At 37.8% G+C, this 60,948-nt stretch overlaps 1 protein-coding gene across 1 annotated transcript; it reads right to left on the minus strand.

Moving 5' to 3' along the window:
* Positions 1 to 9,064: 9,064 nt before the first annotated feature.
* pudp (pseudouridine 5'-phosphatase) lies at positions 9,065 to 59,721 on the minus strand. The gene is made up of 4 exons (XM_079852612.1): positions 59,595 to 59,721; positions 59,011 to 59,229; positions 58,260 to 58,489; positions 9,065 to 11,095 (listed from the first exon to the last, which is right to left on the minus strand). The coding sequence occupies exons 1-4, from the start codon at positions 59,647 to 59,649 to the stop codon at positions 10,919 to 10,921; spliced, it is 681 nt and encodes a 226-aa protein (XP_079708738.1). The 5' UTR covers positions 59,650 to 59,721; the 3' UTR covers positions 9,065 to 10,918.
* Between the last annotated feature and the right edge of the window lie 1,227 nt (positions 59,722 to 60,948).

A 60,948-nucleotide genomic window follows, 5' to 3' on the forward strand; every position in this document is an offset into this window, starting at 1 on the left:
GCCAGTGTGTAGCTACTAGTGCTGCACAAAAATACAAAAGCGAGATACTCTACCCGCACCTGAAAAAAGATACCTGCAGAAAAGTTAGCTCATCACTGTGAACGTTTTTTTGCATTCTATAAAAAAAGACGGGAATCTATAAGTCTGCAGAAAGTGCTGATTGACAGTAGGTTCTTTTTTATGCTTTTGTACAGTTATACAAACTCTTTCTCCATTTCCTTACACTCGTATGAGTTGAAGACAAATTTGACTGACAGCATTATTTTAATTTATTTATAGATATTACATTAATATCGTTACTGTTCATTATTTTGGCCATGATGATCATGTAGTGAAAATCCGATATTGTGACAGATACAACAACTGAAACTACACAGACCAAGGCTCCAATGGCCATTTGGTGGAGTGCAATGTTCGTTTGATCAGCATTTGGACAGAGCCAGAGGACCATCATTCACAATGTGCTGTTTCAGCACCTCGGACAGTGAATCAACTCAATGCCTCCTTTAGACTATAGATTAGTTTTATTTATAGGTTTTTTTTTTTTTGTTTGTTTGTTTTTTTTTCAATAAAGATTTATAATATTAAATTGGTTACATCCTCTCTTAGTGAGGAGAAATTATTCGTTTTAACCTTTTACTCATTTATTCCAGTCGATTCAAAGCATTCACATGGCCAACACCTCATCCAAATAGGGTGTAATTGTAGCATTGAGCTTGATTGGCCATGTGTGATATATTTGTAAACAGAGATGCAAATGTTTCCAGAAATTCTGAATCAGTTTAGCATTCTGCATTGTTGATGTCTGTGTGCATATGTGTGATTGACAGAAAAGCTTTCTAAAACAAATTCTCCCTTAAATTGGTGTCTGAAATAAACTTTAATTAGGCTATACATAATGTTTGCTGGTACAATAACTTAGTGTGCAAACAAAAAAACGGTATGCTTTTGAACCCTGAATGGCATCAATTAATTATTTGACTGTGTGAAGGTGTGCGTGTCTGTGTGTTCGTCCATCATCAGTTCCACCACATCCGTTTCCTGCTCTCTTTTTCATGACATTGATTAACAGGCTAGTTTAAATTCATTTCTCAAGCATGAGTGCTGATATACATTCGTAACACACCCTGTTGTAAACACCCCCACTGATTAGCCTTGACATCACCCTTGCTCACATACACACAATCATATTTTTTAAGCGTTTTTTAAGACAAGGATTTTCAAATAACATTCTCTGCATGAAAATCAAATCCCCTTCATCAAGATATTCCCTTTGAGAAACACAATGTGTACCGTGGCTTTGATGACAGCAAAAAAAATTGATTCCAATCCAAGATACTAATGTGCTTTATCAGTGCTATTAGCTGAAAAGTATAAATAAGAGAATCACATGAATAGGCTCAGCTCAATATCCGTTTGATAACAGCAGGTTGCACACATACACACACACACACACACAAACACACACACACACACACACACACACACACACACACACACACACACACACACACACACACACACACACACACACACAGAGGGATAGAAAAACATGCACACACAAACTTGTAAAATGGCTGTCAGCAAGAAGGACCATTGTTTTAAAAGCCTAGACAGTTTGCCAACCCTGTTCAACAACACTCTTCCATGGTCGACAATCTATTGATATCTCAGCAGGCAACAAGACCCAACAGCAACAAAGCCATCGACCCGCCCTACCCCCTCCTGAGCCAGGAGGCAGCGGGACGAGGAGAACAAACGTGGATGGAGAGGAAGGGATCATTTTTGAATAGTCACAAGGGAAAATACTGAACTAATTGGGCATCATTTTACTGGAGAATGAACACTGCTGGGAAAAGAGTAAATAAATTTAAAAGATGGAGGAATGGGCAAACATTTCTCTTACTGAGACTGTGACAATTATAAGAAATGCCTACAAAAAGTTATTTATGCCAAAGGGTCAATATACCAGCTAAGTCTAAGGGTGTACTTATTATTATATGTTTTTTTTTTTCTTCAGAGATTATTCAATTCCTTCAGATATTTTTCTTGAATAAAATATTTTTCAAGTCAAATTTAATATAAATATTGTCCAAATATTGTGCAAATGTGCTGAGAAAAGACAAATGTACACTACTGTTCAAAAGTTTGGTGTTAGTAGATTTAAAAAAAAAAGAAAATAAGAATTTTGTTCAGCAAGGGTGCATTAAATTTACTAAAAATGAGAGTAAAGACTTTCATAATGTTTTCTGTTTCAAATAAATGCTGTTCTTTCTAGAATCCTGAAAAATGTGTAATCTGTTTATAATATGTAATATATATATACACATAGGCAGCACAACTGTTTTCAAATGGGATAATAAGAAATGTTTCTTGAGCATCAAATGAGCATATCAGAAAGATTTTCTCCCATCTAGCGGTGAAATTGTATATGACTTCCAACTGAATATTACTTTAAGCCCCTCCCATTCCGAGGGCGTTTTAACTCCTACAGTGGCCGTATTATTCCAAGATTAACATGGCTTCCAGTTCGACTTCGTCCATGAGTGTTACAAAGTAAAAGCAATGAAAAATAACTAAAATTTACAGTGCCCTTTGATATAGCCTACAATTGGCGCCAGTAAAACTATTCATCGCCTGTGATCCGTCGCAGCACACAGATTTATGTTACAAGGTAAACAATCCTTTTTCATCACTGACGCGAGAGAAAGTATTATGCACAACCATGCTATAGTTAGCCAAGCAACTATAAAACTTTGGATTTACACAAATAGGCTGAATTACCTGTCGAGAAGAAAGCAGGCAACTTTGGCGTCACTTTTAAAATCCTCTTTCCATCTTGGAAAAGCCACTCCAGTATTGACTTTGGTCTTGTTGATTTGCCTGTCGCATTTCGTTTTAATTCTCTCTTTTGCTTCCTTGGCGACTCTGTTACATGTCCTCGAGAATAGGCGTGATCCTCCATCTTCAACAGGCTTTCAAATCTGCCGGCAGTCGCGAGTAATCTCCCCCTCATATTCGTCACGGTGCCACTGAGTGGAAAAGCGCGAAAGGCGAAGCTTGAATTTCCATGTCCCTCTTTGGCTAATGTATTTTCAAGATGGCTGCTGCCATTCGAGCGACTCGCTCGTATGTATTCTGAATGGCAGATTCTACTCTTACGAGAATACTTGATTAGTTGATGGAAGTAATGTATTTACACATGAATGAGCACATATAATTTTGAAGTGTTTTTTTGCTGAGAATCAACTTAAAAATTACACAGTGTAGCTTTAAGACTGTAATGATGCTGAAAATTCAGCTTTGCATCACAGGAATAAAATTAAAACGGAAAACAGTCTGTTTAAATTGTGTAATAATATTTTACAATACTTTTTACTGTATTTTTATAAAATAAATGCAGCCTTGGTAAGCATAAGAGTTTGTTCAAAAACATAAAAAATCCTATTGATCATAATTGTTATGAAACGGCTCCGAGACTCGAAGGTGAAGATCCAAATGCAGTTTATTTACAGAGTAGTCGTACAGGCAGGGTCATCAACAGCGAACAGATCAAAGGAGGAAACACAGAGAATATCCAAATAACAGGCAGAGGTCAGGGCAGGCAGCAATAATCAGAGTCCAATAAACAATCCGAGTCAGGCCAGGCAGAGAAACGATCAGGAAACAGTCCAAGGGCAGCAAAACAAGAATCAAACATGGGTAAATAACGCCCAGAAATGTAGTAACAGTAAAACAAGACTTCGCTCTGAGTGAATGTGAAAACCAGGTATTTATGGTGTGAGTGAAACAAGATGATAAGACACAGGTGAATGAGATGAGTGCTGATGAGTCCGGGCAGTGAGTTATGGGAAATGTAGTTTATGAGGAAGTGATCCTAGTCTTTTGTGGAGTGCCCTCTGGTGGCTCTCGAGGGCACTCCAGCTGGTTATCGTTACAATAATATATATTTATATATTAAAATTAATAGGATAAGCATATGTTTCTAGAGGAATGTTGTAGTGAATTGGTTAATTTAAAGATAAGTCTTGATAAAATTAATAAATTGTAGTAAAATAATGCATTATATGAACAATGTGAAATAATTTTGTCATATCTAAAAAAGGTTTTTCTTTATACAATTAAAGCCCCCTGCATAATGACATATTTAAAAGTTTAAATACATTAGTGTTTTTTTTTTTTCTTTCCTTTGAATAACTTCTTCATGCCTTAAAATAGCTTAAATGTAACTGCAGCCTTGCTTCATTTAATACATGGACCCATGAATATGCAAATTAGCCCCGCCTTCACTCAAACACACAAGCCTGGGACTACCTGATCCACTTACTCAACTGTAGTAAACGCTACATGATGGCAAATAGAAATATTTGTTTAATTCAGCCATACATGTTTGAACCAGGAACTGATTCAGAAGAAAAGGAAGATCGATTTATAGGGTCATCTACAAGTCAGTGTATCCGAATGGTAATATGTTTTATCGCTTCCTGCAATGTCGGACACATAATGATAATTTATATGATTAGCCTTTGGCTTGACTACGTTATCAAACAACTATCAACAAGAAGTGATTAATATGAAGCACAAACCAGCAGAGCAGTTCTGACCTGCTCACATGTACAGTAAGAGAAGGAAGGCAGGCTTGCAGACCCAAATATACATCTGTATTTTTAAGAGCACCACCAGCTCTTTTGCTGGCTGAGCAAGAAAAAGTGTCATCTCTTAGACAGGCTTTCTGGTGATGGAGAGAAAGTTATTTAGGTTTTATGTCGTGTAGTGGAAGAGAGACAGAGACAGAAAAACTGTGTGTGACAGAAATGGAGAGTGAGTAACTGCTTATGCCAACTACATGCATGTTTCTCATTCATATGGCAAATTCCATATATACGCCTATACTTAATAGTTTTAGAAGCACAAACCTCAAGGACATTAAATGGCATCAAACTTGTGTTGTGACACCAGCACATGCCTACAAGCAATGTGATGCTAAAGAAACAGCAACACCTCTAAATAGCAAATAACAGTGATCACCCTTTTTTGTGTAAAACTAACTTAAGATTGTATTATTCAGCTCTCAGTAAGCAAAAATAACTTCATAAAATACTGATTTTAACCTTTATAGAGATTCTGCTTTCTCCTCGTAGGAGAAATAACTAATTCGGTAGAAACAATAGTTCAGTCTTAGGCAGCAGGATTGTTGCTGAAATCTTCCTGCATATCTAAATGTGTCTTTTTTATCTCTTCCCCATCATTTCTGCTTCACCACCTGCAGTTGTAATAGAATTTATAATAGAATTCATTCTCTCATCAAGCCTGTATGAATAAAGGATGCTGCAACCTCATGTCTGATTTCTCTGGCTGCTTTTCACTTCCAGAAAAATTGCAAAGCAATTTTTTTTTTTTTTTCATAAGTAAAGGCAGATCATCCAAAGCCTGTGAGCATTTTCTTTCCTTCCATATTGCATGATGCTTTGTGACACAATGTTGTGGGACAAAATATATGATCAGTTGAGAATTGTTGCAATCTGATCTTGGTGATCTCAAGTTTTTGCTTGCAATATTTCATATACAAGTCTGTTTATGAGAGATAGGAGGCTTGTGTAAGTATATGTCATCATTCCTTCTGGATGATTATTCAAAGTGGGTTGGAGACCACATTGAAAATCTTCGAAAATTCGAAGTGTAATATAAACCTGGAAACAAACATTCGAACATGTTCTCTGTTTCAAAACAAAACAAAAGAAAATGTAATTATTATAATAATATATTAAAATAAGATAAATATTGTGTTATACTATTAGTATTTATCATACACTATTTTTGTTGATATATTAAAATTTGATCATTTTAAATTCAATTTCCTTATATTTAAAATGTTCTAAACTGACTATTTTCTTCAAGTCATATACTGGCATAATGACACTATTTTTGGATATTTAGCATGGAGTTCATTTAACTATAATTAACCCCCATGCTAAATGAGAAACTTCACATACTAAATACATTTCAATTAATGTGGTACACTTAGAGGCCTTTAAATCTCAAGAACCCCTATAGTTTTATTTCGTAGTAGAACATATACCCCTGGTTTCACAGACAAGGTTTAAGCCTAGTCCCAGCCTAAAATGCATGTTTGAGCTGTTTTAATTGAAAGCAACTTGCACTGACATGCCTTAAAATATGTCAGTACCATTGTTTTGTCTGAAGATTTTTTTTTTCTTTCTTTCTAAGGCACATTTATAAAAGCTACTTAAATGCCCTAATTGAGCTATGCACTAATCCTGGCTTAATCTAAGCCCTGCCTGTGAAACTGGGCCATAGTGTAATTTCTGAATGGCAGTTTTAGATCATCAGGGACTGTCGGTCTTATCCGTTTTATTTATTTTTTTATTGTAGAGTTTAATGTCCAATAGGGCTTGACAGTCTCTAAGAGGATACAAAAGGCTTTTATGTTTGCTATGAGGTCATCTATACCAAGAATCTCTTGGAAGAGCATGTTCTGCTGGTCTACGTAAGAGCCGGTTCCCTGAGTGTTGATAAAATCCTGACAAAGACTGACACTGAGGATGAATGTAGCCACGCACTCTGCCCCTCTGGCATTGCAGTGAATAGATGAAGAGAACGTGTGAAAAGAGCCATCTCTCCTGGTTTCTGCTCCCTGATCTTTTTCCTATATATCACTGTCACCTCTCCTGCATTCTTTCCAGCAACATTCCCTCTTTCCAGCTCCATTCCCTCTTTTCTTTCCTTATCATTTTGCTTTTGCCATCTTCTCTTTCAGCTTACCTTTTCCATATCTTTACTAATCATGTATTTTCTGTCTCTCTCTCTCTCTCCAACTCTGTCATTTTGCTTTGACCCCTTGTTTCCCTGGCCATTTAAACCAGCCTCAAATAATGCAGACTGACCTCCCTACAGACCTGAATATTATACTCTGCCTACAGGCGGTCAGGTGACAGCCATATTCCTGACCAATCAAAGTATTCCCAGGATGGATTTTCCAGTGCTCCGGTCAGGCAGATGTGGCTCATTTTTACATAAACTGAGGATATGGCCGATGGCCAGCTTAAGGCATCTCCCCCTCTCCGTCTGTTATGCTGTGCATAGACAAATGCAACAGCTTCTACACCAGTGCACAGTGGCACTATGGATTTATGTTATTACGTAATGTGAATATTTTGATTTTTTGGGGGTTTTCATTTCAAGTTCCAATCAGACATAAATGAACTCCTCGAAGCACTGACTTTGTAGGTCAATTAAATTATGAAGTGTTGTGAGGAGTGTGAGGGGCCTGTTAATAAAAATAAATATACAAACGGTTTGCCCATAGGAAAAACACTAGCCTATAATTTAAAGCAGTGGTTCTCAACTCCAGTCCTCGGGACCCGTTGCTCTGCACATTTTGTATGTCTCTCTTATCTGACACACTCAGTTCAGTTCATGGAGTCTCTCTTAACGAGCTGATGATCTGATTCAGGCGTGTTAAATAAGGGAAACATACAAAATGTGCAGAGCAGCGGGTCCCGAGGACTGGAGTTGAGAACCACTGATTTAAAGTAAGTTCTTATATTATGCAAAATTACATGGGAATCATTCCACACAACATCTATGCATTGGGGAGGTCACTCCCGAGTGCTTTTTCAGTCCCAGGTGCTTCCGTCCTGGTTTGTATTGGTTCAGCACTGGCATCATATAGAGTCATATGGTACCAAAACACTTGCACAAGACACTTGCATAAATGTATGATGTTTGTCATGCTTGCGATGTTTCTCATGATGTCTTTTCAAATAAAAGCACCAGCTAAATGAATAAATGTAGATGTAAATGTAAGTATTCCCATGTAAGACAGTTTCTACGCAACATTTTATAAATGAGACCGGCATTTTAAAGCCTGCAAGGTCCAGTCTGCACATGAAGAAACACTGCATATGCAGGTTGTTGCAGTGTTTATGCATGTACAGTGCTTTTTCTTTCTAATCACAGTTGAACGCAAGGTATATCATGAACGTTTAAGGGAAGACAGTAAGAATTTTTAGGACATTTTAATGCAAATTAAATGAGAATTTAAGATCAATCTTACATTTGCAAAGTAAGAAATAATAAGAAAGAAAAATAAATTGTGAGGGAAACAGCTTCAAGCACTGTGATGTGGGGCCTTCATTTATAAAATGTGTGTACGCACAGATTTGAGCTTAAGAGTGTGTGTAGCTAAAATCTACGGCAATGTTCATATTTATAAAAACAGTGGAAAAGTGATTATCGCCATGTCAGGGTCTAAGCAGATGTATGCACTTTTCCTTGTGGCAGAGAGTAGGAGTACTGCAGGAATTTGGAAATCTAAGCAATTCTTGCCGCTCGCCATTATCAAGTAAGTGATTTGTAAGTTGACTGGCACTCTTTATATATTTTAATTACATTAATTAGGCGTCGTTTACAAGGCGGAGATCTGAAACCACTCAGTTGCATACAATTTCAACATCATTTGCGATGTATAAATTTAGAGGTGTACACAAGTTTTTTGACCGCGCACATATTTGTTGAATCACATGTACGCACATTTGACAAATGTAGGACGTAAACCTTCCTACGTGTCTCACATTTGAGACATGTAAGATGATTTCTACGCAACATTTTATAAATGAGGCCGGTGATCAACTGAACTGTATGAATAGTAAAGGGATGGAACATAAAGGGAAAAATGTAAATAAAATACTGATTTGTCTTGTGAAGATAATTTGCTTTTGCCCAAATGAATTGTATCCATAATTTGGATCAATACAAAAATACAGTAAAAATCGAGTTAAAAAATCAATGGTTTATTTTTTAATAAATTATTTATTTAAGAAAAGCATTTAATCTTGTTGATATACATCTATAAATATATCATTAGTCATATTTACCAACATAAAATGCCAAGCAGGGACATTTGTGCACACTTACTGACACAGTGATTTTGAATTAATTGGTCAAATGGACTGTATTGTAATATTTAATCAAAAGTAATAATTTAAAGCCTTAAATTAAAGCCAATTTTAATACTTTAAAATGTATTTTTAAGATGGTCTCATTAAAATAATAAATGCAATAACTGAGAAAGAAAATGCTACAGTATATGTTCATTTCTTCTTTTAGCTTAGATTTATTAGTTGCATGTCATACTCCAATGGGCAGGAGTCATATGGTATTGAAATCAAAAGGGATCAATGAAAACAAGTCGTTTAATTTGTTCAGCTAGACATTTACAAAACATAGAGAGAAAAAATGCACAAAGTGTGCTTCATTCAAGTACTGTATGCTTCATTACAATGGAGGTGCACAGTCTGTATTAGACAGACATATGTATCCACACACAGTGTGCTCACAATTGGCACTACAAGGCCTGCTTCAAATCTCATCCAATCAATCAAACAATCCCCAACATAATTATTGAAACACCATACAAATATTCTCCATGGCAACGCATTTAAATGAATGCACTGCACACAAAAGTGCTTCCAATACACACACAGAAATGTGAGTGTACCAGGGTCAGAAATTAGGAGGCAAAAGTGTCCCATATAACACAGTGACTTTACCTGCCTACTAACTGTTGGTATATTTAGTGATATTCGGTTTTAGGCCTTTTTAATGATCTGTTTGAAGAGTAGAGAGCTGTATAATCTCACACAGGTAACAGGAAATTATTTAAAATGCATTCTGGTAGTGTTTTGTTTTGATTGATCATTTATTTAAATTTCAGTTGAAATATTTAACAAATGGATGACAGGTTTTATTTTTGTATTCAACAGAAGAATTTGACAAATGGGAAATACTTTTATTTGTATTATATGTAATGTTTTATGTTTTATATGTAAACAAACAAACAAACAAACAAACAAAAAAACCTTTATAGCCTTTACTTTTATAGAGGTAAAAATGCCCATGAAAATCAATTTCACCTGAGGAAATATTGCTCTTTAACAAAAAAAAAAAAAAAAAAAAAAAGAAGTTAATTTTTAACACTGGTGCAGTAGTATGCACACTAACAAATGCCCCAGACGCTCACACCCTGAGCCCTGGATCCTTCAGGTGTGAAATGACATGTAAAAGACCTTCATGGAGTGAAAAGTCCTAAAGAAGGAAAAGCTTTCCAGATTACCCCATCTTTACGGATGAAAGGACATGGCATATGCGGAGGCTGGCAAAACCCCTTTTCCTCTTACCAGAGGGGAAGGCTGAAAGAAGACAGGCTTGATGTTGGACAGCGCTGAAGTGAAGTGAGTGAACATGCTAACTCCAGCTCTGTGAGGGCGGACATTGGAAGAAAGATGAAAGACGACTGCGGTCTCGCATCCCCTTTATTGGATTATGCCACATGGTTCAAACTCAAAATCTCTTTGGTATTTTAATAGACCTTTGCAAGGAGGAAAGGTAACACTAATAGAAAACACGACTGGTCGAGTGGGATTGTTAAACCGTCACTTACAGTAAATTTAAACCATGACAGGAAAGTTGTGAGCTTGCATCGAATTTGAGATTTATACATAGAGACACTCGAAACAGTACCAACTGCATTTGAATAAGAAGAAAGAAAGAAAGAAAAATAACACCTTGTAAGTGGTTGAAATGCAAAATGTCAATATGGCCTAATGGTTCAACAGAGGCTAACTGAGCAGCATAATCAAAATTTGCCTCTGTGTCATTCAAGTGGTCAAAGGAATAAGATTGGCTTAAAAAAACAAAAAAAACACACAAAACAATCAGCATTCTGTTTTGTCCCTGAACAGCAAATACATGACTGACAGAAATAATGGTAGAGATTAGTTTCTCCTGGTTTTGATTGCAGAGGCTACACTGCAGCCCGATTCCATAATTATTATTATTTTTTTTTTTAAATTGACAGGATATAGTGGAATTTAAATCACTGCTGTGATTACTGTCCTTATGGGTAGGCTGGAAGACCAAAGAGTTCTGGTCTGAACTCTTCCATGCTTCTGAGCAGCAAGGTGGCCTCCTGGGTGAGGCTGCGGTCCAGGTTATCATCTGGGATCATCACCACCTGCATTCCAGCTGCCAGACCCGCCTTTACTCCATTTGGAGCGTCTTCAAAAACCAGACACTGTGAAGGCAGAACCAGAACAGACTAATCAATTAAAACACGCAAATGTTCAGAGAGATTTGAACTCAGAATTCTGAATAACTGTGTAGAGAGAAGATCTAAAAGCAGAAGATGGAAAAATCCAATACTCGAAATGCAATAGTACCCTACGGTAGGGTAGGGTATTTATCCAAGGATTTCCCTTTATAATACACTGGCAAATGCATCACCATCCTAAACTTATTCTACACTTATATCTAAATATGTTACAATTTAAAAGTAAATGAACATTGTTATGTTCCCTCATCTTCTCCTAATACTTAGTAGGATATTACAGAGCCATATTTTCACGAGCCAATCATCAGTTTAAAATGATTTTCTTATTCTTATACAGACAACTTTATACAGGGCAAAGGAGGTATCAGGGTTAAGGTTTGAAAAAAAAGCTTCAGTGATTTGTTAAAGAGTTTGACAGCTGCTGTCAAGTGCATTTCAGAAGTTTAAATGTCAGGCAATCTCTCTTGATCTAGATCTCTCCCTTTGGTCCTCTCAGTCATTCATTCATAGGATCCAAGTTCAACGAAACCACAACAAAATCAAGTTCAATGAACCACATCGTGGGCAGGAAGTAGCCAAATATCAGCCCACAATGTCACACAAACCATCCTCCTTCCACTCTGTCATAGGGACCATTATTTCCCACTGACAATTTATAAACACCACCATATGACACAGCTTAAAACAGTAATGTATCACGTATACTTGAGCAGGAGTTTTCGTGTTGGTAGTGGATATTCTAATGATGCTGGAATTTGTTATAGTTTTGTTGAGGAGTTCTTATGGTTGTTATCAGTCATGGATCATACAGACGGCTCTGTCAGATGGACACTACAATATTCTATTGCTTTTGCTGGCTTGCTATTTGTTTTCATGAAATCATTATGAACAGAATGCAGACAAATGTGTTCTTGCTGCTGATATACTGTACATGCAGTTGATGTACAGCTGCATAAAATGCAAAAATCTTATGTTACCACTAGACCAACAGGTGACCTTTAAAATCTTGAGACCAATTAAAGGTGCTCTAAGCGATGTTGGGTGACGTCATTTCTTGTTGACATTCGAAGTATTCTCAAACAAAACGGAGGCTAGCTCGACCCTCCCTCCTCCTCCTCCTCATCCCGTCCCCTCCCCCTCCCTTCCGTGCTTTTCCGATGTAAATTCGGGACTTTGCACGTTTCTTCTCCTTTTTCCCTCTTCTTTGCTATCTGTTCATCGGAACGTCGTCTCTTTGGTCGTATGTCGGCCATATCAAAATTCAAGAGAATATAATTCTAACGTTAGTCGTTGTCGTTGTCTAGGACATCTTTCCTCTAGCTAACTTCCCTCATCATGCTTCTCTCTCCTCCACTCCCCACACCCCCCTTCATGTGCTAACCCCCACCCCCAAATCATTCTTGTTGGTTATTGGCTGGAACACTGTTTGTTATGTTTCGTGGTCCAGGCTGGCCCAGTTTGTTTTTGTTGCCGTTTGTGGAGCCTGGACTGTCTTCAGAGACCACTTTTTTTTTACAGTGTGTTCGGGGACAGGCAGCTAGCGGATAGTGAGGAGATGTTTGCTGTATGTGACAAAAAATGTTTCGGCCTAAAAAACGTGTGACATCGCTTAGAGCACCTTTAAACGATAAAGTAATTGTATAAAGGTCAGGAATCTCAGGCTTTACAGGTAATCTGTATTTCAATATTTTCCTGGTTAAAATTTGTGGTCGGTCAGCATTGGTTTGTCAAAGTCAGATGCTGATATCTAAAAATCAAGGCGGCCAATGATCGATTTAATGCTGATAACTAATGCAATTTAATGATAACAAATGAGATGTACACAGAATTACATTGAATTAATTGAATTAATTGCTCTCAGTAGATTTTGAAACAAGGGGGGGACATGCGCTTCCATGCAATCAACCAAGTAAGCATGTTATCTCACACGTTGGTCTATGTAGGGATGCGCCTTAATGAAAATTTTGGGCCGAAACCGAAAATACTGGATGCACTTGGCCAAATACCGAAACCAAAGATGCTTTTAATATTAGACTTTTTTAAATGAAATTAAATAATTGTAATGATACTGAATAAAAAATACAAACCAATAAAATAAAATCACACTTTTATTGAAAGTAACGCTACAATTGGACAAAAATTGGATCAGTGAACGAGGGGGAAGCATCATTAACAGTGTTGCCCAGCACAGCTATAGACCTTATGCACCAGAGAAACAAGGGCGTAGCCATCTTTAGAATATTGTCTTTTAACTTCCGTTTTTGCGGTCGCTCTGAATAATTCTATGGTATTGCTGTCCAGGAGTAATTAGCTTTTGAAGTGGATATACTTAATGTAAAGTTAACGAAAGTTATCATGAGGATTGTAATTTTTAAAGCAGATGTCTAAACAAATGTCAGTCGACCGGGAAGATTTTAAAACGAGCCGTTCCTTCATAAATACGCAAGATCGCTGTGAAAATACAGACCGGAAGACAAAAGACAACGAGTGCAGCCCTGAAAAGGGGTAGGGCTACATAAGGTCTATACCACACCATGTTACAGCACAGTAGGGCTATTGCAAACAGAAACAAGTATACAAATCGAAATTTTATGTCTGCGCGTTATTTGAGCAGACTTTTCCAATGAGTTGAAGTTTGCATGGGCCGTCAGCAACTGAGTGTCACACCGCGCTGTGATGATGGCTAGAGAGAGAGTGAAACATGAGCGCTGAACACTGAGGGGAGGGGCAGCATATATTTTCAGACGTTTTTCTTTTTCGACCAAAAAACAAAAATGCCATTTTCGTCACCTGAAATTTCGGTGCATCCCTACTATCTAGAGTCATAAAAGTCATCAGAGAGTCAGAATGGTTGCTTAAGAGCCACCCAGTACATATAATTAACTCTCAAGAACAGAGACTCCACATTTTTGTCCACTCATCACATGGACGAACAAATAACAAAAAAGGCACTTGATATCCCATGAATGGCCCTAATTGACTGATGTCACTAAGCCAGTTGTATGATGAGTGAAAGTGCCTCACAAAGACCAGCGGAAGCATGGGGCTTACTTTGGAGAGTAAAGCTTAGCTAATTCCCTTGTACCGGGGCACAATTATTTCTAATTACGCAAAGAGCCCAGCAAATGACCCATAATTACTAAGGCACGCATTTTCAGTGAACAAAGAAAAAAAAAAAAAAACACACAAAAAAAAAACCTGGAGGACAAAAGCTAAGCGTAGCACAAATGCTGAATTTTTCGCTGTCAGCAATTTGAAGTGAGCATCTTGTTGGATTAGAAATGGTCCAGGACATCTAACACAAGCGATATTCAGTAATTAGTCATAGCTAGTGTATGAGAAGGCTTAAGATTCACACGTCACTTGAGCAGACAGCTGGGGATGAGAGGGTGAGACGACTGTCTCAAACTCCTCTAATTAAGAGAGTGAATCAGCGTTTTACAGTCGGATTTGCTTCTCACCTCAGAGCATGTGGAATGTTAGAACGTAGATTTTTTGTTACCAATTTTATTTGAAATGTATTACATTAACATAAGAAGAAGAAGAAGAAAATTCTCAAATATATAAATAAAATAGAAGCCAAACTTAGACTTGGTGCAAATTAGGGCTGCAACTAACGATTATTTTGATAATCGATTAATCGGACGATTATTTTTACGATTAATCGATTAATCGGTTTATGTACTTATATTTTAGTTTTAGCCATTTTTTCCCCAAGTAAATTATTAACAAAGGGTCTTTATCATTCAACATAGACTTTTTAGAGATTTTAACCATTTTGCATTGTCATATCCTCATCAAAAACATACTTGGAGTTGTGTTTTATTATGTGTTAGTAATCCTTTGTCGAACTCTTCTGCAATCAAAACACTGACCCATAGGTACTCTAGCAAATTTCACAAAGGAGATTTCAAATGTTTTCACCATGGCAGTCCTTAGGGCTCCTAAAGTAAAGTAGTTTAACATCCCGAACAAAGCTTATTAAGGAATCTTGCAGAACATATTTTCACGAAGAATAAGAATAAAGAATACAGTTGCAGTAAATTGCATTTTATTTTATTTTTTCCTGTAAACACACAGCTTATACCTGGGAAACAGCTTTATAGCTTATGCTGTGAAATCAATCAGAAAGTTGAAAGTAGCTTTTTTTGGTAAATTTATGGTAAACTTTCGTTCCTACCAAAACATTAGTTCTGAGTAAAAATAATGAATTGCAGAGTTTAACCATCATAGAGTTAAAGTGTATCATTTGCTTGTGACAAGTCCTGTCAGTTTAACAGAGAGCCCCGGCCGCGCGCGCGCGCGCACTCACCCAAGCGCTGTCTTGCTCTCTCTCTCTCCCTCGCGCATATTAATCAAAATCAATTGATACGATGGTGTCGGAAAAAAAAAAACCTCTCCAGTGATGAAATGTTTTCTTTGTTGACAATTCTTGTGCGATATCCTAAACTGCCGAATGCTGCTTCGTTCGATTAGTTTCATCTTCCGCTTTTTTCTTTTTCTTTCTCGAGCTGCCATCTCGCTGAATGCTGCAGAGACGCTGTGCGGGAAGCACGTGACATAAAACAAGGCCAGCTATTGGCTATTCGCTACTTCTCCTGCTGTACTGGCTGAGTAAAACCTCCGGTGGATCATTACTGCCACACTTTGGTCACCGCAGATTTAAAATATGCACGAAATGAGCCGCTTACGGCAAATAAAAGTTATTTAGCAACTAATCGATGACTAAATTAGTTGACAACTATTTTAATAATCGATTTTAATCGATTAAATCGATTAGTTGTTTCAGCTCTAGTGCAAATAAGCAATTGGATGAGAAAGAAAATGCTTGAAAATAAAGATAGAACTGAAAGAGTGACACCCTCCATGATATACCCTTTCCGTCATAAATCATCCATCATACACCTCTACAAATCTGTCAATTAGCATTTGCGGCAGAGCGATTCAGGAGCGGAGCTGTGCGGCAAAAACATATAGCTATTTTTATTATGTAATATGTATGAACTTTAACTAGTCAACAAAACATTATATTACACTGTTCTCAAAAATGTGCAGTCCAACTGCCAAATACATTGCTTGATTTGTGCTGTTCTTTTTAATGATTCAGTCAAACTGATTAGCGAAACAGACTTTCCTGATCACAGGAGTCATCAATCTGAGCCTTGGATGAATCGCTCAGTTGCGGTACTTCCTTCCTGGTTTGGATAGCCTAACTCACATACTCAACCGCAAGTTATGTATGAGAACAGTTACTGTGTGTGTACATCTATATCCATATAAGCAGTTCAATATCAAAATAAAAACTTCTAAAAACAAAAACAACACACACCCACAAAAAACTATAAAAATAATTTTACCTTTCATAATAAAGCTGTAGGTAAAAAGGTTTTTGCAGGTAAAAATATTATCAGTGTGACAAACTTACCGTTTTGAATAAAAAAAATATGCAAATACGTGATTTGTACAGAACTGATGAGTTTTTTTTGTGGGCAGGTGGCTGAGGAGCATCTAAATTTTTACAAAAAATAATGGTCAACACACGAACTGGGGAGTTTTTTACATTTATTTAAAAATGCCTTTTGCTTTTTTGTGTTTTGTCTTTTTGATTGCGAGATTGAGAACAGCAACATGAACGCAGAAGCACAAAACAGAAATCAGGGCTTCAACCCAGGTCCAATTACATACAAAAAACAAAACAAAAAAACATTTAGGATGCACTGATGTCTGCTGCTGTACAACAGAAGAAAAAAAAAAAAAACACTAAAATGTCCAAGGCAATAAATTATAAAAACCTGTTGGACTATGGACTTTTGGATCTCTCGCAGCAGATGCCAGCCAACTCACATCTCATTGTTTTTAATGTGAGTTGACGTTGTACTCACCATCACAAAGAGTTATAACAGTAATGGACATTGATGGGGAAGGACTGTGAGCGGTCCTTTCACAACAAAGCTATTGCTAATAATAGTAACCTCCCACAGATAACAAAAACAAAACGAAACAAATTAAATGATTTAGTAAACTGAGATATTCCAGCAGGTAGGCTAGATGTTTACTTGTTTAATTTCAATTAAAAAGCATGGTGGGTTATGAACAAGTGGCAAGGGTGACATAAGAGATCATATTTGGCCCTTCTACAGGATGGCCAAAAATTTCTTGCACGCATACGCAAACGTGCCACACTTAATGACGAGACATGAATTCTAGGATGATGCAAAGATGACCTGACACAGTGGAGTCCATCTACAGTCCAGCGCTCTAGGAAATGTCAGGGGCCAGATGACCATCTCAGCTAAACAACATCGCAGTGACTAACATCACGTGTTATAAAGGGAAGACACATAACTGATGTGTTTCTCAAGCTCACAAGCTACCACACACACAGACTTAAATTAAACTGACAGACTATAAAATGTCTTATTAAATTACCTATCATTGTGAGATCCCACAGAGGGAAGTATGCCTATGAAGCACAACACAGCTCATATGCGCATGGCATGATGCAACCATGAAGGAATACAGTCGTGGTCAGAATTATTGGCACCCTTGGTAAATATGAACAAGCAAAAAAAACTTTTTTTTTTTTTTTAAATCACAAAAACCTAACCTTTCTTTGAAGTAAAACAACAGTTCTTCTGCAGTTATCCAGCTGTGATCCCTGGAGAGTCATTAGCCACTCAAACTATCCACCTCGCCATGCATTAAGACAATATAGAAACACGTCCTCTTCCAAGCAGATTTATAACATTTCCTGTGGACTTCCTGGAACTTCTTAATTATTGCCCTGATAGTGTAAACGGAAATTTTCAGTGCTTTGGCTATTTTCTTACAGCCACTTTATATTTTGTGAAGCTCAACATTTTTTTGCTGCACATCAGAATTAGGCCTATATTAATTGGTTTTACCTATTGTGATGGACAATTAAGGGATTTTGGCCTTTGTGTTTCCTCATATTATATTATTGTGAAACAGGAAATCATGGCTGGATAATTTCATGTTCTTAGTCGCCCTGGTCTGCTAAAAAACTGCTAAACAAAAAGGGGAATGTGGAATGTGGCCGGCAGGAAATGTAGGTGGAGGGAGTGAATGTACAGAGCCGCAGCAAAAAATGGTTGCCCACCGCTCCGGGTGTGTGTTCATGATGTGTGTATGTTCAATACTCACTGCTGTGTGTGTGCGCACTTGGATGGGTGAAATGCAGAGCACAAATTCTGAGTATGGTACACCATAATTAGGCTTAATGTCTTGTCACTTAATATTCACTTAATAAATATACTTCAGAGATATTTTACTCATAATAATTTCTAGGGGTACCAATAATTGTGGCCAACGTGTTTTAGAGAAAAACATTTATTTCATAATATGAATTGTTTAATGGGTGGACAGATGGATGGAATATGGATGGAACAGTAGTGTACATGTACTGATGGAATTTTATATGGATGTATTAGAAAATATTTAAATGGATTGACGTATGGATGGGACATTTTAATGGATGTATGGAATATTTTAATGGACTGATGGGTGCAAAATTGTAATTAAATCAAGAGCATGTGAATCAGAATCTAAGAATTAGCCAATGTGTATCAATACCCCGCCCTTGCGGGTGTAGCTTTTTCTTAGCGAAGAGGTTTTTCATGGTCAGTCGGTCCATCAAGGAAAATTTTACTACATTCAATTCTAGGATAGGGTGGGGTTGGGGTTGTACTGTAGTATGCCCAAGTGTCATGCTAAACAATGCATATGACAAGTAAACAAAATTTAATGGCTCGGCGCTAGTTTCATAAGGCTGTGGTCATTAGCCCAAGTCCATCTGCTCTGATTTAGAGCTAGGGCTGCACGATTAATCGAAAAAAAATCACGATCTTGATTCAAACATAAATGCAATCTCATTTCTTAATGATGGTGATTCACTTCCGTGTATTTCCCTGCATTCAGATCATGCTGTATTCACGCGTTATTGGTCACACTCACACAATAACAAAATAGGGTTGTGATGGCTGACCGACATCACGATAGCCACCATCGTGATGCCACGACCCCCCACCCTGTCAGACCAGCCCAGTTCGTAAAAGGTCACGTATATCTATTGATTCGTGTACACTAGTGGTTGGGAACGGAACCTATGGCTCGCGAGCCATACCTGGCTCTTTGGCAAAAATCATGTGGCTCGCAAGGTCTCTCACCCTTTACCAACAAACGATAAAAAAAATGAAGACACGTCAACAGAGATAGGCTCTCTGCAGAAAAAGCAGCCAATTACAATTCCCTTGTTGTACAATCTACCGAAGTTAATGAAAAGTGTATGATAATAATAATAATAATATTCAAGTTGTACCGGCAAAAATGCGTGTTCTGTTCAGTGCTACTGTTCGCGATTGTCACGAGTCCGCAATCAACTAACCACTTACGTTTCTGTGGTAAATTGTAACAGCTCCTGTACTGGGATTCAAGCAGCGGCAGCTTGTTTAAGGTAATGGCGAAAACCATTTTAGAACAGCAGCGAAAATGTAAAAGTAGGCTATATAAACTTTAATATATCCTTTTATTGAAACGGGTGCTTTGCTGTCCTTTTACTTACACTTTTGCGCAGAGACAATTTTATATCCTATAAATGTGTCATATTTTTGATAATCCCCGCAGATTTCAGTTGATGATTCTGTTTAAAGTTATTAATAACAAATCATGAATGAAAGAGGAAGAAAAGAGCAGAATGTGCTTTATATTGAAAAGAAATATTAAAAGCCTGACAGGATGCTGTGCACCCGCTCCAAGCGCAACACGGACAACAGTCTTTGTCTCCGGTTGCGCGCCTAAACGGCCAAATAAACACAGAAATATTTTAAAATGCCAAGTCGAGTATTCCCGTAAACACAGTAGATAGAAGTACTATGTACATTCTGTGCTAATTGGAGCAAAATGCACAGTTTCTATTTAGTTATTTTTATTTATTATTGTATGTTAATGTTCTCTTATGTTCAACAACATAAAGCTTTAAAATTATTCACTTTAAGGGGTCTAAAATAAAGAAAAGAGACAATTTTTGTTACTCTTGCACTTTATTATACTGAATGTCCTTTGTTTTTTTTGTTTTTTTTGTACTTGAGTGCAATAAAATTTGGTTGAAAAAATTAGAATCGTGTAAGAGAATCATGATCTCAATTCCCATGGAGAAAAATCGTGATTCACATTTTAGCAAGAATCGTGCAGCCCTATATACCGCCAAAACTCAGACATGACAAGGCAGAGATAACAACAGGAGATAGAAGCATGTTCTCATCAAGTGGCTGAGCATGTGAGCCTGATGACTGTACAAATGCCACGTGACTATAGGTACTTGTGAACATATGTACCAGTAAATAAAGTTCTGATGAGACTTTGACAGATTGCTGACAGCATCTTCTAAATGATCAGTGGGCCTGTGGCTGGCCCGAACAGAGATGACGTGTAATGGAGAGAAAGCTGACTGATAACACCCACGCTTGACACAGAGCACTTTATTTGGTCCAAGACGACCAAAACACCATGGCTACTTTTTCACTGTAAAACTCAAAACATCATTGGATAAATGCAATCTTCACCCATGACTGCCTTGGACTCAAATGGCCTGTTCTACCAAATATGAAAAATCATTTTTAATAGAACCCTCAGAGGTCGGAAAGGCATCTTGGTCAGCATTTTTGTTTTTTATAGACGGCAGTTTAAATAGGCTTTCACAAGTTCTGTGCTTGATGACAACGTCTATTCAAAAAGCACTAACTTAATTTCTCCATAGACATATCTCTACATATTTCAAGAGATTCAGCAAACGACTGGGGCCCGTCGTCAGATGATATATTTGGCTTAATCGTAAACTACATTTCTCAACACCCAGTTGGCATGTTCTTCAGAGGGACTTGGGTGGGTGATCGATACAGCAAAGCACCTCAATAAACTCACACACACCACTTCTTCAGCCCACTCACACTTTTCATGAGGTCTTGAACTCGGCACTGTCTACTCTCTGCACAAAGCTGTGGTTTGATAAAGTGCTAAGAGGGATTGTGAAGCACTGCTTGGTTAAGGAAGATCCCAGTATCAGTCTGACACACAGACATAAGCAAATAAACACGCACGCACGCACACACACACACACACACACACACACACACACACACACACACACACACTAAAATGCAATATTACAGACTTCAGCAAGTCATAAGAGTTAAAGGAACACTGCACCGTTTTTTGAAATAGGGCTTATTCACCTTCTTTCCTACATTTAGATAGGTGGGCAAATGCATTTTTGTCTCAGTGCATGCATTGTTTTAGTTTGACAGGGTCGGTGCTAGCTTAGCTTAGCTTAATGAATGGAATCCTTTGTTGCCAGCTAGCATGTCCTGAGTAAAAGTGATAAAAAAACAACAACAAAAAAAACACCTAATTACTTCGTGTGGCCTGCGTATTCACAACGAGTACAAATAGCGATGCAGATTAATACTAGGCGATTTCCTAGGCAGATATTGACTTGGGACTATATTAGCGGGAAGCACTGCTACTTGGGCGCAGAGATATCACGCAACACATGAAATCCCACGACTTCAGTCAACATACCGGCGTAAATAGTAGCTGGCTATTTTTCCTACAGTACATGAATGGCGATGAACATGGCTGATTTTGTGAGAGACGAAGAGGGTGACTTCTCAGACAGTCAAGATAAAGAACCATACCTCTATGAACCAGAGTTTTCAGAAGATGAGCTGCGTGCTTTGGAAATAGAATGACAGGAGGAGGAGGTTGCGATCGCTCAACAGCCTGAGGACGTGAGGATGAGAGCCAACACAAACTGGTTGTGTGAATGTGGGGGAATATGCCAATCTATGTCGACTGAAATAGAGTGTCTGTGCTGTGGCGAGTGGGACAAGTTACTGCCATCGATGACCAGGCTCAACACGTCAGATCAAGATGAGCGTGCCCGCAGTTGTGTCACAGCTACCGAGGATTTCACGGCGTTGATCAAGATGAGCGTGCCCACAGTTGTCGGCAGTCCTCGATTTTTTTTTCCGGTGTGATAAAGTGAACTGGAAAAAACGCCCCACACCGAATGGACCAAATGGACAGCTGTCCACAGACTAAGTGATTATTTTAAACATGACGCATGTATAGATCGACCCATATTATACCTGTATTCACATTCACATATTATACCACATATTCACATTCAAAGTGTTGCGTGATATCTCTGCGCCCAAGTAGCAGTGCTTCGCCTGTGCTTCCCCCTAATATAGTCCCAAGTCAATATCTGCCTAGGAAATCGCCTAGTGTTAATCTGCATCGCTCAGGACATTACTCAGGACATGCTAGCTGGCAACAAAGGATTCCATTCATTAAGCTAAGCTAAGCTAGCGCCGACCCTGTCAAACTAAAACAATGCATGCACTGAGACAAAAATGCATTTGCCCACCTATGTAGGAAAGAAGGTGAATAAGCCCTATTTCAAAAAACGGTGGAGTGTTCCTTTAAGATTTATCTGTAAACAATACAATTTGCAATGTGTACAATACAATACACATTTGTTTTCATTCTTAGCTCAATAATTTTTTAATTTAACTTACCAAAATTGAAAAGTAAGACACACTTTTCATGCAAATGTGTTCTAATTAGAGATGGATCACGATGGCCGACTAGTAATCCTACAACTGATTAGTCAATTAGCGAGACTGATCAAATCAAAATGTTTCAATCTTAATTTAGCTTAAACTAACACTGTACGATTTTGGCCATGATTTTGCCACAGAAACAAATTTGTGTGATTGTAAAGGATTTCTCGTTGAAGGGCAAAATTGTCTTTGAGTGCCTATTGTGACATGTTTGTACACCGATGACAAAATAATGGTCTTGGCAATGACTCTTAGTCTCCGACAATGTTCAGGTAGTGTGAAAAAAATAAAGGTCACACTCTGACAGCTCTAACTGCTTGCATTTAAAACAAATAGGACTAGGGCTGTGTGATTAATCAAAAATATTAATAAAATTGTGATTTCTAAACTGCAGAAAGCATGATTTTCTGCCACACTGTAAAAGAAGTAAAAAAAAAAAAAAAATTGTCAAATGACTGGCAGCAACGACTGACTGCCAAACAAAACCATAAAATTAAAGTAAAATATCCTAATTTAAATGAAGTGCAAAAAACTTTTACAAAAATGTACATTAAATGTTTTACAGAAAAGCACTGTTATTTTAGAGGTACTTCCTGAATTATTATTAAAAAAATAAATGTAAAAAAAATTACTGGTAGCAACGACTGCCAAATAAAAAACATCAAATTAAAGTAAAATATCCTAATTTGATGGCTGATTCCACCTACAGGCCGCAGAGGTCCCATGCTTTGTCTGCTCATCGCATAAGGTATCCACCTGGGGCAGCCACACCAACTCTGCTGTAGTCTGAGTCCATAGCGAGGCTGCAGAGTCGAGCTTCCCACAGAAGAGCGATGCTGCCCCTTTGAAGCGCCCTGGAAACGGGTGAAACGGATAGTAGGATCTGTGCTTTTCCAGGAGAAGGTGTCTTGTCCGCTCCTTCCCCCGATGGAGGGCTGGGAGGAGAATACTTTGTGTCTTTTGATTTTGACGTCTGCCTCTTCTCTAGACAGTGCCAAAAAGGTGAAAGGAACAGCTTCGCTCTTCTCTAGGTCACACAGTTCACAGTCTGAACATGTTGGCGGTGAGTGTGTCACCTCCTCAAGTTCAGCCGCGATACACAAACGACCACTCAAGTCAGTTGATGCGTCATGAGGACGCGCAGCTTTCTCACCTGTCACAGATCGGTTCCAATCTGAGTACACAGAGAAAGGTAAGCGTTTCAGAGCACCCACAGGCTCGACCACAGGGTGGAGACGTGATACTTCCCGAAGTACCGTCCAACGCTCCTCGTCGCCGACGATGTCAAGAACGATTGTCCCGCTGATGCCACTTGTACAGAGCTTGGAAGCGTGGTTAATGCTCCTCAACCCGTCGCACTGGCTCTTCAGAACAGTCTGACTCGGCTATGCAATTCAGTTCACCAAGAACCCGCCCAAGTTCAGTGGCATCCTTTTTGCCACAGTGGCAGGCAAAGACGTCCCTGTCCAGTGTGCAGATAATCTTGGCGAAGGACACAATAGAGTCTGTCCCTCCAGCCAGAGCTCTAGACAAAGTGATGTAATCAAATAAGGAGCCATTAGCTCCTACAAGAAAAAAAGGTGCAATTGTTTTTTTGTTTTTTTTCTTGAGTAACAACGTTTTAGAAAAGCCTGATTTGTACTGACCCTCATTCACAAAACAGTCTGATGTAAAATGATTTGCGCAAACAAACGCATTTAGGTAGATTGGGGGGACTCACATTCCCTTCAAAAACAAAAGTAATCCACTGCATCTTCAGTGGCTCAGATGTTGGTGAGTAAATGATGACTGCTATATTCATTCTTACATCCAACAACAAAATACCTCAATCGCTTAGGAGACATTCTTGTCTACACCTGCTCCAGCGTCAAAACCATGGCAGACTGTGTTCAGCTCACTCAGGGTGGGTCTATGCTGAAATGGCAGTGTCCGTCAACAGTCGTGGGAGGGGCCTGTGCAAAGTGACGTCACTTTGTCACGTGCAGAACTCAGAATACACTCACCCCTCAAAACAGTGCTAACTTAAACATCTCTGACAGGGTTCCCACACCTTGGTTAACTTCAAATTCAAGGACCTTTCAAGGACTTTCCAGGTCCAATACCCTCAAATTCAAGGACTTAATGTGGGGACACATTTCAAGTGAGAGCAAGGTTACATTGTGTTACCTTGTAAGATACATTGTTACAGTTTTGTGCGTGTGAACGTCATGGCAACTTACAACACAAAGTACCTCACGCGGGAAACACTTAACGTAACGCATAAATGTGTGTAACTAACGTAAATCAAGCAAGCTAGTATGCATAGGTCACAAAGTGTTGACGAAATAGCCTAACACATTAGCGGACCGGAGGGAATAATATGGATTTTTTACAGAATTTATATTTTTTACAGAAAACTTATTGCACAAAAAATAAATTCAAGCACTTTCAAGGACTTGTATCTATGTATGTTTATTTTCAAAAACTTTCTAGGGCCTTGAAATCTTTTTTTCATATTCACAAACTTTCAAGGATTTCAAGGACCCGTGGGAACCCTACTCTGATTAGCCATTGCGTTCAATTTAACAGATATGGTGATGACTGGCTACATTGCTCAATAATGCAAAACACGTTGCAAATAGAAACCTGACGTTATTCAGAGCACAAACACAGATAAACACTGGATTGTTTGCAAATCTGTTTCGCCAATATGCTACTGTTATGGAGAAAGTATTTCCCTCTAAAAGCAATCAGAAGCAACAGCAGTCAATGGTTAGAGTGAAAAACATTCTACGCTAGTCTAAAGTCCGTGGCCAATGGAAGGCTAAGCCTTACCCAGCCTTACACACACTCTGCCAATGTTGGTAATTCATTTGCAGTCTGTGTTTTTCTCTTCACGAGACACAGATAACTGTTTTTTGTAATTAATTAATCAAGGGCACCATCACACAGAGAGAAAAACAGTACTCTAAAAAACTAACACCAAGTATAATTAAATATATTGAGTAATGAGCATGTTAAAATGTATTAAGGGACATTTGTTGCATATGTATATGTCACTTTTTTTAGCCCAGTTATCAAATGATCATGGAAAAGGGTGAATAAAGATGTGTTTATATTTGGTTGGTAATGTACAATATTTGTACTTGCAAGTTTCCAATAAACAAAAATAAAAGACGTAGGTGTGTTTGTCATCGTATGGAGTGTGGGGGCATTATATTCATTTACATAGTATTATAAAGTATTAAAGTGTTTGCATTTCTATTGCTAATAATATAAAAGCAAATGCTTTTTCATATACCATTCACTTTCTTTGTTTAACAGTTCTATACTTTGTTTAACAGTTCAATCTAATAACGTATTAGACAGAACAGTTAAACAGAGACGGTAAACTAATAAGAATGATGGAGAATGGGAGTGTTGTGTGGTCAGGTAAAAGTAAAAAATAAAAGTCTTGCTTCCGTGTAGCGTCTGGACCAATCAGACACACACAAATTATAATTTTTTTTTTTTTAATGAATAATCCCGCAAACTCACTCTCCCAACAAAGACCTGTGAAACTTCCCCCAAAAACTAACATCTCAAATGAAGCTAAGACACTGGCAGAATGCGGTGTCCTGTTACAGGACACATTGAGACTGATAAGAGTTTTACGACCCCAAAAGAAAATTCCAGAGAGCTGTGACTTAATTCTTGCTGAGAAGGATAAATAAACCCTGTTAATCCTATATATTCTATATATAACCACATGAGAAATGTGTAAACATGTATCTAATTTTCCCATCTCATGATTTTCCTTTTATGTGGTTCGGTTTTTGTATTCTTGTAAACTCTATTGGGTTAATGTTTCAGGCTTTGGATACTATGGTTAACCAAAATCATATGTGTGGCATGTTTGGTCTCTATAAACTCCAAACTTCGTCCCCGTTTTGTTAATTTACATTACATTCTGCTAACTTTGTGACACATTAGTATTATAAGCATCTTAAAGATTCTTGTGTTAACCCTCTGGGGTCTAAGGTGTTTTTGGGGCCCTTGGGATGTTTTGACATGCCCTGACATTTGTGCTTTTTTCAGTTATTTATAAACATGATAATAGCAAAGGTGTAAATTCACTCTATATAGCACAAACAGGGCAACCATAATATGCGAGCAACATGTATGTAGATGTTTGTATTTTTAAGAGAATAATGTTTATGTGTGGTTATTGAAAAAAATAAAAATGAAAGTTGCTGAAATAAGACCACAAAACTCATACTAAATATGTGTCCACAAGACTGGACACAAGGATGTTGTCGCTTCGAGTTCTGGCTTCAAAATGATGTGAAAATAGTCTTGCTTTATCGTTCACATAAAACAATACATTGATTTAAATTGTGTAAAACAGGTTTTGCTTGGAAAGCCAATATGCGAGCCAGTATGTAGTTTACACCTGAGAATACAATGTCCCACCCATTATGCGTAATGACTCTGTATAATGAGCCATTCATTCAGGTGTGACACTGACTAAGCCAAGAATGAATGCAAGGACAAAAGATATATTTAGAAGAAGACTTATATTGACCATTTAAGATTTTGCTTACATCTATCTTGTAAATATGTTTTGCTATTTTATTAAAAAGGTTACAATTACAACAATAATTACAATTTCAACAATATTTCAAGTGTACTCTTTCTTTGTAAAAAATGATTCTAGGCCTACATTTTATCATATGTATTCATTAGTTTGAATATAGCCAACATTGGAACATCTAACATCTTAATTTATGACTTTATTTTTGACAAAAATAGTATTATATATATATATATATATATATATATATATATAGAACATATGAGCAGAAATTGCTAAACAAAAGCTTATTTGATGTGGCAGTATATTCTACAGTAAAAACTGTACCCAAATCTAGTCTTCAAATCTGTCTGTCTTTCATATTTCGCCTGACTGTAATGTTGTTTTTATGAAATATTAGGGCATATAAATGTTAATTTGCAGTTTAATACGTTGCTTATACAAAGACATTTTATTTCAACATATTTCAGTCGATTTTTACTCATCTCAGTATAGCAAAGCATTTTAGTTGATTAAAGCGGTTTATTCTTTCACACACAGACACGCAATTCATATTTAGGCTAAACAGTCTTTACAAATATGTACCCTTCATTCATCTCACAGAAACGCGATTTATATTATAGAAACACGATTCATCGTTTTGCGGTTTACATAGGCCTACACTAACTTTATTCCATAACATTATTCCACATTAACACTTGAGAAAAGATAACTTAGCCTACCTCACTCCTCAGCGGGATCTATTGCTCCTCATATCAGCACTGTTCTGAGGAAACTTTTCTCCAGGATTATTAGGTAGGCTATATTATGCCTCACTCGCGGCGCGCTGTGTTTACAGCTGATGTGGGCGTTTCACAGGTCTGAAATGGTTCTCAGAATTTGCGTTTGAATTGCGCGCGCTCTCCGGGGCGTGGTCACATTACATTTGAATGAGCTCTAATGAGCTCGACTGGAATCGCTCTCTTTTAATACAGATTTCACAAGATGAGAATATTTGTTTTTTATATAAATTACTTCATTTAAAAGAAGAGAATTCAAGCTTCATGCCTGTGCGTCTGTATGCCTGTTTGACTGAGTATTCGCTGAGTTACAGTTCATTTTCGGACGCGTTTCAGAATGGACTTAACTGACAGAGAAGGCAGAACTCGCATCATGTTTATTTTTCTTTGTTTGGCAAAAAGCACAACACTTTGTTTTTATTGTGAGTATACACAAAAATAATACACATTTAACAGAATCGATTGATGTATGAAACGTGTTTGTAATATCAAAGTCAACAGAGCAAAATTAATTTATTTTGAACTGATAAGAAAAAAAGCGAGCTGGTATCCCCGGCGATACCGCCGACCCCAGGGGGTTAAACATCCAATCAAATTACATGTTCAAAGGCCTGCTTGAACAATGGGTCATAAAGAAATTTCCCTCCAAAGGAAAACACTTCTTATTGGCTCTTACACCTCCAGAGGGTGTGACATCTTCACGCTTTCATCTTCACACAAGATCAGCTCTCTTAGCTCTCTTACTCTCTCTTACTCTTTTCTGGAATGCTGACGTGAAGATGATGCTGAACTAGAAGTTTTCTAAGGACCCTCCAAGCTTGTGCCAGGCTGCGGCCTTGTCTTTCCATTCACCAAAGACCCTCTGACTACCACTGGTTCTCTCTCATCAAGACCACATCAGCAAAGATCAACTGGACCCTCAACAGATTGCATCAGGACAGTTTAATTCAAATGGGCGAGACATGCAAGTATCAAACTTAGTCTCATTATTTGATACATTAAGTATCCTTACCCCTTTTAAAGAAGGGCGTGTTAGAACTAAACTGATGGTTTGCTCAAGGCTGTTGATCTGCTGAATTTCAAACAATGCTATAACTTCTTGCTTTCCTGTATTCTGCTTCAGCTCTCTTTCCCTTGGTAAACTGTATGCATGTATGTGTGTGTATGTTAGAGTAGTTTAAGTGTTTAGACTAGTTAATACAATCTTGTTCATGTCACACGTAAAGTTGTCCGTGTCTCAAGCTCATAACTGGAGTCACCGCCACCGTCAATTTTTACCGCCCCCTATAAAACATCTCGCGCACGAATGATCCAATAATAAAACATCTCCAGTTAACCAGCAGAGCATTCATTTAGTTTGTTTGTTAAATAAGAGACGATCTAGCGCTGAAATGTGTTTTTTAAATCAAGTGATCAAAGTGCTCGTTGCCGCTGCGATCAGTGGCACGGATACAGTGTTTTCTCTTGTGGCTCGCGCACACCGCACTGTCTTCACTCGGACGCGCGCTTCAATACGTTGCGGATCTATTTATGAGGCGCCGTCTATATGATTATGTGCGCGCGTCTCAGATGAGTATGTGCGCGGAGAGTTTGTGTGTGTGTGTGCTCGCGTCTCAGATGAGTATGTGCGCGAAGAGTTCCGCGCGTCTCGTGTGTGTAGAGTTTGCATGTGTGTGCGTGAGTGACTTTAGATGTGACGTTGTGCATTTCATATGTATTAGTTTGAGCATTCAGCAGTATAACATGTATGTGTGACTACTTAGTATACGTGTATGCAAGGGTTTCATATGTGCGTGAATGAAGTTTGATTTAAGCCCTAGACGGCGCCTCATATCTATTCGTTCTGGTGAAATCACAAAATATAATGGACACAAAGTGTCCCTGCTTGATATACAACCCAGTGTTTCCCCTACAATGTATTAAGTAGCGGCGCAGCGCCGCCGCTGGATTTTCAGCGCCGCTGCAAAATATTCACATATCAGTAATATCACGAGTCACGACATTCACTTACACACGTTGTCATAAGGGGCCGTTCACATGCAAATATTTCAAATGTGGTCGCGCGGAAAGCGCACTCATAATAGAAGCGACGCGGCGACAGACACAACGACAGACGCCACGGGAGAGTGAGCAAGCGTTTGTGGAAAGGAGAGAGCGGTACGAACTTTTCTCCGTTAAGTCTATGGGGTCACTGTGTCCATTTTTTTACTGTCTATGGAAAATATATCGTCCCGCTCCCGCCCCTCCGTGTTCGGCGATCAGGTTTCATTCTCGCGCAGCTTGTTTCGTAACTTCACGTGCGGGTCTTTTCTGTTCCGTGTTTGCGCCGCGCTCTCCGTTTCGTGTGTGTGTGTGTGTGTGTGTGTGTGTGTGTGTGTGTGTGTGTGTCGGCGCACTGCGCTCTCTGCTCAAAGTTCCGCTCTGTGTTTGCGCTGCGCGTTCTGCTCCTTAACGGCCCAAACGCTCCGATCATGTAGGCTACCGATCATGCACTGGAAAAGCAAAGTCTGCTCAAATAACGTGAAATTTCTCAGTAGTAGACTTCTGTTTGCTGAGCAACAATGGTAAAATTACCTGCTCTGATCACATGCTCTGGTAATAATTGAGCTTTGTATGACTATACTTTATTTTGATAATTAGTCAAAAAATAAATCTGTTAAATCTGAGTATGTTGCATAGTCATAGAACTGAATGAAGAATAATATACTGATGCTTTATATTTTAATATAGGGCTATTTTCTGTCCAATTTGTGTGGACATTTTTCTTTTTTCCCCCTTTTTTTGTGTGTTGTTTAATTTAATTAGTGATTCTATATTTAAATATTGATGATTACAAGTTTGGGGGAAATGCGATTAATTGAGATTAATCACAGCAAATTGTCTTTCTTACATTTGAGCCCCTGCCCCTGCTGAACTCTTTGCACGTCCCTGGAGGTTAGTGAAGTAAAATAGGCTATGCAAGCTAGTCACCTTTTAAACTAATGAAAAGTTTCATTTGGATTTTAATGTTCAAAATGTCTACAGGATAAAATAAATGAAAGTACTGGTTACATGATGATGTATCTAAGTGCGAAAGTGTGTTACAGAAAAAAAGATCAGTAGTGCAGATGAGGGAGGAAAGAGTTTAATTTTTCCACTATAAATTTCTACCTTACATCTGAAAATTAACACAAAAGAAAAACATGAATAATCCTGTCCTAATCCTGTTTGTGACCAGTTCAAGGTACATGCTGCAATAATCATGCCTTCTGTTGATGGTATGTCTCAAAATGTCAATTTCTATCCACAAAACTTGCCAGAAGTCATGGTTTAAGGGGTTATTAAAAAAAAAAAAAAAAAAAAAATTAAATCTTGCACCCCCGGACCCCCCCCCCCCAACTACGACCCCCCCACACACCCCCACACCCCCACCCAACCTCCGGCACGTAACAGCACCGCTGCTGGAAAAATTTATAGGGGAAACACTGCAACCACTGATGAGCATAATCGGTTTAAATTTTTTTTATTTTTTTTTTAAACTACGAATGCGGATTAGAACCCAAACCTCTGACACGCTTGACTAAAGTTCAAGTTCAGCTGCCAGTGTTCCTCTTCGGGTTAGTCTAGTATTTTAATGCCAACTGCAAATCTTGCATATCAAGTATGATGTATATCAATATCAAGTATATTTATATGAGGCTATACTGTGTGTGTTAAATATTTCTGCTCAGTGTCAGATATTTCTCTGTTTTGTAAAAGTCATAATATGAGAAGACAAAATTTTGATCTTAACTCAAGTGTTTTCGGCTACATCAGTAGCCTTTTAAACGGCACAATTTTTAATTTAATCAGAAATCAGAAAATCTTTTTCAGAAAATCACACACACACACACACACACACACACACACACACACACACACAGAGGTATTTTTTTTTTTGATAAAGTGTGTGCGGTTTAGTTTTCTTAAGTACCGTTTCAAGAACCGTTTAAGCACCGGAACCGTTTGAAAAATACCAAGTAGGTACTGGTATCGGATAAAACCCAACCAATACCCAACCCTAGTTATTATTGATTATTAATATTTCATAGAGCTAATTTGCTACATCCGACACATTGACCAAACGTGACCCGTGCTGGCAAGAGTCGTAATACGCATGGGCTACTCACGAGCTACAGGCATCTACAAATATCTTTATTTGTATGTTTTCTGAGAGGAGTACCTTCCTAAATCTGTCCTTTGTTTTAATAATCCATGAAAAATTGTTTTTCTCTGCTCGCTTTTCGAAGAATGGCACTTCCCCTCAGCACAAGTTTGGTATCGTTGTAAAACGCAGCATTTCAACTTTGGGAATATTCATAGTGAATTCTCACTGGCATGGGTCTGAACCAATGAAATGTGATTTTCAAACTCATGCTGATGTGAACAAAACGACCTTACTCACGCTGACTGACATGTCCGAAGCGTGTGCACAAAGACGCCTCTCAGACAGCACGCTATCCCGATATAGCCTTAAAAACGTTTTGAACAACTTCAGTGGAGAAAGGCATATAGTTCATCATAACATCATTATCATCATATACATAATTCACCCACTATACTGCTAAATGTACCCTGCTAAAAATGTACTGCTAAACTCCCTGCTTCAGAGCATAGTGATGATGATATGCTAAAGCCCGCTAGCACACTGATGTGATTGGTTGTGACGCAAGAAACATCGGCGATTTCAAACCGTGTTCAAACTGTCTTTTTTTTTTACTGCAGTTTTAAGGAAATAAAATACTCAGCAATGGTGTTGACTTATACATTTTCGCATGGTTTGTCTTAAAGCATATTAAAAACACCACATAGACATATAAACAACATTAAAAACATGATTTTCACCACAGGGGGTCTTTAATTTATATGCTGTCTGCCCCAATGGCTATGTTTACATGGACACCTTTTGGTTCAGTCGGAATGAAATCAATACGATGAATCCGAACACGGTGTTTACATGAACGATAAATAAAGTAATCGTGTTTATATGTCACAAGTAGGGCTGGGCGATATATCGATATAAAAAATATATCGATATATTTTGAAATGCGATATGGAATTAGACCATATCGCATATATCGATATAGTTAAAATTTTCAAATTGTCCACCCCTCCTTCCACTCTGCGTGCGTGTTTAGAGCATGTTATGTTATGAGAGGCGAATCATGACTACTTCAGAAAACCCAGCACAATAGGAACTACCAGGCAGTGACATAAGTGTACGCTGAAATAAAGTTTTTCACCTCAGAAACATGGACTTTCTTGTCCTGTCAGCCGCTATTGTGCTCGGAGCACACACTCTTCAATTGCACGCGCAAATGAGGCGGCGCGCGCTGTGTATCGTAGGCTACTGTAGGCTATATAAAGTGCAAAAGAAACTACGAGCATGCAACGCCGTTACGTTGTAAATTACACGAAATAAAAGTAATGCAGGTATGATTTTCATTCTATTCACCTGAGCAGTTTCCATGTTTCATTAACAGTTATTGTTAATATTGTGTATTCACCATGGTAACTGTCGTTCCCATATTAACCCCAAAATGCCACTTTATTTTTCTTTGTGTTATTTTTTATATTTTTAAATGACTGTAGTGGCTCATACCAACATTGTATTAACAAAAACTAGTTTGGGACTGCTATTTAATAGCTTTAGCATAGGCCTAATGTTTATTTATTAGTAGCCTACTAGTCTTTACTAGTCATATTCTTACAATTTATGTTAAGGGGGACAGTACTTGTGTGTGTGTGTGTTAACAAATTTTGTGTAAACTTGTTATAATTTGCCTATATGTATGTAGGCTATATATAAGCAAATTATAACGTTTACACAAAATTTGTTTATATATATATTCAATGTAAACTTTGATAATCATAATTAATAAATTGCAATTACAATTCCATGGGAATAATCGGCAATTATGATTTTTGTCATAATCGTGCAGCCCTAAGGTGAAGAAACCTGTTTATTATTTATTCATTTGATTTTGCAACTGTTCACTGAAATAGCCGGTTTCAATAAAACTACTTGTGACATGTCATATTTGGCTTTGACTTTGACTGAACATTTGCTCTCACTTTGCGGAAAAAATATCGGGATATATATCGTATATCGATATTCAGCCTAAATATATCGGGATATGACTTTTGGTCCATATCGCCCAGCCCTAGTCACAAGTTTCAAATCGGAATAGATTTTTTGACATGCGCACACTGCACAAATATACAGAGTTTCCCGCTGTTCACGCATAACTATTCTCCTCTATTGGTTCTTTATTTGTTTTAAAGAGCAGACGTAATATTAATCCGTCTCTGGTCATGATTTGGAGACAATGAGCATATTAACTATTTTGCCGTGCTGCTTATATTTATCACGCAGTAAAAATACCCCTTCCCGCGGCCAAAACCAGTCGTCTGTGGATGAGAATCCAAAACAAGGACTGGTGGGACGTTGTCCTGCTTCACTTCACAGACGCGGAGTGAAATGAGAATTTTAGAATGACGGGACACTTATTTATATGACACTTTATTCAACAGGAAGAACAGCTGGTTCCGCGCATCATACGTCATTACGCTATTTAACGTCATTGCACATGCACAGTTTCGGTTTTCAATCCGGTCAAGTGTTTACATGTCCTCTCGATCGGATTACAAAAGGAATAAACCAACCCTTTCAATCCAATCGAAATTTCATTCGGATCGAGCTCAATCGGATCGATTAAGGTGTTTAGTCCGATTGAGCCGTCAATCCGATTAGAAGTGTCCATGTAAACGCAGCTAATGTTTATCAAACAATTGTGGTATCATGAGAAAAAAGTTGAATTTTTGATTTTTCTCAAAATTGACTTCGAATTGAAGCTGACTATCGACTTTAAATAGGTGTAGCTCAGTCATTTCTTGTTTGAATCAGACATCATTTTGAAGGTTTTTAATAAAGAATGTGAAAACAATTCAAAATATAGCTGCGAGCAGCGATTACGGGCCCAAGCCGGTGGCACCGCAACCCCGGTGCCTTTAGGGTGGCGGTGCCGCCGGCTTTGGCCCTTTATCGCTGCTCGCAGCTATATATATATATATATATATATATATATATATATATACACATACATATATATATTTATTTATTCATTCATTCATTCATTCATTTTTTTTATTTTTTATTATTATTATTATTTTTTTATTCAGATTTTATGATACACTCAAAATATTCCACAACAAATCCTTTAAATTTAATGTAAAAGTAAAAATGAAAGTAAGCAGTGTTGGGCTCACGTAACCCTCTCATCAGAATCAAAATGTTTCAACATTTGCGATGTATTTGGATGCTAAACTATTCTTTATTTTAGGCTTTGTTCTTCACTCGTGTTCCAATATTGATGGAAAAAATCATCCTCTTCACATGCGCAAAAATTAGCTTGGAAACATCACAGTGGAGCGAGCGGTGCTTACTGTGAATGTACGAATTGTACTACTGACTATTTAGAGCAGTGTAATTTTTATATGTTAGGTTGACTATTTTATTATTATATTTTATTAAGGCTATAATGAACAGGCTGCGATGTCAAGATTGTAATGCTGGAGTGTGTGTGTGTGTTCATGTTTTTCTATCCCGGTGGGGACTTTAACCTGAATGCACACAGACTCATGGGGACTCGTGTCACAGTGGGGACCTAAATAGAGGTCCCCATGGGTAAACAAGATTATAAATCATACAGAATGAGTTTTTTTGGAAATGTAAAAATGCAGAAAGTTTTATGGGATAGGTAGGTTTAGGGGTAGGGTTAGTGTGAGGAGATAGAATATACAGTTTGTACAGTATAAAAACCATTAAGTCCATGGAGAGTACCCACAAAGATAGTAAACCGTGTGTGTGTGTGTGTGTGTGTGTGGCGTGGGCGCGATTGAACAGTAGACACATAAAAACATACTCCATCATTATACAGGACGACATTCAAACTGCAAAGTGTTAACTTATATTTGTGTACAGTTGCAATAAAACACAAAATTGTGCTTTTGTAAAATAATTTCAAGCAATCCACCCCCCGAAAGGCGCTAATTTTAAAATGAAACTAAAATGCTCATGGCTGCACGGGCATTCATAACGGTGCACGTCCACGGCGAGGAACGAGCAGAACAGAGTGAACGTTTTTCAGTTAATTCCTACTTCCATAGGAATTCATTTGAAACGCTCGCTCAACCAATATAAATGTCAGTGCGGACGAACATATTTTACTTTAGTTTTTAAGTTAGCGATTAAAAAGCCCCCAGCGGTGTCACACGTCAGTTAACCGGTGGTAAAATATTCTCACCGTCACATACCTAGTATATTTATATATAGATATAATAGGCCTACCTGATTTTGAACACAAGAGGGCAGTATAGCACTATGTTTGACTTTATTTATGTATTGTTTAGACTAAACAACCATTCTGGCAGTTTTTAAACTTAAAATTCATTCTTAAATTGAAAAAAAAGAATAAAATGTTTAGTTGTGATGTTTGTATACTTTTATATAGAAATAAATGGTATATAATTACATTTTTAGAAAATTTGAGGCTTTTAGTTTTTCCTTTTTGGACATTACTTTAATCCCTCGCCATAGCAAAACCGTTTGAGATATTTATTATCCGTTCACAATTTAGCATATTTAATGTATTTTCATCATGTTGAAAAAGTTTGGTGGGAATAAAATAAATAGTTTAAGAGGAGTGGCTAAAAATTCATAGGCTGATTTTGCAAAAAAATCCACATTCAGACCAAAATATCTGACTTCCTTTTGCTCTGAGCTAATGAATGTAAATTAGAAAGTTGTCCGGCTTGATGAGAACAATATAAAAACATTTTTTTTTTTACTGTATTTAAAACTAACCCCCCCACTTTTGTCAAAAGCATGTTGAAAGTGACACACTTCCTGCTGCCAGTTGGTGGCGCTATAACTTTGACTCACAATAGTCACATCCATCTGATCGGCCTCTTACCACGAACACACTGCTGAAGTTTCATCAAGATCAGTTGATGTATGCAGAAGTTATAACACTTCGTGTCTCTCTTTTCTCGCCATAAATTCGTTTCCTCACCACGGCCAAACCGTTCAAGATATCAAAAATCCGTCCGCAATTTAGCATCCTCAATGTCTTTACTTCATGCTGACTGAGTTTGGAGGTGATTGAATGAATTCTCTAGGAGGAGTACATCACATTCCACAGCAAGCGTTTTCCAAACAACCCATAATAGCTGACTTCCTGTTGGGCTGGCGTGAAACTTGTCAGAGGGAAAGTTGTTCGGCCCGACGAAATCTATATGTGTACCGAGTTTCATATTATTTCATGCAAGCGTGTTTGATATATGGACCAAGTTTTCAGACCCTGTTCAAGAGGGCGCTGTTGAGCCCCCCTGCCACGCCCGTTTCTGAAACTTTTCACATGTCTACTGGCTAATAAGTGTTATGTGTCTGTCGAGTTTCATCCAATTTCAAGCATGTTAAGAGTCTCAAACGCATCCGAAAAGAATATTAAAACTTGATGCGTTGCCACGGCAACAGTATCTAAGATATCAATAATCCTTTCACAGGTCTACATCTGCCCTGTGTTTACATTATACACATAAAGTTTGAAGCAAATCGGGTAAAATTAAGAGGGTGACTTCAAAGCATTTTGAAAGTGACACACTTCCTGCTGCCAGTTGGTGGCGCTATAACTTTGACTCACAATAGTCACATCCATGTGATCGGCCTCTTACAACGAACACACTGCTGAAGTTTCATCAAGATCAGTTAATGTATGCAGAAGTTATAACACACTTCCTGTGTCCCATTATTCGCCATAAATTCGTTTCCTCGCCACGGCCAAACCGTTCGAGATATCAAAAATCCGTTCGCAAGAATTCATCCTCAATGTCTTGACTTTATTCTCACCGAGTTTGGTGGCGATCGGATGAAATCCCTAGGAGGAGTATTTCACATTCCATTGTATGCGTTTTCCAAACAACGTATAATAACCGACTTCCTGTTGGGCTTTTGTAAAACTTAGAGCACGAAAGTTGTTCGGCCCGATGAGATCTATATGTGTACTGAGTTTCATATTATTACATGCAAGCGTGTTTGATTTATGGACCAAGTTTTCGGACCCCATTCCAGGGGGCGCTGTCGAGCCCCCCTGCCACGCCCCAGTACCAGCTTCAGCCCGGCCCTGATGGCCGCAGGTTCTGACGTGTGTGCAAAATTTCAAGAGTTTTTGAGCATATTAAGGGCCCCAAAAGTGGCAAAAAGGCAAAAAAAAAAATAATGAAGAAAAAAAAAAAAAAAAATCCTTACGGAAACAATAGGGCCTTCGCCCTTTCAGGGCTTGGGCCCTAACAAGCTCATTGTGACTCAGTGTGCGACCATCTTGGCTACAAATTATCATACAGTACAGTCTGACATGAAACACTTTAAACTGCCTTGTCTTTGAGACCATATCATACAATCATTGCATTATATTAAAGGTTTCAAAAAGCCATACAGTATATAATGGGTTTTCTCTCTCAACATGTCTCATGTGTGTAACACTTTACCGCACTTGTGTGAATGTTTTTGTCTCGGTACCTACTATACCTCTTAGACAGTTTCCTCTTGGAAATGTTCCACCTTGTAATTAAACCCCTTTGAGTGGTCTACTAAACCTGTTTAACCGTTTTATGCAAGAGTGCAACTTATGTAGGCTAAATGTTGCCAAAGAAAATAAGGCCAATTATACAGGGCTTTATTAAGACTATCATTAGTCTAAGCCATAGGACTGAACCCACCTTTTATAAAGCTCCACTCCCTTAAGTGCACTGCTCAGCACTGAGGGATGCAAAATGCCTGACCCTTCTAGAAAGAGGTGGTCCACTTCCTTGCCTTTGGTCACAATTGAGACAGATGACTGGGCATACATGCATTAGTCACATGCATGAGAGGGCTTCCATGCCTCTGGAAAGACTACTCAGTATTCATGTCATGCTGGCCTTCCTCACATCACCACGTGCATGCAATGGATGGAGATCAGAAAGACGTCTTTAAAGTCGCCCTCTAATGCTAATCTGTTCTTAGCTAGCATGAACTTAAAAAGGTTCTGCTGATTAATGGCCCTTATCATGTGGTGATCTTTGGGCCTGATCTTCTTGCCACGGGAAATACATGTGTTTCCATGTGCTCAAGACTTACCGAGTTCGATACTGAGAAGAAGAAAAAAAATACCTAAACACCAAAGCAAAACGCACGTTTTTTTTTTTTTTTTTTTTCAAAGGGAAACTATATATTGACCATGTCCAAGGCCAATACATGCACAATGGAGAGGGATTAATTTTTGATCTGAGGTTCCCTTTGAAGAGCAGGAACCCACATATATTATTGAAAGTATTCTGGTGCAGGCTGATGAACAGTCTGCAATCACAGACAGACATCCCTGCTTGGAATATTTTTCTCATTGATACACAGACCTTTTCTCAGATGTCAGTGTTCTGAAATAGCATGAATCACGTTGGTTTGGTTCTGGTAACTTTTGTTACCTACTACGCCCTTGAGCTTTGATCACAGATATAATGTTTTAAATCAGCAGCATCTTTCAGAGGGTATTCACCTTTGCAAGCTTCCACGTGAGATGATAGCACAAAGTAATGATGCTAGTTATTTGAATTTCAATGTCTTTTCAGAGGTTTTAAAGGTTGAAAGATAATTCAAGAGCAACTCCTGAACCGCTGACCTCCTAAAACTACAGCTACATTATCACTAGCAACTGCCTTAACAAAGAGGTGCCATTCTGCCATTTCTTCTAGAGCTTTTTCACTTTGCCCCAAGGACATTTCATATAGTGTGAAAATACATGGCACACAATTAATCAGTTGTCTTTTAAATGCATAATAAAAAAAGTTAAATGGGTAGTTCATCCAAAAAATAAAATCCTGTCATGATTTACTCAGCCTCATTTCGCTCAAAACCTATGCGAGCTTGGCAGAATGTTCATGCTGCTCTTTCCTATATAGTTCAAATGAATGGTAACCAGGGGCTCACAAGTTTCATACACACACATACATGATTTATAGTGGGCTAACTTTTTTGGTGTAGATAGAGTGTCTAGCTTTCGCCTGCCATGTTCCCCGACAAAATCTTGTGTATCAGTTGTAGCAACACACTGCATCTTTTTTATTTATTTTTTTCATTTTATTATAGGTTTACAATATTATCTGTAGTATTAACATTATATCAATATTTATTAAATATAACAGTGTACTGCGACACTTCAATGTATCTTTGACAAGAAAAACAAGAATGACAAACTAATATTTATTGAACCAAATGTAAGCATTGCATTCATTTCCAGCACAGAGGCTATGCATATATTCATATGCATCTTTCGTGATCAACAGTTTAAAGAAAATGATACACATTTGGAAATACATGAGTGTGAATAAATGATGAATGATCTCTTTAATATAAAGATATCATAGGGATATGGAAAAAGAGAAAAAGAAAGAAACAGATGCTTCAGCATTATATATATATATATATATATATATATATATATATATATATATATATATATATATATATATATATATATATATATATATATATATATATATATCCTTTTTTTTTTTTTTTTTTCTGCAACCATTTAGAAAAGGATAAGAACGCATGGTGCATGATCATGAATGGCCACTTTACTTCACTTTTTCTATGTCCTTTTCTCAGTCTTATTTCTTATTCCTTTCTTATTCTGAATGCCCATCTTCTTCCAATGCTGTTTCATAGTTTCAATCCTCTCTTTCTTTTATATACGCACACAAACAGACTGAAAGTTGGAGCTCACAGTTCACTTCAAGGCAGGCATGTGATGCAGCATCATTTGTTATTCCCTTGATCTGTAGATTCCCTCTCAGCGGCACGTTCATATCTTACCGGGAAAGATGACGGTTTTAAAGGGATCATGAACTGCATTATTTTATAATGATTCCTGGAGTGCACTTATAATGTTAGTATGAGTTAGTATAGTATTTTTTAATCAAAAATTGTCATAATTTAGAAATAAAAGGCATTTTTCCTATCCTGATTTTAGCCCTCTGATTTAAACGCTCTGTTTGAAGGGGCGTGTCTGCTGTGAGACTCGGTGTAAATGCTCACTATTATGATTGGCCTACATCTTTGTTTATGAAATAGTTAAATATTGCATTTGGAACTCTCACGAAAACCTTTAGCATGTTTTTATTATTACAGCTCTCAAGGTTAACTAATCATGAAAAGTGTTGATTATTGCATTCTATTTAAATCCATAGCATAATATTTAGATTGTGGCATGAAAGGTTAGCCTAGAAAGCTAGACGCACCCTAGCGGCAGCAAATGTAATTTGCAGCTAGGGTAGTCTAGCAACTCTCTGTTGACTTTCGAGCTGGAAAAAACAAATTCTAGTCAGGCCAATAACATTGTGTATAGATATAGATATTGCTGCTGCTGGCGAACAGCGGTCTTTCGAATCGGCTTTGGCCGCGACTCTGGGGGACTTGGGAGTTAAAATTTTCTTTGAGAAAAGAACAAAGAATGGCACTGAAGTCATTCTTAAAAAAAGGAAGATGTGTTCGTAGTTTTGCCGACCAGATACGGCAAAAGTTTAATCTATCAACTAGCTCTGCTGGTGGGAAAACGCTCTGGTTGGTTGTAGCGCTATCCTGTTGCGTGCAGAGGGAATTTGAAAGACAACCGTTTATCCCGCCCCTCGGATTGAGCCCTGCCAATGGTGAGTTTCCAGACCTAACATCTTGATGTGGGTCTGGCTTGCCAGGCTAATGAAAGGTTGCAAAGATTAGCATTGTAGCCGATCACAGACATGTTGATGAATGCAGTGATCTTGTCATTGCATCTCGATTTCTGCACTCAAAAATGCTTTCATCATAGCTAACAGTACAAACACGATGTAGAGATTTGTGATAAGAGATTCGTTGATTATTATGGGAGTCTTGGCGAGAGTCAAGAACTCAGTCACTGATAAACTCACGCAGTGTGATTGACAGCTTCAGGGATTGTAAAGTAAGAGTTCTTTTTATCACTTTCTATAATTTAATCACAGTTTAAAAAACATATTATTTTAATCCTACTAAGAAACCATGTGAAGTTGACCGTTTAGTCACTGGTTTGATTTACTGACACATAAACAGCAATAAATGATTTTGAGGCAAAGAACATCTGACTGTACATGAATCATTACATATCAGACATCACTGGTCACTGGTGATTTTGGTTAGACACGTATCAATATCAAAAGATCTTTAACAATAGTGACTTTTTTTACTCACATAAGTGTGTTGCACCGTTCCTGTCGGATCCAATATAGAAGGCACAACATAATTTTTTAAATTACAGTCTCTCTGCAAATCCAACGTCAGAAGGAAGGTTATACAGCGACTGTGTTTTTACACAACCTGGCACTGAACAACATTTTGTACTCTTCAAAGGCATATTTATTGCTAAGTTGCTTGATCCAGTGTTAGCGCCACAAATGTTATTTACCTACTCCTTGTAATTTGCGAATAGGCACATTCCAAAACGAGTCATTCTCTGGGCTTGGTTTTCTTAGCCCAGAGATAAAAAATGTAACAAATGTAATCACATTTTATTCCAAAGATGTTTTCTCTCATTTTAGGTAGTTTTTATCACGCTGATGTAAGTTTAAGTGTTTTTTTTAAAAGTCCAGGGAAAATGGGTAAAATTATATCTGAATGTTAGTACATATATATATATATATATATAGACAACAATATACATAGAAGGAGTGTGCACGCGATATGATCGTTCAACTGGAGTAGCTTATTGAATAGGCAATTACACTTAGTCCGTACATGCTGAGAACGCTGCACTATGTTATTTGCATACAACGCAACTTAAAACGTCACACGTAGCCAACTTAATACTTAAAGGGAGAGAATTCACAACATGTCCAATGTTGTAAAGAGCAATAGCATTGTGCAGTGTTTACGTTACTTCAGTAAAGTTGACAAAGTTGATCTCTGAGCTCGTGCGATTGAGTGGAGGCGGGGCTAATTTGCATATTCATATATCGTTGTATATGAAATGAAGCAAGGGTGTAGAGTTAGTCAAGCTATTTTAAGTCATGAAGAATTTATTTTCACAAGAAATAATTACTCCATAACCAATCACAAACAAAGTTAAAAATGAACTTCCCTTTGACACATTTGCTTATAGCAGTTGCCCATTACTGAACTTTGAATTAGGTTAAAAGTTACGTCATGCATGATAATGGCTGATCACTGTTTTTATGATCAATCACTAGTGTCACTTAAGCATACTTGAGTTCTCAGGTAACTTGAGCTACAGTAAATAAACCCTCACATTAAAATGATCCATTTCTTCTTTCGCTTTTGATGGTTCTTGAATCTATAAAACCAAAGGATGGAATGCCAGCAGCCTGTTACGGAATCAAACTCAAGAGAAGAAGATTGGGGAGCTCCAGGCGTCGCTGGAATGGACTCTGAACGGGGACAGAGACTGGAGCCCCCACTAGACTCTGGACAAGGACGGAAACTGGAGTCACTTGTGGGCTCAGGACGAGGACAGAGACTGGAGTCACCTCAGGACTCGGGATGAGGACGGAGACTGGAGATTCAGGCTGGGTGGCGGCCATCTTAGCTGGAGGCTCAAGAGCGGTGGCCATCTCAGACGAGGGCTCAGGTGCGGTGGCGGCCATCTTGGCAGAGGGCTCTGGCGTGGTGGTGGCCATCTTGGCAGAGGGCTCTAGAACAGCAGCGGCCATCTTGGGACTAGACTCTGGAACGGCGGCGGGGACAGAAAGGGAATCTGAATCTGCTTCTTACAGGGTGTAGTTCGATCCACTCAACCACAGGATGTTCATCTAGATCAATCCAAAAGATGGACACCTGGTGAACGAGGTCGAGGAACTTCTCTGTGTATGCCTCGATCAGGCGGTGGTCCTGGGAGATGGAAAGAAGCAGATCGGCAGAGTCTAGGGGAACAAGGATGATGCCCATCTTGCTGTCAGTCTGTATATCTCCGGTCTTCTGTTACGGAATCAGACTCAAGAGAAGGAGATTGAAGTTAACAGGGAGTTTATTGAGACAACAACTGAGCGGATGAACTGAATGAAGGTAAGTGGTAAGTGCAATGATACTTTGGAGAGCGGAGTGATGGTGATGAATAGAATGGTTCTACTTACAGGTGTGAAGTTCGGTGGAAGACTGGATGGAAGATGTGGACATAGAACACAGGGATCACGATAGACACGGAAACGCTGGAGGAGAAACACTGAAGAGAATGGAGACAGGGAGATCGCTGGGAGATCGCTGGAGACAGGGAGATCGTCCTCTTCATACAAACAAGACCAGACAATGAGCTGTGGTGAAGTGCATGTATAAATAGTGGCAGTGATGAGGGTGATTATGAGGTGCAGTTGTGTATGATTATGGAATGATGTGCAGGTGGGAGCCAAGGAGGGTGAAGGGAGATGTAGTGCAAATCTTTGAAACAGTCAATAGCCTTTCATCATTAAAGGCATAGTTCACCTATAAATTACTGTCATAATTTCCTCAGATCTATGTCATTTTCTCCTATTCTGAAGAATTTTTCCTAAACTACGTCAGATGCCATTGTATAGACAACAAAGAAAAAAAAAAAATTCTAAATATCTTTTTATTCCACAGAAGAAAGTCATAGAGGTTAAGAACAACATGAGGGTGAACAAATTAGGGGTGTTTATGAATAGTTAATAGATCTGTAATATCTATAATATCTGTAATTATTAGACAAATAAAAATACTATATTTTACTATACTACTATATACTTTAAAATATTTTGCTACATGTTGCTTTGCAAAATGCCGTGAATCCATGATAAATCCTAAGAATGTCATCGCCTGCCTCTAGGCGCAGCAAAGTTTGGAGTTACTTTGGTCAAAATGATTGTGGCGAGCAGGACGAGGCAGAGGGCCGTGAGAGAATGGCGCGAGGCCAGTGGCGTGATTACTGATGAGTGACACCTGTGCGACGCACCGGTCTCGTATCTCTCACGGAGGATCGGAAGCATAAAAAGCGAGAGAGGACCTGGCCTGGACTTGTGTTGATTGTTTTATTATATGTGACAGCAGTCGTCCGTGAGGGGCTGCTGTCTTTTACTTTTGTTTTGTATTTGTTTATTTTATTACTTCTTCCCACAACAACGAACTGCGTTACAATGATCTTACAAAATTGAATCAAATTTGATCAAATGAATCAACATGTCGCATGCAAACTTTGTCGGGTGAAACTTAGTTATCATAATATCACCATCACAATAAGAAATCACATGAAATCCATGATCAAAAATGGCTGTAAAAAATAAATCTGCATTGTTTATCCTTTTGATCTTTCATTCAAAAATTTTCCAAAAATCTAACCTTTCATTGAAGTAAAATAATTGAAAGTGTGTGTGGGGGGGGGTGTGGGGGTAAATAAATTTACTTTTATATGAAATATATGTTTTTCTCCAATACACGTTGGCCACAATTATTGGCACCCCTAGAATTTTTTTACGAGTAAAATATCTCTAAAGTGTATTTCCATTAATATTTAACTTTTTTTAGCACACCAGGGTGACCTCTTGTTTCACAAGAGTTTAAATATGAGGAAACACAAGGAGATTGCTAATACAATACTAAATCAGATATATGTACAATAACAATTTTAGGAAAAAAAATAACATTACGATGTCTAGAAATCAATTTCAATAGTAGCGTTACATTGGGTTTAATTAGTATTAATTAATTAGGGACCAAGCCCCGAAGGGGATATCCACTATTGTATCTGTTGGTTTACTTTATTATTATTTTTCCCAAATGGGAGTCAATGGCAGCCCTATGAACCGTAAGTAGGAAAATTATGAAATTTGGCACAATTGTAGAGATGGTCATGAAAAGTAATTGGACCAATTTTGGAGTCTCTAGGACCAACTCTATAGCGCCACCACCAGTTTAAAAATTCAATCTTATAAAAGATATAACTTTTGAACCCTTTGATCTAGAAAAATGAAACTTAGTACACCTGATTCCACTCTTCATACTGATTACATTCAATATCTACATTAAGTAGTGTCCATTACAGTAGTGGCCATTTTGAACAGTAAAGTATTCCGTTTTTTTGCTACTACTCCTTCAAAATTTGTTGCGCTGCATGCGCCCCTGCAAACAAACACTGTTTTAAACACTATAAAGCGAGGCTACTTGCTCCAAATCAATCGCAGACCCCCGCGTTTTCAGGCGGTCATCAAGACTTCGGTGAGAAGCGACATGGCTCACGTGCTTCGCACCGAATTGATAAGCTTACTAGCAATAGGGGCCATAGAGAAACTACCCCAGCACTACCCAAGGTGGTTATCACGTTATCACGAAGCAGAGATTATACAGATGGATAGTGGACGCCATCTCTCTGGCTTATGCCTCTCTGGGTCAGGAATGTCCCATAGGCACTCGAGCACATTCCACAAGGGGAATGGCCTCTTCGTGGGCCTGGTCTAGTGGTGTACCAATTGAAGACATATGTGCAGCGGCCGGGTGGTTCTCGCCCTCCACGTTTGTCAGATTTTATAATTTGGAGGTACCCTGCTTACAAGCTCGGGTTCTCTCCGTTTAACGAGACTGGTCTGACAGTAGTCTGGCCTTTTTTCAGTCTTACACAATTACTGTCATAAGCACAATTTGTTCTGTAGTAAGTGTTATATCTCAGGTCTGGTCCCCGTTTTAGTTTTTTCCCTTTTTGGGAACATTTATTAGTAGCTCATGTTGTACTGTGAATCTCTGGCTTATGCCATAGGCTCCAGTTCACAGCAGAGTCAGATGCTATAGTGCGGCTTTTTACATTGCGCCCCCACTGCTTATAGCTACGCAATACGAAGTGACCATTCTCGAAAGGGAACGTTCTCGGTTACTAACGTAACCTCGGTTCCCTGAGAGTAGGGAACGAGTATTGCGTAGCCTGCCGCACTATCGCAATCTGTCAGGTGTCTTTTGCTTCAGTCGATTTAACCTGATTTTATGGCGAAATGGTGGGCTTTTAAAGGACAAGTTCGGTATTTTACACTTAAAGCCCTGTTTACAGATCGTTTCTGATGAAATAGAATGGTTGAGATAAAAATGTGGACACATGCTGCTGTCCCGAGAATTTTAGGTTTATTTCGCTTCTCCCCCCCACCTACAGAATGGCAGCCTATGGGCACTGGAACAATCCTTCCTAAAACGCATTAAACTTTCGATTACAAAGACGTGAAACTCACCGAGTGGTCAGGGGTGTTCACTGATATGCTCACACAAAAATCGCTGCAAAAGATGCTTTCCAACAGGTTTTATCGTAGTTTTTGTCCAACTCCATTGACTTGAATTGGATGGGCTGTGTGCAGTACGGTATTACTCCGCCGCTTCTTCTTCTGCTTCTTCTGTGTATTCAATTAAATGGCAGTGGTTTGCTTGCAATTGGCAAAGGTGCATTATCGCCACCAACTGGGCTGGAGTGTTTATTATTCAAGCTCTCAACGGAAGAATCTACGGGTGTGAGACGTTTGGAAAAATAGGTCCACAGTTTTACAACGAATGGTAAAACACCTGTTGGAAAGCATCTTTTGCAGCGATTTTTGTGTGAGCATATCAGTGGACACCCCTGACCACTCGGTGAGTTTCATGTCTTTGTAAACGAAAGTTTCATGCGTTTTATGAAGGATTGTTCCAGTGCCCATAGGCTGCCATTCTGTAGGTGGGGGGGAAAGCGAAATAAACCTAAAATTCTCGGGACAGCAGCATGTGACCAAATTTTAATCTTAACCGTTCTATTTCATCAGAAACGATCTGTAAACAGGGCTTTAAGTGTAAAATACCGAACTTGTCCTTTAAAGCTATAAGCCACGCCCATTCTGGCGGGCTCTGACACACTCGGGTCTCATTGGTTCGCACATCAGAGCCGCTTCACCATAGGATGTGCAGTTGCTGCAGCACAGCCAATCGGTGAGCTAGTTGCTCTGACAGTGCTTGCTGTGCTGCTGCACTTCATTTTAAATATAGGCTTCAATATTCTTGAGGAAAGGAGTTTCCCCACTGCGTATAGCTATGCAATACTCGTTCCCTACTCTCAGGGAACGAGGTTACGTTAGTAACCGAGTAGGGCTGAAACGATTAGTCGACATTGTCGACAAAAAAAAATTGTCGACAAAATATCTTTGTTGTCGAGTAGTCGTTTGATCTCACGTGACCTAATGTAAGAGCCTGCAATATCGCGATTTGACCGCTACGGCGCTGTAGCGCTAGAGTGCAATGCAGCCCTTACAAATGCTATTGCAGTAGAAGAAAACACAGCGTTATGAGTGCAAACGAATCCGAACTAGCAAGGTGTGTGAAAGTTTCAAACTTCAAATCAAGAATGCTGCCGTGTGCAATACAAGCAAGGCGGAACTTGCTTTTCACGGGAGCACAACATGCATGTTAAAGCACTTAAAGAGGAAACACCCCGGCACAAGAGGAGCCGGTGAGAGGTGAATGTTCTCCAGCTGGAGCTAAATAAGTAGTAAATATCTTTATTAGAGAATGCAATACTACTAATAATAGTAATAATATTAACAATAATAATATAATTACAGTAATGTGATGATTTATTTTTGCATAGAATAAAGCTTGATCGAGCTTAGGAGTCAGGGCTGTTTTTTATTATTGTAACACTATTAGGTATTACAGTCTTATCACTTGCCTGTGTTCCAAATATTATTTTGTTCCATATTCATGAAGACTTACAAAAGATGTTATGAAGAATATCATGTCAGTTACTTTTTTCATACTGTAAATTAAAACGTGAATGAGAATGTCTCTGTCAGCTGAATTGTCATGTCAATTTATAATAATTGTTTGCAGATTAAGTTTGTCTGTAATGCAGCGGATTCATTTTTGTTTATTTTTTTCTATTGAAAGAGAACAGAATATTTAAACAATGCTTAGAGAGCATTTGTGTGTGATTTGAGTTGGACAGAAATCTGAACACTTAAAGAGAATGACCTGTTTAGTTGGCTCAAAGTTCATTAAAACAACCATTTCAAAAGCTGAAGTGATTTTCTTTTTTTATTATAGTTAGAATATGTATAACTCAGTGTTTTAACTAATTGAAAAAGCTGAATAATCATTCCAAACTTACTGATTAGTTGGCGAAATAATCAACGATTAGTCGATTAATCATTCTAATAATCATTAGATTAATCGATTATCAAAATAATCGTTTGTTGCAGCCCTACTGGGCGGTATATCGAGTTGATATATCGATTTTTTTTTTTTAAACGATATGGAATGAGGCAATACCGTTTATATCGATACAGTAGTTTGATACGAGCACATCTGAAAAATAGCCGAGGACGCAGTGTGAGCTGCTGCAGTGAAAGTACATAGTACAATTTGTCCTATACATGACAAAAGCTTATATTAAGGGCTTCAAAATAACTGGTAGGATAGTTAACAAGTTTAAAGCAGCTTGCCTAGTCAGATGCTTAGACAGATTATTGGTGCTGACTGACAGATAAATACTTGCGCTGTTGAATGTGTTTGAGATGTGGTGCTTCCTCAGTGCTTCACTTACATTTCACAGGTACAGTGCCCTCCACAATTAATGGCACCCCTGGTAAATATGATCAAAACTGGCTGTAAAAAATAAATCTGCATCATTTATCCTTTTGATCTTTCATTCAAAAAATGTGCCAAATTCTAACCTTTCATTGAAGTAAAAGAATTCAAAGTGGGGGTAAATCACATTATGAAATAAATGTTTTTCTCCAAAACACGTTGGCCACAATTATTGGCACCCCTAGAATTTTTTTATGAGTAAAATATCTCTGAAGTATATTCCCATTAATATTTACCTTTTTTAGTACACCAGGGTGACTAGGAACATGAAACTGTCCAGCTATGACTTCGTGTTTCACAGGAGTTTAAATATGAGGAAACACAAAGGCCAAATCCGCTTAATCATCCATCACAATGAGTAAAACCACAGAATATCCACCTTATTCTTCTCTAAACAATGGGCGCTGCCATAACGACGACTCCGGTTCCCTACTTCCGGTGCGTAGCGCTTGACCTGTACTAGTAGCGAGAGAAGTTCAATTTTAACGCTAACCACTCTAAACGTTTACTTTATTGAATGTATCTGATACGGAACCGGACATGGGCATTGTCTTATGCTCGAAACACTCAGTTTCTAAAAAGTTTGAAATCTTCTTTGAATTGTTAAAACAAATAACAACAGCACACGAGGAGCTTGGACTCATTCTCTCGCTGCTAGTACAGGTCAAGCGCTACGAACGGAAGTAGGAAACCGGAGTCGTCGTCATGGCAGCACGCATTGTTTAGACTGAGCAGAAAAAGGTGGATAGTTCTGATGCGTAGCAAAAGATTGTTGACCATCACAAAATAGAAAGTGGCTGTAAGACAATAGCTAAAGAATTGAAAATCCCCATTTTGACCATCAGGGCAATAATTAAGAAGTTCCAATCAACTAAAGATGTTACGAATCTGCCAGGAAGAGGACGTGTGTCTATACTGTCTTAATGCACGGCGAGGATGAAAGTTTGAGTGGCCAAAGACTCTTCAAGGATCACAGATGGAGAATTGCAGAGATTAGTTGAGTCTTGGGGTCAGAAAGCCAAAAAAAAAAAAAAAAAAAAAAAAAACCCTACATCCCCACATGTTGTTTGGGAGGGTTTCAAGAAAAATCCTCCTCGCTCCTCCAGAAACAAACTCCAGCAAATTTAATTGTCAGACACGACTGGAACTTCAAGCGGCACAGGGTTCTGTGGTCAGATGAGACTAAAAAAATAGCTTTTTGGCAGCAAACACACTAGATGGGTTTGGTGAACACAAGGATAAAAAGTACCCCATGTGTACAATTTAATATACCGTTGGATCTTTAATGTTGTGGGCATATTTTTCTGCTGGAGGTCCTGGACTTCTTATTCAGATACATGGCATCGTGGATTCTATCAAATATCAACAGATAAAAAATCAAAACCTGATGCCTTCTGCTAGAAATCTTATAATGGGCCGTGGTTGGATCTTCCATCAGGGCAACGATCCAAAACAAACATCAAAATCAACACAAAAATTTGTTGCGGAGCACAAAATGAAGCTTCTGCCATGACCGTCCCAGTCCCCTGATCTGATGAGTGGGCTGAACTGAAGAGAAGAAGCACAAACATGGATCTGGGAATCTGAAGGATCTGGAGAGATTCTGTATGGAGGAATGGTCTCTGATCTTTTGTCAGGTGTTCTCCAAACTCATCAGGCATTATAGGAGAAGACTCAGAGCTGTTATCTTGTCAAAAGGAGATTGCAAAAAGTATTTAATAAAAGGGTGCCAATAATTGTGGCCAACGTGTTTTGGAGAAAAACATTTATTTCATAATGTGATCCCCCCCCCCCCCCCCCACATTCAATTCTTTTACTTAAATGAAAGGTTAGAATTTTGCAAATTTTTTGAATGAAAGATCAAAAGGATAAACAATGCAGATTTATTTTTTACAGCCAGTTTTGATCATATTTACCAGGGGTGCCATTAATTGTGGAGGGCACTGTATGTAAATGTTAGAGAGTCAAACAAATATGTCCATTTCACTGTCAGGAGAGGACGAGCCTTCTGCAAGTGAATCTCCGCTAAAATTCAAGCTTCTGTGAATGAGCGCCGCCGCTTTTTGACGATTTTTTTTTTTCAAAAAGGCGGAGCACAATAGAATAGTAGCACAATAATTCTGACTAAAATATACATATTGCTAAAATATTTGTTGTTAGAGACAATAAATGTGCCATATGTGGAATTGTAAACATACAAATATTTTATGAAAGTGACCATTTATAATGGGGTAATCAAATGCAGGATAATATAATTAGTTAGTGCTTTTGTTTTGTTTTTTTCCATTTTTTAGTTTAGCCTTTAATCAATTTAAAAACAAAAGCATTATTTTTGTTTTTAGATTGTAATGTTACAATGTTAGAATGTAATGTGATTTTAACCACCTTTGTGCACATAATATATTGCATAGCCTACATTACATTCATTATTTGTTTCCATATCCTTCAATATCAACATTGTTTGTATGATATCATTGGGCATGATTTTTTAAATAAATACAGATTTTCTTTATCCAAACAGAAAAACCTAGAAAGTACCGAGATATATATTGTATATCGCCATTCAACCAAAAAATACAGAGATATGATTTTTTGGCCATATCGCCCAGCCCTATAACCGAGTACGTTTTTCATCAATGCATCAACAACAAATTAATCATTATACCCCTAACAATTAAAACAAGTAAAATAATGGTGTAGCTATGTATTTTTCGATACATGTATTTTTTTAAGTTATTCAATAAAGAATCCAAACCAAACAACAAAAAGCCTTGAACCAAACCAACCAGATCCACAAGAACAACAATGTTACAAAATGTGATTTAAAACCAAAAAAAGTTTTTGATAACAATTACTTTTGATGTTTATGTTATTGCCCCTTCACTTTCTGTAGTGTTTAATATTTTGTGAGGATTGGTAGTTGGGGTGGTGAAGTGATATGAGAATTGAGACTCACATTAAAGCTGTCTAAATTGCTGAATAGTTGTCCAAATTTTGTATTAAAAAAAATGGTCCTTTTGTGTTTTTATAAAAAACATCACAGAGAAAAACATATACTGAATACTTCAGCAGCATACATAAACAGGCAGATGGTCTTCTAGTACGCCCTCTGTGTTTTCCATTTTGAGCTCAGGTCCTCATTCACTCTCTTATTAAGGGCTTTATAGTGCAGGAGGAAGTTGATCCAAGAACAAAATAAAAATAAAAAACTCTTTCCTGAAGGGGCAAATATCAGTCCCTCAAGGACAAAAGAAACAAGTTAATTAATAGTCCTGTATCTTCATCCTGGCACATTTCAAAGCTTATTTGTACCATTTTAAAGGGAGGGGTTTCATGGCAGAATAAAATTAAACATGCATCTAGTTAATCCCCATTTGTGGTTTATTATTTCCTAGACTTTGTCAGCAAGTGTCATGTGAGGTAAATAAAGAACAAAAATGAACAGCTTGCCACAAACAGACAAGTGGCTTTAAACTGTTCATTATACAGATTTCCGAATGATTTAATGACACTATCATTTGCATTTTAATACTACCATCTACAAGGAATGTAAGACATAGAGAACTCAAACATTCGGGTTCGTAGTTCACAAATTCCCAGCACTTTGGTATAAATGTCGGACTGAACGATTAATCGAAAAGTAATCGAAAACGAAATGCAGAACCTCTAACTGATGTAATTGTTCCATGTCAGTTATTTCGTTTTTTTTTTTTATACTTTCCCCTTAAAAACATACTACCGCGTTCATGTGACTCCATCATGTGACAGGTCAGTGGCATGGAAGCAATATGGAGGAGAACTCAAACACAAAGTCATCTCACAGTAGCTCGCACATCAAGGGCAGTTTGCAGGCACACGGATAGATTAAGGAGCAGTTATCTTTGTTTATATAATCTGGATGCTCTGTATTGCTAAGGTAATTGCATGTTTTCAACAGGTAATTGTACAGGTAAATTAATCGCCATTCTTATGCGCTGCTACACACATACAGACAGCAAGCGAGCCCTAAAGCCAGATCACTTTCGCTTGCGTCCACACTAAAGTTTGTCAGTTGTATGTGTTTTGAGGCTTGCCAGTTTGAACAGTCAAGCGATTTAGATTGGATGTGTATCATTAAATTGAACTAGTGTGGCAAACGCACATTCATACAGACAGTAGCACATCACGTGAAGATCACGCACAGAGAAACAATCAGGAGCGCAGAAACTCATTGTCAACGCTGTCATGTAATTGAACTCTCTGTAAAGCTGCTTTGAAACAATCTGTATTGTAAAAAGCACTGTATGTGACTTGACTAATTTATCACTAAGGTAGCTTAGAAACTCAACAGTTAAAGTACCGGTATATATTTTTCTACTTTTGAAGTAACTACAACTAATAGACAGACAGATGGTATGACTAATTCAAACAGACAATCGCTCTCTCATTAATGCATTCAAATAAATGTACTGTATTGTGCTAATTTATCTGTATCTGAGCAGAAATCAAGAAATGTTATGACCCATAGACAAAATAACTGCTGAAAATGAGCTGTTCTGTCGGGGCAATAGCACTGTGGGCAGCGCTATGACATTTGCAGTAGCTCTGCACAAGGCGACCTGAGTTCGAGGCCCAGTTCAAGGTTTCAGGTTTCAGGTTTTCGCAAGCCAACAACAAAGTTTGTTTCCTTCAATTATTTTAAAATCACAAATATAAGTAATGCACTCTTTCATTAGAAAGAATATCCCACCTTTAATAGCTGTGCATATTTACAGTACAAACCCTGTCAATGAACTATGAGGGCAAAAAAAAAAAAAAAAAAACAGCAAAAAACACAACAAAAAAAAAAAATTGTTCATTAATCGTAATCGAGGTACAATGTTCAATTACTCAAGATTTCGATTTTAGGTCATATGTGCACGTCTCACCAAGAAAAGAAAAAAATGGAGGTTCAATGGTTTGCTTATTCTCTCATCTCACAGTTGAGTTTAAACTTAAAAATCTTATATGGAATTAGTTGCTGACTTGCAGGACAAATTAAAAGATGAAGGAAGGAGCATTATCCACTTATTTTAAACAACTGCAAATCTAAACAGAGGAAATAAGTTTAAGTTTAAGTTCACCGCTTGGGGCGATGTCAAACAAAGGTCAACAAATTTGACTAGTTTACTAATTCATTTTAAATATATTATATTATGTGTATATTTACTTGCCCCCTAATGTGATTGGTCAAGTGGTAATATTAATTCGGCTTGATACCTTGATACTAGGGCTGGTCCGAATAGTCTAATAATTTTCTGACTAACAAATCACTGATACAGTAAAGGGTAGATTTAAAAAAAAAAAAAAAAACGAAATTTAAATAAAGAAAAAACGAAATTTAAATAAAAGACAAAACGAAATTTAAATAAAGAAAAACGAAATTTAAATAAAGAAAAAACGAAATTTAAATAAAGAAAAACAAAATTTAAATAAAGAAAACCGAAATTAAGTTAAATTAAAAACGAGATTAATTTAGATTGATAATAATGGTAAAAAGGCTAATAAATTTTGTTTCTATTATTCTATTTTCCACAATGTCAAAGCAACGCAGCTTAACCCAAAACACAAGCTCAGGCATGCACTTCACAAACTCCGCTATTCTGCGCTCTAGCCAGAGAACACTCACCATTGTTGGAGCACTTAGGCGTCGGTTCTATTTCTAGCATGCACGCGTTTTCCATGTGGCTCGAGCCACGCCTGTTTCACACAGGCAGTGTGCAAACTCCAACCTGTTAACATGGGAGCCGAAATAATAACGGACACGCCACGCAGCCAGTGTGCCTTATTCAAGCGCGAATGAGAACCGTTTCACGGGGGATCCCAGGTGTGCAAAAAAAAAAAAAAAAAAAAAAACAATATTCGAATGTCAAATTTTCAAATCGAATACCAACCCACCGAACGATTATTTGAATATTCGAATATTCGGGTCCAGCCCTACTTGATACATTTTAAAGGAATATTTGATGATTATACATTTCAAAAGAACAGCATTTATTTGAAAGATAAATCTTTTGTAACATCATAAATGTCTTTAGTGTCACTTTTAAACAATTTTAATGTGTCCTTGCTTAATAAAGGTATTCATTTCTTTCAAAAAGAAAATCTTACTGACCCCAAACTTTTGAACAGTAATGCATAGTATCTGTTTCAAATAATGTAACTGTGTCATCAAAGAAAAGGGGTCAAGGGGTTAACATCACAAAATAGGCTAATAAATGAATGAACCTTATCGATTGTGGTCTAAGTCTAAGTTAGTGACATGGCCTACTTACGCTGAACAGTTTCTCTGGCAACTGAAGATGCCCGTGACTCAGGCTGATGGGTTTGACGCTTGGACAGTCTGGCTTGTGGTGTTCGCCCACTACAGTGGTGGTCAAAATTGATGGCACCCCTGGTAAATATGATAAAAAATGGCTGTAAAAAATAAATCTGGATCGTTTATCCTTTTGATCTTTCATTCAAAAAATTCACAAAAATCTAACCTTTCATTGAAGTAAAATAATTGAAAGTGGGGGGTAAATCACACTATAAAATAAATGTTTTTCTCCAAAACACGCTGGCCATAATTGTTGGCACCCTGTTATTAAATACTTTTTGCAATCTCCTTTTGCCAAGATACCAGATCTGAGTCTTCTCCTATAATGCCTAATGTGTTTGGAGAATAACTGACAAGAGATCAGAGACCATTCCTCCACAGAATCTCTCCAGATCCTTCAGATTCACAAGTTCATGTTGGTGCTTCTTCTCTTCAGTTCAGCCCACTCATTTTCTATAGTGTTCAGTTTAGGGTACTGGGACGGGCATGACAGAAGCTTCATTTTGTGCTCAGTGACCCATTTTGGTGTTGATTTTGATGTTTGTTTTGGATCGTTGTCCTGAAGGAAGATCCAACCACGGCCCATTATAAGATTTCTAGCAGAGGCCGTCAGGTTTTGATTTTTTATCTGTTGATATTTGCTAGAATCCATAATACCATGTATCTGAACAAGATGCCCAGGACCTCCAGCAAATAAATAGGCCCACAACATATAAGATTCAGCAGTATATTTAACCGTAGGCATGGGGTACTTTTTATCCCTGTTTGCACCAAACACATCTGGTGGGTTTGCTGCCAAAAAGCCCTTTTTTTTTGTTTCATCTGACCACAGAATCAGGTCCCTTTTGAAGATCCAGTCGTGTCTGACAACTGAATATGCTGGAGTTTATTTTTGGAGGAGCGAGGAGGATTTTTCTTGAAACCCTCCCAAACAACATGTGGTGATGTAGGGGTTGTTTGATCATTTTCTTTAGGCTTTCTGACCCCCAAGACTCAACTAATCCCTGCAATTCTCCATCTGTGATCCTTGGAGAGTCTTTGGCCACTCAAACTATCCTCCTCACTGTCCATTAAGACAGTATAGACACACGTCCTCTTCCTGGCAGATTCGTTACATCTTTAGTTGATTGGAACTTCTTAATTATTGCCCTGATGGTCAAAATGGGGATTTTCAATTCTTTAGATATTTTCTTACAGCCACTTTCTATTTTGTGAAGCTCAACATTCTTTTGCTGCACATCAGAACTATATTCTTTGGTTTTACTCATTGTGATGAATGATTAAGGGAATTTGGCCTTTGTGTTTCCTCATATTTAAACTCCTGTAAAACAAGAAGTCATAGCTGGACATTTTCATGTTCCTAGTCACCCTGGTGTGCTTAAAAATGTAAATATTAATGGGAATATACTTCAGATATATTTTTCTCATAAAAAATTCTAGGGGTGCCAACAATTATGGCCAGCGTGTTTTGGAGAAAAACATTTATTTCATAATGTGATTTACCAATTTCAATTTCAATTCTTTTACTTAAATGAAAGGTTAGATTTTTGCGAATTTTTTGAAGGAAAGATCAAAAGGATAAACAATCCAGATTTATTTTTTACAGCCATTTTTTATCATATTTACCAGGGGTGCCATCAATTTTGACCATGACTGTATAATTTGCATTCAGGTTGACTTTGAAAATAAAAATGAAAATGAAACCGATAACTGTGAAATAAAATAAAAACTAAACAATACATTTTAATTTGAATTGTGTCACTATTATTGCGCGAGCATTAATACAAATCTTTGTAAAAACTGTATTTGCAGTTTCTTTTTCACATTTGCCTTTTCATTTTAATATTGGCAGAAAATATGTTCTATAGTTGGGAAGCCTGAGCCTTTAATTACGCATATCATCATACTTCAGAATGCCAGCAAACTGTTTAGGTATGCTCTTCATGTACAAATCCACTCTTGCTAAGGAATTACCTTTTCAATAGCCGCTACTGTTTGTACTTGATTATATACTGTCAAAAAGAGTTGACAGCCAACAAACAAGAATAGAATAGAATAGAATAGAATAGAATAGAATAGAATAGAATAGAATAGAATAGAATAGAATAGAATAGAATAGAATCAGTGTAGTTTCACCCCTACCTGTTCAGGGTTGGCAGGGGGAGAGAATCTCTTGGCACACACCACAAAAATGTCAGGGTGTGGCTTGCCATTTTTTACTTCAGGATCATCTCCAAGGACAATGTGACTGAAGAGGCTGAAGAACTCTTTATGACGGCTAGTCTTCATCTCAAAGGTCAGACCTGCTGAGCTCGTGCCAACAGCAATAGGAATGCCATGCTTGTGTAGATGATTGACAATCTTTGCTACACCTGAAAAAACATCAGAAAATTGTCATTTATGGCACGTTCACACTTGGCAGGATTGGTTAGATAAGAACAAACTGTGGTTGCTCTGTTGGTGTGGTTCATTTGAATAAGTGTGAAAGCTGCCATCCGAACCCTGATTCACACCAAACAACAAACTCTGGTGCGGTTCGACTGAAATATGAACGAAAAACAGACCAAAGGCATCTTTGGTAAGTACCGTCACACAATACAACATAAAAGCCGTTTTTTTTTTTTTTTTTTGTATCTTTAGGTTCGGTATTAAAAATGACAGTGTGAACCAGGACTAAGTGTAGGCTATCATTTTCTTTTTTGGAGAAAGAGAATCGAACTACAAGTATGAACACACCCCAAAATTAATAACCAAGCCGTGTGGCCTGACCTTGAACCAGCTTCTTTGATTCTAAGTGACTTTGAGGAAAATATGCTCTAAAATAGATGATGCATCTATCTATCACCTTTTGTTTCAAAATCAACTTCTAGTTCCAATCTTACATAAAAATTACCTGGCAACAGAGAGGCTGTGGGGAATAATCGCTCCTGAATTTTTCTAGTCTCCTCCAGGAGCTCTTCGGGGGTTATGGGGAGTTCAATTTTGTCTCTTATGATCCTAGCAGCCTCCAAAGCCTTGTTCCCCATCACAGAGGACTTCACTTCCCATGTATACTGCTTATTGAACCTGTCACAGACCTCCTGGTATGACACAGAGTACAACCTCTCTGTATCTGCAAGAGATACAGTACAAATAAAAACATGCAATAGTGCAGAGCAAGTTGATGGAACGGTACAAAAGGGCAATACATTATTATTGAGTATTGACTTATTATAATGAAGAAACTAATGAGTATTACTAGGCTATCCTTTGCTTCAGAGTGGTAACCTGCCAAATCAAATGTGTAAGTCGACTATTATAAATGTGCTACTGACATTAAAAGGGTCATTTTGATTACATAAATATAAAAAAATCGTTTAAACTATTAGAAACATACTCGATGAATACGTACTGTCTTTCTGATTTTGTTGAATGCAAACAAAAAGACAAGCGCTAATTTAGTTAAAACAATCTTTTTTTAACAAGATTCTCACCCACCTAATAATAATCCGTCCATATCAAAAAGCACGTGTGTTACTGGTTTATAAGACATGTTTTAATCTCTACGTTTGCTCAACTGTGTGGACACACGAAACCAGGACCCAGGAGAGACACAGACACGAAAACTGCTGGACAATCGAAGTTACACAATTAAAAAAAACAAAAAAAAAAAAACCCCAACATCACCTCAAAATTCAGAAGAACTTCAGTTCAAATCTTACTCGGTATATTTGAAAGTCAAATGTATGTGTTTTGATAAAAAAAAAACATATATATATATATATATATATATAAATATGTATTTATATCTTGTCCCTTTCTCTTTATAAGATCCACTTTCGAGTAATAACAACTCAGGGCAACTTTTTAACTCGCCATTCTTGTTGCAAAGGTTTATGGGAAATGTAGTTTTTCAAAGCGCACATGGAAGCGCTTACATAGAATTGTCTTTAAAGAGAAAAAAATACAAAACGTATATTAAAAGTAAAAAAAAAAGAAAAAGAAAAATGCATATTATTATTATTATTATTATTATGTATTTATTTATTTGAAAAAGATGTTGTATTTATGATATCACTATTTTCAGAATAATGAGTAGGCTATTAGGACATAAAAATGTATGGCTGCCTTGATATTTTAAGAAGGGGTTCCCTCACAAGGGGATCATCTTATTTGAATCCTTGGCATTAAAATTATTTATATTTATTATTACTTTCTTTATACAAATGCTCTTCTCAAATAAAAAGCAAATAAACAAGTAAAAAATAAACACATAGATAAGAAGTGTGAAGTAGCCTACCTGTGACAATACAACAGCTGACCTGGTCACATTGACTAACTTGAAATAAAATTTTATAATCAGCAGGTCATATTGTTTATTCCTACATGGTTTGTATAGTGATTTGGCAGTTTTTCTTTTTATGAAACCTTGAGTAAAGTGTAAGACTGGGAATTAACATCATTAAAATGGCTTAATATCTCCAGCTATAACAACTACTACTCGGCATACTTGTCAATTAGATGTTTTTTTGTTTTGTTTTGTTTTTGTTTTTTTCAATGCTCATTAAATAACTCTCCCTGTGCATTTAGCCCTAGTTCTTTTTCCAGTATTATTTATGGTTTTACATGGTTGTGTTCTCCTGAGTTTCTCTCTGGATTTATTATTAAAGACTGTTTATTTCTCTGAATCTCCGGGCGTCATGTGCATAATTGCAACCAAACGTGACAGATGCTCTTTTTATATGACAGGAAAGTTAACAGTTAATCAGAACAGAAACAGTTGCGGGATAAATCAGAAACTAATGAGACACATTAGAGGAAACTTGAAATGCAATAGAAACCAGGGAGGCGA

This window comes from Squalius cephalus (genome assembly GCF_949319135.1).
Source record: "Squalius cephalus genome assembly, chromosome: 2".
Classification (NCBI taxonomy): Eukaryota; Metazoa; Chordata; class Actinopteri; order Cypriniformes; family Leuciscidae; genus Squalius; species Squalius cephalus.

Coding starts and splice junctions, on each gene's coding strand:
- pudp (XM_079852612.1), bottom strand. CDS start 59,649: ATGTCTTATAAACCAGTAACACACGTGCTTTTTGATATGGACGGATTA. Junction 59,230..59,594: donor TATGGACGGATTATTATTAG/GTGGGTGAGAAT, acceptor TATCTCTTGCAG/ATACAGAGAGGTTGTACTCT. Junction 58,490..59,010: donor CACAGCCTCTCTGTTGCCAG/GTAATTTTTATG, acceptor ATGTTTTTTCAG/GTGTAGCAAAGATTGTCAAT.